The sequence below is a fragment of the Ascaphus truei genome, chromosome 4 (assembly GCF_040206685.1).
Source record: "Ascaphus truei isolate aAscTru1 chromosome 4, aAscTru1.hap1, whole genome shotgun sequence".
Taxonomy (NCBI): domain Eukaryota; kingdom Metazoa; phylum Chordata; class Amphibia; order Anura; family Ascaphidae; genus Ascaphus; species Ascaphus truei.
The window spans coordinates 79,001,488-79,073,576 of record NC_134486.1 but is presented as its reverse complement, the minus strand read 5'-3'; positions in this window follow the sequence as shown (position 1 = coordinate 79,073,576).

Sequence of the window (72,089 nt, the reverse complement as noted above, 5' to 3'; positions counted from 1 at the left end):
TGTGTCTCATGCACAATTTTTTTTTTTCTAAAATAGAACATCAATCACAGGAAAACAAGAAGAAACTGCACAACAGAATAGGTGCTAGGAATAGTGAAATTCACTCAAGTTTATTCACATCTTATGTGCAGAGAAGTGTAAATACACGGCACAATGTTTCAGCAAGGTAACCTCCCTTCAGCGTTACTCGTTGATTAAAATGTACATTTTATTTCTCAAATAGAAAATCAACAGAATATGTCATCCAGTGTTGCATCTTTCGGGCTTTTCACCAACATTGAGGAAAATCCTGAGATGGGCCCAAAAAGAACAATTGATAATGGTCAAATGTCTTGTTCCTCTGACACCATATGGTAAATGCAGTATGTGAACAAAGAATGCTAGATAGCCAGACACAGTTGTGGCCAATTTGTTTTGCTAGAAATCCAGATGGTGAGTGACACAAAATATTTTGAAAGAAGAGCTTACATCTATCCGAGTTTTGCTAATGTCATAACTGGAGAATCTAAATTCCCGTGTAGAAAAAGGATACATTTGCAACTCACTAACAGTTAATATGTCAACGCAAACAACCAATTGTGTCATGCTGGAGAACTCAGAGGAAACCCTAGAAGCAAGAGTAAATCAAAGAAGGCACATCTGTTTTAACACAATGTTTACTTAAATCTTCATGCAAAAGTATCAAATGAAGCTATAATAAATTGCCCAAAAATGTGGAGAGCTGGTCTGGAACACAAGGCAATAGTGTTGATAAAAATAACCAAAGATATAAAAGTTGTTTGTATTGAGAAATACATTTTTGCAAAGGGTAATATCATATGTGAAAAAATAACTACTTTGTGTGGTGAAAACCAGTCTGTACAAAGCAGGAGATTTTTTAAAAGATTTTCCTAAATGTTCAATGAATACGTAATTTATGGTATGTTATTTGGGTCTATTTATAACTTGGAATGAACAAAAACATGTTTCCTTACGAAGTGATACTGTAGATTTAAGGATCAAGTCATGGCTACAAACACTGCAAGTATTCTACACCAACGGTGCGCAAACCGGTGGGGCGCAAGATTGTTTAGGGGGGGTGCAGGCGGTGTGGGCGATGTTTCCAGCAGCAGAGAGAAAAACAGCCGGTAGCTGCAATTTCTCCTGCAGCCATTTGGATTTGCTTTGCTGATCGCAGCGTAATGAGGTGTGTGTGTGTGTGTGTGACACGGAGAGGTGGGAGACATATTGGGGGGAGGGGGAGAGAAAGAGAGACATGGAGAGGTGGGAGACATATTGGGGGTGGAGAGAAAGAGACATGGAGAGATGGGAGACATATTGAGGGAGGGGGAGAGAGAGACATGGAGAGGTGGGAGACATATTGGTGGGAGGGGGAGAGAAAGAAACTGGGGGAAGGTGAGAGAGAGACACTGGAGGCAGGTGAGAGAGACACTGGGGGGAAGTTGAGAGACACTGGGGGGAGGTGAGAGAGAGACACTGGGGGGAGGTTAGAGAGAGACACTGGGGAAAGGTGAGAGAGACACTGGGGGCAGGTGAGAGAGAGACACTGGGGGAAAGTTGAGAGACACTGGGGGGAGGTGAGAGAGAGACACTGGGGGGAGGTGAGAGAGAGACACTGGGGGGAGGTGAGAGAGAGACACTGGGGGGAGATGAGAGAGAGACACTGGGGGGAGGTGAGAGAGAGACACTGGGGGGAGGTGAGAGAGAGACACTGGGGGGAGGGGTGAGAGAGACACTGGGGGGGCGAGAGAGACACTGGGGGGATGTGAGAGAGAGACACTTGGGGAAGGTGAGAGAGAAAGACACTGGGGGAAGGTCAGAGAGAGACACTGGGGGAAGGTGAGAGAGAGATACTGGGGGAAGGTGAGAGAAAAAGACACTGGGGAAGGTGAGAGAGAAAGACACTGGCTGGAGGGAGAGACAGAATGGCTGGAGGGAGGGGGGTGGAGGGAGAGAGACACACACTCTGGGGGAGGGAGAGAGAGTGGGGGGATTGAGAGACACTGAGGGGAGGGATAGAGAGACACTGAGGGGAGGGATAGAGAGACACTGGAGAGGGAGAGACTGGGGGAGAGGAGAGTGAGACTATGAAAGAGGGGAGGGAGATCCTGATGTGGCAGGGAGAGAGAGATTAATAATACAGCATAAATGGGGACGCTATTAGACAAATATCATAATATTTATTTTTAAGTGATGTAATTTTTGTTGACTTTTGAAAATCTCGTCACCCTAGCTGGCGGCCAACATCATGGTGCGCGCGGAGGCTGCAGAGGTACAGCGGCTGAAGAGAAATGGCTCAAAAGAGGACAGGGGAAGAGCACGCCCCAGCGCAGTGACATCAAATGCGCTGCAGGTCTGTCCGGCACCGTGGAGTGATTAATGTTCCAGCTGCAGCTGCACGCTTTGCTATGTCAGCTGCTGCTGGGGAGAGGAGGGAAATTCTGGTGGGGGAGGAGGTGGTTCCTCTTTTAGACCAACGAGCTGCACACCCACTGGTAGCAGGGCCTTCCAGCACCTGGAGGAGCTGGAGCAGGCCCCTGACTCATGATCACCGATCCCCAAGGAGCTCCAGCAGGACCAGGAAGAGATCAACGAAGTGCCTCCCCAGCCCCCCAGCTAAACGGAGGGATGAAGGTCAGGCAGAAGTGGCAGAATTGAGGGGCTTGGGAGGAGGATGAGTTTTGGGGGGCTGAGGGTTATTGTTTTGGTCAGGGGGGGTCACTTGGGAGTATTGATCAGCAGAGGAGATCCATCAGATCCCCTTGAGTTTGGTTATGGGGATCACTGATCCCTGGGCAACATTTAAAACAGGAATAAATGCATAATACTGGTAGGTAGGAGTGGATGACACTGGGGAAAGCAAATGGGAGAAGAAAAAAGGGAGGGGAATGGGGGGAGAGGGGAAAGGGAGGTGGCAAAGAGGTGGATGAATGCCCCCTCAAATGGATTGCCTTTGTGCACCAGAAAAAAAACATATTACCAGATGCCAACGAACAATCAAATAAATAGTGATCCAATACTAGTATACTGCCTGCGCCCGCACGCCTGCAGCCCAAGCGATTTTTGAACTTGGCTGCAGGAGATTGTAGAGAAGACATTGGTGGGGGCCCGTGGGCTCGTTTTTGTACCTAATGCCTTGATTCATTAAATATTTTCATTTTATGGGACACACTCTTGCAGTTTTTCTTTTTCACTGTCTACAGTAGTGCTCCAACTTTCCTTCGCCTGCCTGCAGGAGATTGTAGACACGTGGCGGATGCATCACAAACATGGTTTGCCCTCATTGGCTGAACCAGCTCACGTGCACTGACGTCATGTGATTTTGATTACATCAGGCAGGGGGGGCCCGAAAAATTTCATGGATGAAAAGGGGGGTTCGGCATAAAAAGTCTGCTCACCACTGTTCTAAACCAATAAGGGCCCTTCTTCAGGGTTGCTTTCTTGATCAATATCTGCCTGAAGACGTGACCTTTGTGGTCCTGAAAGCTTACATTCCTTCTAAGCATAATTTGGCTGATAAAAGGTATCACTTCCACCTTTTAATGTGTAAGAGACAATCATGGTACAATTATCTCTTTTTTGTTATACTCATAAATACAATATTCTTCAATGACAACTATTTAAGTTTTTCTCCACTCCTGAGATTGAACATCATATGGTACATGTTAAATATGACGCAAATCTTTCACTATGTCAATGTTGTTAATCGCAATGTTATTGCAACATGCTAAAATAATCTTCATACATTACATCTTAAGCAGCCCTTCAGTGTTCCAACTGTCCTTTAAGTGACCCACTTTGTAGCTTTATGTGATGTATTTTAATCGTGTTCCCCAGCTGATTGTCGGTTAAAAGTGATGTTTACAGCTAAGGCCTTATAGCCACTGTCACCTGCATAATGAATACATTGTTTTGTTAAATAGGTATGAAACATGATTGGGTATAATTAGTCAGGAATTTATCATTTATGTTATTACCTAAAAGTTAGACATAACACAATAGGTCGTGTACATTTACTTTGTGGAAAATGTATGAAACATTACATAATCCGAGGAAATTAACAACTGCATCCATTATTTTAATTTGAGCATTACATTAATGGAGTAAAATAGTTTTATGTTTGTATATAAATGTTCATTATCTATAGAAGGAATATTTGTTGTGACAAACGCCCCTCTTTTGTAGTGCTGACGTCTGTCTGGGATCTTCCCGACACAGTCTTCAAGGGTTAATTATATGAATAACCGGATCATACAAAGCATTATGTTGTTTAACTCAGGCTTCTGTCTGCTTTATTTTCTTCCCAGTAAGGGACTGCAGCTTTAACAGGTGTAGGCAGGAGGCACTCAGACATGAACCTTCAGCGGTTTACTCATGTCACCGTTATAACATTTCACACACTGTCACTTTTAAGAACCAAAAATAAATCATATAAACAAAATCCTATCCCATTCAGGGATCTAACAAAACAGCAGAATCAGCCTCTCTAACTGCTGCTGGGCCAACTAACCTGGTTCCCCAGCTTAAAACACTGCCCTCTCATTTAGGGTCACTAGATACAGCATACAGTCTTTTAGATACAGCAATAAGCATTTGTTTGTCTTATCTGTTTGTGGTGGTAACTTGGTCCCAAGTGTCCAGGCAAATCCTCTGGTACTGTGATACTTGAAGGGGGGCGTCCTCCCTGAACTGGATGCAGGGGAGCAGCGACACCCCCAGCCCCCAGGCTCTAAGAAGAGAGACTGAAAAGCAACCTTCTTTGCTCTAAATACCTGTGCTAGTGATTAGGAAAGCAGGTGAGTAAGAACTAGACACGTTGTAATCTGTGGTCTGGATTTTCCATCCACCAGCCTGAGTAAATGTGAAGCTGTGGAATGGATCATTTTGCACTATTCCTGCACTTTCTGACCTAAAATGGGGCAGAAAGCTGCCTACCATCTTTGCACTATGTCACAGTGTGTAGTACAGTAAATAACTTTTGGGAAGCCAGCTATTTGGAAAAATAAGTCCATAATATCTTGAAGGGTTTTTGCATCTTTAGGAACATTTAGAGGTTACGTTTTCTCTGGCATTTAACACTAGTGCTAAACTTTACCTGCAGAGTAATTCCCATGGGTTAGAAAGAGCCACCGAAGAGGTAAAAAAAAAGCCTCAACACCGCATGCGAATTACAAAAGAGCTGAGGGCAGACCTAGAGGTGTGAAAGGCATTTCAATGGAAAAAGGGTGTGGGGTGGAGGACAGCAAAACCAATCACGAACTGCAATTGTTTACAGTACTGATGGACGCACAGGTTTGGGGCATACTTTTCCGGGGAATGGTGTCACGCACCATGGCCACCAGTCTGGACAGAGGCAGGCTAACCAAAAACATGGTGTTCCTGGAGTTATTCGCCATTATAGTCGATGTAGAATGATGGGCCAAGAAACACATCATATTCTGGTGAGATAACCTGGGGGTAGTAAACGCCATGAACGGCCTATCGGTGACATCACCGTCAGTGGTAAGGTTATTGCACAGGCTTGTCCAATGGTGCATAGAAGTCCCAGGCAAGCTAAACAATTTCAGATGCATTGTTCCGCATTCATTTGGCAGCTTTCAGGCAGGCAGCCCCAGGTGCACAAGCAATGGGTCTAACCTGCACCAATTGCCTTTATCAGTTAGGGCAGAGGGACTAATCATCTAATGCTTACAGAGCGTACATTAGGTCCCAGCATGGTGGAGGGGGGTATGAGGGGATATCTTCTTCCCCAGGATTTGCCTTTTTGAGACTGGTCAGTTCCTTTCAGTCACAGATCAATCAGCATCAGATTTAAATTCGAAGAAAAAAATGCCCATCTCTAGCATTGAGGAACAAATGTTTACAGCAAGTGGGAATAGATGTACATCCAGAAAAATAAAGAGAAGGTGGCCTGATATTCATTGATGTCAACCATGTCTTTTACATAGGAATAAGAGCAGATAAGGAAAGATGCATATGAAAGCATTACAAATATACCTTATAAAACCTTTCAGAGAAACTAACCTGTGATAACATCAAATATACTCCGAAGTTAAGAAATGGGCGTCAAAACAGCAGCCAAATGGACGTTGTTGTACACTATGCTGTACCTTCACAAGCAGCTTACGGAGAATGACAGACATGAAGTAGCATATATACAGATGTAGCTAGACTTACTGCCCATGATGGCGTGGCTGGAAAAGTGAAAGTCTGCAGCGCTGGAGACATTGTCTGCTGTCGTCAAGCTGCGGGAGTTCCATGCCAAATTGGACCCCCTCCAGCAGTATTAATATTACGGTGCTATGGTCAGATGAAAACAACAAAAAAGGTAGCGCTAACCAAAAGGATATGACGTGATGTATAATACCCTATGTAAAAATAGTCAATCACACATAGGGGGCTGCCTAGGATACAAAAAACTGACCCCCTGGTCAGAGCTAGAACATGGAAAAAGGATTGTATCTGGAGGCGCCTAGAATAACAATAACTATAAAAAGGATATATGAAAACCAAGCCTGTTGGCTGAGGGAACGTTGCTCCTCACGGTGTGCTTTAAAAGAAAGAAAAAGCACAACACATAGCGTAGTACTGTTGATGATCAGACAAACAACACTTAAGACAACATATAACAGCTGAGAAACAGATAGGTGAAATTACACAATAAAAACATTTAATAACAATTAATAATAATTCATATTACACATGGACATATAATACTATGGACAGGTTAAAATGAAATAATGATTGAAGTGCTCCGCAGCACCGATGGAGACGGTTGCAATGCCTACTCACCAGATGGAATAGGTAAGCAGGCGGTGGATAAATTAGAGAGTATCCCCTCTCGTTTCGGTAAGCTGCTTCCTGCTGGCGGGCGTCTCCGTCAACGCGTGTGTGTTGATCTGCATGCAGGATCTCCCACGGCACGCTTGGAAGGACGCCCAGATGGTTAGGAACGGCAACAGCTGATTCGGCTCGCCGTCGGCAACAGCAGGCTAGCTGGTTAGCAGCGAACGCAGATTCGGCAATACGTGGGGGGGAAAATCACCAAAGGCCAAGGTGCAGAGTACTGGAATCGCCACCCTACGCGTTTCGAAAGCTCTCTGCTTTCTTCCTGAGGGGTATGTGAAGTAAAAAGTCCAGCAAAGTCCCTTAAATACAGAGTCTATAATTATAGGAATTAATTTCACCTGCAGTCTGATGCACATGCGCAATGGGCCAAATGAAGTAGTTCTTGGGCATGATTGTGCAATCAGGCACATGCGCAATGAAATGTTCATGGTGATATTACAAAGTGTGCTGCAAATCTGTATAATCAGCTGATACACGAAACAATCAACTAAAACATGACAGACTTATACTATAAACAACAATAAACATATAATGACTATTATAATATATTAATATTAATACAATATAACTCATTAAGAAAGTGTATAAATGAATAAACACATAATAATATTAATACTATAAACATAGTGATTGTGAGCTATAGTGAATTATTTTACATATCAATTACAAGTGTAAAACTACATAAGGTTGTGTTCAATAAACATACAGATATTATTATACAAGTAATAACAATTTTTTAATGTATGAATGGAGGAGCCTGATAATAGAAATAAATGGACAATGTTAGCAGTAGTATGCAGACTATATGAATGCTGGTGTTTCTATCCTACCAAAAAGGCTTTTAAATCAAATTCTACATTTAAGCCCATTGGGGATAGAGTGCGTAATTCATAGATCCAATAGGATTCTCTTCTCCCCAATAGGCTCAAAGTATTACCTCCTCTCCAATGTGGAGTAATGCATTCTATCGCTACGCATTTTAAACCCTTTGGATCTCGATTGTGCACTTGAAGAAAATGATTGGACACATTGTGTGTAACTAAACCGATTTTAATATTGTATATATGTTCATACAAACGTCTTTTAATAGCTCTAGTGGTCATACCCACATACTGCAGACCACATGGACATTCAAGTAAATAAATAACAAAAGAACTGTTGCACGTGATGTGTTGCCTAATTTTATACGTTTTTTGAGTATTATTTGAAACAAAATCAGATTTTTTAATGCTATATTTACATGCCGTACATCTATTACAGACGAAGTATCCCCCACAGAGTGCCATTCTACGATGGATAGGTTGCAGCGATGGACAGCTAGGTGCCAGTCTTTGTCCTATATTGGGGGCTTTAGTAAATATAATATGTGGATACTCGGGTAAAACACCCTCTAGTTCTTTATCCTTTTTTAGTATTGGCCAGTATTTTCTAAGGGTTTTGCGTATATTTGGGGCCATTTGATTAAATTGAGTTACAAATGACAAATTGCCTGTTTTATTAGTGTTTTTATTTTTATATTTCAAAAGACTGGTTCTGTCCATCGCTGCAACCTCGGTAATGGTTCTATCTAAATCTTGTGGGGAATATTTCCTCTCTATAAATTTGTTCTTGCGATCTTCGGCTTGGGTTTTGAATGTGTCTGGATGTGAACTGTTTCTTTTTAGTCGAATAAACTGGCCCTTTGGTATATTTTTGACCCATGTGGGATTGTGGTGACTTTGTGCATGCAAATAATTATTAGATTGAACAGGTTTAAAGTATGTGCTGGTGTGAATGCAGTTATTAACAATCTTTATCTCTAAATCTAAAAATTCTATTTTATTGGGGCTAGTGACAAATGTGAATTTTAAATTATTATTATTATTATTCATATATAACTGAAAATCTGCTAACTGTGCTAATGTGCCTGACCAAATAAAAATAATATCATCTATGTAGCTCCGCCACAGCACCAAGTTTGCACCATGAGGACAACTGGACCATATATGTTGTTCCTCCCAGTTGCCCATAAATAAATTGGCATAGCTGGGTGCAAACTTGGTGCCCATGGCGGTGCCACATACCTGTAAATAATATGATTTGTCAAAGTAAAAAAAAGTTGTGACAAAGAATAAATTTAATCCCTAAAATAAGAAAATCTTTGTATTCTTTGGAAATAGATGGGTCTTTATTTAGGGTATTCAAGACTGATTCACATGCTTGTTCATGGTTGATTATTGTATATAAAGAATTAACGTCTGCAGTTACAAAAAAAATAATAAGGTTGCCATTGAATGTCTTGAAGGGTCTGCAGTATGTGGGTAGTATCCCGTAGATATAAAGGTAATTGTACCACATATTTTTGAAGCTGCCTGTCAATGTACTGAGATAAGTGTGATGTTAAAGACTGAATGCCCGAAATGATAGGGCGACCGGGGGGAAAATTTATGTTTTTATGTATTTTGGGGATTATATAAAAAAGGGGTAATTTTGGGTAATTATTGTAAAGAAAATCAAATTCTTTTTGGGTGATTAAATGTTGGTCTAAACCTGATGTTAGATAATTAAATAGTTTTTGTTGATACTGTGTACTAGGGTTTGAGGGGAGGAGTTGGTAAGTGGACCTGTCACCTAGAATTCTCAGTGACTCATTGATGTAATAAGATTTGTCCATGATTAGCAACCTCCCCCTCTTTATCTGCCGGTTTTATGATTATGTTTTCATTTTCCTCAAGTGCACGTAGCGTCAATTTTTCGTCTTTACTAAGATTGTCTGTTTTGATTTTAAAATTACGGCTTAGGGTCTCTAGGTCATCCATGACCATTTGGGCAAATGTGTCCACAAAAGGACCGCTTACGAACTTGGGAAAAAAGGTGGAGGGATTCCTGAAAGTGGATGTACTAGCAGTTATTGGTAAGTTGGTATTAGTATCAATTCTAGATACAGCATCTCTTTGAAAATATTTCTTGAGACATAGTTTGCGTACGTATCGTTGAACATCAACGTATAACTTAAAACTATCTGGTCCTGTAACTGGAGCAAAGGATAATCCTTTTGATAACAGCTTATTTTCCTTAATAGAAATTGGATGTTGGCTTATATTAAAGATATTATTATAAGGACTTTTATTTAATGTTTTTGCACCTTGCCCAAGTTTTCTCCCTCCTCTCGTTCCTCTAAGGTGTTTTTTCTTTTTCTTGTGTCCTTTAGGGAATTCTCTTTTCCCAATAAATCTCTTATTGCATCCCTTGCCTGTTTAGGTTCCCTCGTTTATCGCCAGTCTAAAAAAGAGAATGTATTTTTCTCTTCTTCATGACTGTGACTGGGGAGATGTTGTTCCCTGTCTAGATCAATAAGGGGTTGGTACTTATTCTGGTGATGATACTGGTCAAATATATTATCAGTATCGTTCCCTGGTATATGGACTAATGTAATGGGAGGAGCAGGGGGGACAGGATTCTTAAATTTAACACTGCTAGTAGCCAATTTCGTATTAGATGGTGTTGGTGGTCTTTTGGACATCTTAGGAGCTATAAATTGTACTGGTTCAGAAGATGTTTCTTTTGTACTCACAATGGTTTTTCTATAATTAGATGGTATTTTGTGTGAATAATCCTTATTGTATCTATATTTTTCATTTTCATGTCTAGGTTTTTTCCAATTTCTATAGCATCCTGTAACATAATCAGTTTTGTCCCTCTGGAACTTTGTTTGTTTCGAAATAATGTTGTCCTTTTGTAATTTATCCATTTTGTTTTTAATTCTAGTTTCTAACATAGGTAGTTCGCTGTTATCTGGACCCCCTCCAGCAGTATTAATATTACGGTGCTATGGTCAGATGACTGCAGGTGGTAGAGGCACCAAAGACAGTTAGGTTAGTTGCATCTGTAGTAATGAGGCTTATTAAGATTAATTATTCAATTAGGATTTGCCTGAAATTAGTTTAATGAGATTGTAAACTGTCACGGGAGACTCCTGTGGCGGGTAGGATCTCGGTGGCCGGAACAGCAGGAACGTAGTAGGGGTCACAAGCAGAGATCAGAGGCAGGCGGCAGATAGCGAAGTCAGGTAACAAGCAGGGGTCCGAGGCAGGCGGCAGGTAGCGAAGTCAGGTAACAAGCAGAGGTCGGCAACGAGGAGACTGGAACAGGACAGGCGAGCAGGGACAGGTCTGGGAGCAGGGACTGAGAACGGGAACAAACAGGGACAAGACAGATTACCAGAAAGGGCCTACTACGAACATTCTCAAATACAGGTACAGGAACAGATCAGGATCAGAGGCATGTGCATAGGAGTCTGACTTGAAACAGAGGCAAGGGAGGAACAGGAAGGGGAGGTTTATATAGGCAGGCTGAGAGAGAGCACAGGTGCAGAGGTGTCAGGTATCAGAGTCTGGAATGTTCCTTAGTTTAGCAGCAGCAATCCCGGTGGACATGCATAGGTACTGCAGGCTAGAACAAGACATTGAGAGTGGCAGCAGTCCCGGTGGCCAAGCACGGGTACAGCAGGCTAGAGAATATGACATAAACGCTCCGGGGTAGGGATTTCCTTTCCTATTGTATGATTTGGTTTGTTGCACTCATTGTATTATACGTAATTCCATGTATTGTGTTGTCTCTTTTGTAAAGCAGACTGCGAGCGCTATATAAATAAAGAAATTACATAAAATGGGTTCTCTTCGTTGAAATAATATCGGAAGTGCTGCTTACTTTGTATAAAGAAGCGGTTGTTTTTCCATGATGCGACATATCAGAGACATGAATAAGCCACAACCTAAAAAAAAATAATATTTTAGTGGTGAGCAAACATTATTGGAAATACAATGATACAATTTATAAATCTGCTGCTTAAATATTCGATGGGTCAGTTTTTTTTTAATTTGAAACTGAGAAGTGATTACCATCACAGTAGAAAATTAGTAAACTTTATCATTACAAGAGGATATGTATGAAGATGATTCTATTAACACAGTCACAGTCGCTCTGGCAATGAAGGGATAATTGTAAGGAATCTGGTGTCTCAGCGCCGTCAGCACGACCATTGCTCACCCCCCGTCGGTACTCAGGCGTCCAAGCGCCTGAAGCGCAATTCCCACATACCTCCGTTGTCTGCCATTGACACCCAGGCTCCTCGCCATTACAGGTTTGCACCAACCGAAGAGGTGCCTGTTGAACCGCAGCCTCTGCGTGTGTCTCCGGCTCCGCGCTCTATGCGCACACGTGCGTCTGTCTCTGACCCCATGTGCATACACGTGTTAGTCACCGAATCCACGCACACACGCACGCCAGCCCCAGACGTTATGCGCATGCATTCCCAGCTTACAGAGCACACGCCTAACAGAGCACTTTTAACCACTGCTCCTGCAGTGAGGCATCGCCCCCAAGCTTCACACAGTTCCATGCAAATCAATGACTACACTCAACTGGGCTGTAACACCTCCCTCCTATCAGGGAGGACTCCTTGCAGTCCTCCATTCCTGCCCCCTCTTCCCATTGGCCTGCCCAGCCTTATTATGCCTGTGCTTCCCATCACTCGTCGCTCGACATAGTTCTGTATGGAAGCATTTGACTACTCTCTCAGTGACTCCTCAGGTATTGATGTGGATTGGACGACTACCCCCTCTGGCTCTCGACTTCGGCTCTACTTGGACTTCATGATTTCTAGCATCCCTGACACACGGTTTATACCTTCGACCTTCCGCAACTCTCCAATCCCTGACCTTGGCAACGGCAATAACTACTCCTCCTCTACTACCGGTACCGGCAAGTATTGTCTTCCTTACTATACCTTGCCTGGCAACACTAACACCACACTCCGGACGTGCACCCTTTGCTGCGGGTGCGTGTATCCGTACGTCCCACCTCAGCACAGGGGACGGGTCTGGTCTGCGGGCAGCGCCGGCGTAACAATAATGTACTGAATGACTGGATGTACTGACTGAAAAAATATTCCGTTCTTTTGCATGTGTCAAAGGGAACAAACGTTATAATCAGGGTTCATATTTTTTAAATCAGTTTTAAAAGTTTGGGACTGTCAGCTTAGACTTGAAATGCCCTCAGCTGCACAAAGCATAGATATTATAAATTATAACAAGATATACTGGCATTGATCCAATTAAAATATGGACTGCAACTCCTTTTATTGTTCCATACATTCTCTCATTCTGCTCTTTTTGGACCAACATGATATTTATTTTAATCCTGCTGTACGAATACAATATATGTAATATTTTTGTTTGTTGTGCTTTAGGTTATGGAATGTCTGAATATAATCTTTGGCCCACTGCCCCATTTACTGTTTGTGACTACTGTATGCTGCAGTTTGATAGCCAGGAAGTTTAAGCCACCTAATTTCTTTATAAGAGTAGAACGTGAAAAAGGATGCAGAATTATAATACTGACAATCTACAAATCTCAAACTGACACAAAGGGAAAAAGTGACCTGAAATACCTGATATTGTATCGTATTGTAGCTGGAATATATTGAGGCACAATGATAAAATGAAATGCTTACAGATGTAGCTAAGCTTACTCTTTCTGATTACGAAAGTCCACGGCACCTGAGACAGTTTTTGTGCGAGGTTCATGCTGTGACGGTGCTCATCTCCAATCAAGAAGCGGACCCGCAGGGCTTAGTTTGGGATGCAGAATAACCAACCAGAGCCCTGGGACAGAGTCCTTACAGAGTATCCGAAGTCAGTAAGCAGGCAGAGATCAGGGCTGGCAGCAGTGCTGCAAAGTCCAGTGAACAGGCAAAAGTCAGGGCAGCAAGAAAGCAGCGAGGTCGGGGTCACCGTCCGGGGTCAGCAACAGGGAAATCCAAACAAAACGAAAGGGTGACAGCGAAGACAACAGGAACTGCATATGTACTGTAAGAACCTTGCTCAGCGACTCCCACCAGGAAGTGCAGCCTTATGTACAGACGAGACAATGAGTATTCTAAGGCTTGCCTTAAACTAGCCCGATTACATGCTGGGTACATGCTGGGTGTAACCTGGCTAGTTTAAGGCAAGTTTAAGGCATTTCTGCATTGACTAATGACCCATTGGATTAACACAGCAGGGGTCCCTGGCAGTCCCATTCAGTTTGAATGGGACTGCCAGGAACCCCCGCTGTTAATCTGATGGGCCATTAGTCAATGCAGAAATGTCTTTAACTTGCCATAAACACGGCCCAGCATGCACCCAGCACGTACCTGTGTCTTTTTGGCGATTGCCACTGGTTTGTGTTAGAATAACCGTCGGCACTACTGTAGCAGGCTGCCAGTACATAAAATGACCAAATTGAGCAGAAAGGGCAACCTGTAAACCCCGAACTGGCAGCAAAACCCGGCTCCAAAATTCTGGATCGAGCAGAATTCTTACACATGCTTCTGAATGGGACCCCCTGCAGCAGTAATCGGCCAGTGCCACAACCACCGCGGTTGCATGACCGTGGGTGGCAGTTTCACCGAAGACAGGCTACCTTCATCGTCTGGTCAATTGTGCTCCAAATGTTTCTTGATATACAGTACGATCCACTAAGAGATACATATTCAAAATTATGCTGGAAATAACTTTCTGGCATTTCATACATGACCCTTACAGAATTTTAATTGTCCATAGTATCTCCAGAAAGGGAGCATGTTATTGGAACATTTCATGCCCTCTATACACTTTTGTAAAGGGGGAAGCTTTGATAAAAGATTACAGGTCTGGAATAATGAACCTTATTGGAATTACAAGGCATCTTAATGCAGCTGCCTGCACTGTTGAATTTTTGTTTTCGCATATATTTAATTTGAAAGATCTCCTCTTGCCCTTTCATGGATGATGCATTGTTGAGGAGATATCAGCTTTAGAAACATTGTGTTCGTGAGGGGAAAATTAAATTCTCTGCAGAGTCCATTGCAGTATAAAGGTTAGCACATTAACCTAAGAAACTAAAGATTAAGAAAATCATTTTCAACATTAAAAAAGAGCAGGAAATGAACAGGGGGCAAGATATTAGAATTATACGAGTTCAATTCATATACCGTAGGCTTCTGGGGGATTGATGCGTAAATGGTGAGTTACAACATTATAAGGTATGTTTCAATAATATGTTTGCATAATTTCTAAATGACACTTAGTGCTGTTTTAAATAGCAGAGCAATATCACTTTTCTCTTCGTGTTGAAATGTTGTTATGGCACAGAACAAAGAATAAATGATGATTTAAACATTGCTATAGTATATTTCATGTTTTTTTTAAAGTTTGTGTTGCGCTTTGTACTGTAACTTGATACAGTAAATATAGTATTTATAGTAATATTTTTTTTTTTACCATATAGCCTCATGTACAGACAAAAATATAAATGAAAGCATCTGTATGAAAATATATCATTGGAAATATTACTTAGAGTTTGCTAGAGTGATCTCCTGTCGTTTATAGAAGTCTCCAACCACAGGTGCGACAATGGAAACTGGAATGAATAAGGAAAAAGTATTACAATTCTGTCAAATAATGCCCTGGTTGACAATAATATTTTTTATGCAGGTAATAAAAATGTAACCAGTAATTTCTACATCATTCATCTGTTTGAATTCAAACAGAATTCTAAAAGCAATAGATAATGTATTTTAGCTAGACAGTACAGTACATTTCTGTTATGCTGCCTGCATGCCAGGGGAGAAATACAAATATTATCATCACCTTAAGGCACACAAGATAAAGTGGCATACCCAAAGTGACAAGTACTTCTACAATTCCAACACAGTACTTAATGATAATAATTGCTTCTGGGAATGAATGAAGTGAAATGAATGAAGTGGATAGGCTTTAAGCAAATCATATCTGTAACATAAAAATGAAAGTACCCTACTGATAAACATTGTATATTTCCACTGCATATTCATGATATAATTTATATCTTCATGAAACACAACCAGTGCAATATTATGCACTGATGGTCCAAATTCATATTAATTAAAATGTTAGAACAACTCTAGTTGGAGGGACTGATGACTTATGCTGTGGCTTATAAAGTGTGCGGAACAAAAAAGACAGTAGAAGTAAAGAAGAGACAAGTTAAAAGGCCACATACAGATGTAGCAGACATAGTAACATATCGTATTATAACGCAAATTACAGGCTAAAGTTGTTACATTCCGGGCATTATTGAAATCCCTGCTCTCTGATTAGTTAAAATTCTGGTCATTATCCAACCAGTAATGGCCCGGAATGTTCGGCACCCTGCCAAGTTTTTCAGCCAATCAGCTTTCAGTTCTCATTCACAAAGAGTGAAATTAGCTCTCAGAGAGGGGAGGTGATTGGACAGGAGGCAGCAGCAAGGCACTGTCTCCTCCCCCAACCTGCCTGCAGAGAGCTCCGCACAGGAAAGAGAGGGGAAAGGTTTGTGTGTCTGTTGGGTGTGTTTTGTGGGTGTAAAGGGGGCCAGAGTGTTTATTGGTGTGTGTGTGTGTCTTGTATTAGTGTTTGTTATGTGGTGTAGAGGGGGATGCATAATCTGTTTTGTTGGTGTATGTCTGCTCTGTGTGTGTTTTGTGGATGTAGAGGTGGCAGCAGTCTGTTTTGTTGGTGTGTGTCTGCTGTGTGTGTTTTGTGGGTGAAGGAGGGAGGGCTGCAGTGTGTGTGTCTTCAGTGTGTTTTGTGGGTGGAGGAGGCGTGCAGAGTGTTTTGTTGGTGTGTGTGTCTGCAGTGTGTGGGTTTACAGGGGGGCTTCAGTGGATGTAGAGGGGGGCTCTAGTGTGTGTTTTGTGGATGTAGAGGGGGCAGCAGTCTGTTTTGTTTGTGTGTCTGCAGTGTGTTTTGTGGGCGTAGAGGGGGATGGTGTGTGTGTGTGTCAGTGGGTGTACAGGGTGGAGGAGGGCTGCAGAGTGTGTTTTGGTGTGTGTTTGCAGTTTTGTGTGTTTACAGGAGGCTGCAGTGTGTGTTTGTGGGTGGGGGTGGGGGGCTGTGTGTTTGTACAATTTCCTTTTAATAAACTTTCAGTAAAAGAAAAAAATGTAGACAATCATGCTGATAAAAATCAATATGACTACAAAAGTGTCTATCTTTTTAATGAAAAATGTAAATAAAAAAAATAAAAAAAGCCTACATTTATTCTATAATAGTAATAGTCCACTCAGAACAGGGCATTCCTGGTAATAATACCCTGGCTGGGTTAAAGTCCCTCAGCTTCACCTCGGGCCTTCAACTCTTCCAGCCAGGGCATTATTGGCCTGTAATGCCCTGTTCTTCGGGGATTATTACTTAAATATCACAGTTTTCAAAGAATTCTCCAGTCTCCTTCCATGCTTTCTATAAAAACAGTCTGCAACTATTCATTGTATGTTGTGACAGCTTCTTCCATATTCTTTGTTGAGATAGCACATCATCTGCGCTTTCACACCTACAGAATAAGAAGAGTCAAAGGGGCCTATTCACAAAGCAGTGATAAGTGTTTTTTTGGGGGGCTATGCACAAAGCAGGGATAAGTGCTTTTAATTGAGATAAATGCCTTTATAGCATGATACTGTCTGCTGTGAATATGTAATATTAATAAACCTGCCAGGGTCTCAGGTCCCTATTTATGATAGGAAAACTACAGTATGCACTTAACACACAAAAAAGTGATGTAACAAAATGTATCCGAAAATGTAAATACTCTCCAGGGCGTGCAATCAGTTCATTCAGAGACCAAAGCATCACTTATGACATGTTTTAATATATATATAAATACAGTGCTTAGATTACAGAAAAAGGATTACAAGAACATATAATTACAATAAATGCAGAACAGATTCACATTAGTCACATTAGTTCAAAAGGATGTGATGCAATTCCTTAAAGTGATGTCACATCCTTTTGAACCAATGTGACCTATCACATGGTACAGCAACCAATGGGATTGTCTTCAATCCCATTGGCTGTAATACCATGTGATATAGCCATGTGGTTTGAAGGATGTGGCGTACCTCCCTTGGAGATGACGTCACATCCTTAAAAAAAAGAGGCGGGCACATGATACAGCATCCAATCGTATTGGAGCTGTAACATCTGACCCTAAAATGTGATGTCACAAGCCATATATAAGGCCTGAACGTCTCATTTTACCTCAAGAAGCCGACGAGACAACATTGGTTGTAAATTTACCATGCGGCTTTGGATTAAAAGAAGAAGATAGAAGATTAAAGAAAAAATAAAAATAATTACAGATGAAGATAGAAGACGGTGATAGAAGATAAAAGAAAGATTTTTTTTTACCTGATGCTGGTCTTCAAGGTGGATGGTGTTGGATTGCGGGTGATGATGTCACGGTACGAGAGCGTGCAGATACAATGGGATTTGAAGGGTGAAGACTTCTAAAGGTAAGTAAAATATTGAATGTATGAAATTGTTTTTATCAGGTTTTTTGATTGTATTTTTTTATTTATATGTATTTTGTGGGTATAGTGGTCCCAGGGTGGGTGGTTAGGCCTCCCGGGTGGGTAGCGGGTGAGGGTGGTTTAACCCCTTAATTACTATAGCGGTTATTAACCACATAGGTGATTAAGGTGTTAGGGGCCATTAGATTGTATTTTTTCTTGCATTGTTGCTGACATTGGAGGACATGGACCTAGAGTATGCTGACGAGGATGCCCTTCATGATGGCAGGGGTAAGTAGAAAGGTTTATTTGCTTTATTTATGCTGGCTGGCTAATGTTTTATTCTATAATGGGCAAATGAGCTATTATCCACATGTGAATAATAGTTATTTTGCCCATTAATGCACTTTATGTGTTTTGGGGGTTTGTTGGGTATAGAGGAGGTGGGTAGTAGCATTGTTGTATTTATTATTGTTTCTTAGGGGTAGAGGTATTGGGTGAAGTGGGTAGTAGCCCCAAGGGTGTGTGTTTTAGCCTTCCGGGGGGTAGCGGGACTGGTTAACCCCTTCATTACGATAGCTGTTCCCACTGCTATGGTAGTGAAGGGGTTAACTCCTCTCGCAACCTTCCAGGCAGGCCTAACCACCCACCATGGGACTACTGCCCCCTTCATCCACCCCCTCTGCTCCAAGAAACAGGCTATTGGTGTTTAACCCCTTCATTGCCGTAGCGGCTAGCCGCTAAGGTAATGAAGTTTTTTAATATAAATGTTATTACTAGTGTAGATGAGCAGGGTGTCTCCAGAGCTGAACTGCATTGATTTCAGGTCCGGGGACCCTTTGATTCCCGAGATACAGGCCCCGTTATGGGGTGCCGGTATCTCCTATGCATTTACAGATGCAGCAGCCGTTATTCGAACACTTCACTCGTTGTATACCTCGGAATACCCATATCATGGCGCGTGATATCTTCCAACCATACCTCCTTTAGAGGCGAGCGCAGAAAATTGCATTTTAGCGTTCTGGTTTTTAAACACCTGAAATTAGCGCAGTAGCACAGTATTGTACACATTACAATTCATTCATTTCATTGCATTTTATTGCACACAAAGAAACAGAATCCATGAAATTCAAACAAAGCAACCGCGATAAACACGTGTGCTTGGGACGATTGGCCGCATTAATACTGCGTGGAATACAGCAGAGCACACGAAAACGGGTCCGTGATTTGTTCGAATAACGGCCGCCGCATCTGTAAATCCCACGGTCATGTGCGCAGGGAGAGCCGGCTCTCTCTGTGTAGCTCTCTCAGCAGCTGGAAAAAAAATCACACAGTTTGCTCTTTTGAGAGAGCCAATCATCACGTCGCCGGCTACTCACCCGTTTTGTGAATTTTGCTATCACAGGAAATAGAGGCTTTCAGAATACCGTGATAGCAACACTAAAAAAACAGGCGGTGTAAATGGAAGGCTTATAGAATGGACCCCTATGTTGTATTTTTTTAATCCAACTTGTACCTTCATTAACCCCTGAAGCACCAGATGGATTAAAATACATAATATCTCATGATATTATCATGGCACAAGCTATTGTAAAAATCTGTTACTCTAGTGTTTTTCCTGTACCTTCAATATCCAGGATACAACATGGACTACATTGTACATCAGTGCATTTTCATTCGTTATGCTGTCCCAGTTTATCGTTTGAGATAAGCATGAGATTAAGAAGTAGGAGGAAGAATACTGTCATTTTTATGATCTTGCTTAAGACACTTTATCCAGATTTATGCAAACCCTATATAGTAACACGTTTGCATTTTGCACTGTGAATGATTCCATGCTCATCAAGATATTTGTACTGTTGGGGAATAAAGATGAGTTTATTAGCTTGTTAGGAGTGTCACATAATATTAATTCACTTCTTTGTCACTTCAGAAACCTGCTTTTTCTGACTTTAGGTTATGGCATTACCTTGTCCTCAGCTCCATGCAATGGGTCACCAATCATTAAAGGAGCCAACTAAGCCATTGATATTTTTTGGAAAGTTTTCTTTTTTTACTGTTGATTGAAGCAGTCTTTGGAAATGAACCCCATTGATTTCAGCTCCAGGGTCTCCCTGCTTCCAGAGATAATTAGCTCCTAAGGGGTAACCAGTTTCCTCTGCTTTTAAAATATGCCACATCACATTGGCCAATAGGAAGCTGCCCCGAATGACATCACTTCCTATTGGCTAGCAGGGCCCAGGAGCCCGGGAGCTTTGAAAAGTGACCATTACGTGATACCAGAATCTATTACAGAGGTAAGTATCTCCGGAAGAAGATGGTACCTGGAGCTGAAATTAATGGCGTTCAGCTCAGGAGGCCCCCTGCTTCAATCCTATGTAAATAAAAATTTGCAAAAATAAATGTAACGGGTTTTCTCCTCCCCAATCGCAGATATAGTGTGGGGTGAAAGGAAACATACGGTGTTACCATGGGTGTGGTGCGTTACCTGTTGGCTCACAGGAGGGCTGAGCTCCAGCCACGGGGAACCTGGGGCAATATATACTAGGGGTAACCACTTACTCAATTCAGCGCCTCCACCTGCGATGGCTTCCACCATAGGGGGAGTGGTTCCTCGCAGGACACCTACACATAATCAATACTCACACACAGTGATATATATATTAACTAATACCATTTACTGAAAACAGCATATAACACAAGACCATACAAACATATCAGAACAGGTGTCCCTCTCTCGAGGAGACACTTACTGCGACGTCCCGCAGGACACTTCCCCAACACCAGGTGATCCCACCCAGTGCCCAAAGAACCCCACCCAATGTCCCGCACTCTTGCAGAGAGAGGCAATGGGTGACTGCGCAGCCACAGTTACACTAAGGGCCCGTTGATGCACTTATGACCGTATAGTACCTGCCGAGCACTCCGGTACTCGGATCAGCAACAACTTCACAAAGGGTCAGTCGTAGGATGACGTCATCTGATCCCCAACTTGGAACTCCTTGCACGCGGACCGCCAGGGGCGATCCCAACCTGGAAACAGTCTCTGAGGACCCCAACTTGGATCCGAACCTCTTAGCAGGAACCGCAGCGTCCGCTGTGTCCCTATCTAATCTACCCTACTTTGACAGGATCCCTAACATAGGGCCTGTCCCTACAGCACTACGTGACACGCGCTATACTATAGGCCGTCCCTACAGCACAGCAACCTGTAATGGCTTAGGGGGAAACTCCTAGGGGCCTTCAAGGGTTAATAACCTACCCCACTCCCCTAACTCTTCCCAGTCCTGACCGTTACTTAACTAGTCCCAGCGCCTGCAGCAACAAGCTGTGACCCACTGGATGCTGGCAGCCAACGTGCTGCGCAACACTGTGCCTGCCTGCCAGACCTCACAGCACTGACAGCCGTGACTCTGACAAGGCAGCACTACTCTAAGGGCAGCGTCCCTATCTTGGGCCTCCCTCAGCACTTACCCACTAACCTAGTGGGGAGTTGGGGCCTACCTGGGGTGTGGGTACCTATGTGGGTGCAGGAGCTGCACTCGCTCCCCGCACCTTCCTTCCCTCACAGCTCCCTCGCTCCAACTGACGTTCCCAGCACGCGAAATGTATCTTATCTCTCCCTTCCAAGTCATCCTTCAGCCCTATTGACTCCCTGGTGTCACGTGGGGCATACAGAGGCTCATGGGACTTGTAGTCCCTGCTCAGAGCCTTCCCTGATAGGCTAGGACTTCGCGGGCTTTCTGTGCCTTGTCCTGCGCCTGCGCAGTCTATCTGGGGCTGCCTCAACCTTTCCTGGGTTGTCCCTACGCTCGCGCGACTTCTCCCTAGCTCTAGGATCCTTCCTGTGCATGCGCGATCACTGCGCATGCGCGAGTCACTGGGTAATGGCGGCGCCCTCTTTGCTAGCCGCCGGGACCCTAACGACGCAACCGCGGCCTTAGCGACGGCCCGATCGCATCCCCGGCAACCAGCCGCATGCAGGGGAAGACGCACTGCTCCCTGCTCCGGCCCCCACCCTTGGAAGCAGCCGTCGGGTCCGTCGCTGACTCCGGCGGCACCCGCGACCGTGCTGCACCAAGAGAGGGGGGTCTCAAGGAGCTGCTGGAGACCAGGGCTACATAAATAAATGGCTTAGATTGCTGCTTTAATGGCTGGTGACCCAGTGCTGGTTGCTGAGGTTTGCAAAACTAATCGCCATCTTGGATTGTCACTTTAAGACCCACATCTTTTCTTGTTTACTATCGCTTGCTATCTGTGACTCCTGGGCTCGTGCTTCATGCATTTGTTTGGGTAAAATCCACAGTGATAAAAGACTTAAATAGGGCTTACCTATTTGTTTTATACAATAATTCTGCACAAGCTAAATAGAAATACAATAGATGTTTCTATTTAGCTTCACATTATACATATTTACATCATCTTATTTATTTTAACATATAACTTTGTCGCTTTCTATTGAACATGCAGTTGAGTAATAATACATTACACCCTTAATAAATACTGTCTATGCTGATACACAGCAAGATATGTGAATTTTGTAAATTATTATGGAAATAACAGAAAACGCCCACTTGTTATTTCATCTCTAGACATACAGTACAAGGAGCAAATGTAGTGAATGCGATTGATTGTTTGCATGTACTAAAAGGATTTCCTCCCTCTAATGAATCTACCATAAATGTGACATGTTACAAGCTTTGGAAATAATTCAATTTCCATTTCTTTAAGGGCTATGTCTGTGGAGGAACCTAGTGGGAATTGTTATCTTCTGTTTAGCTTTTTAATAAAAGTTTAGATGGTGTTATCTTTTAAAACATGTGGTTTCCCCAGGGATTCAGTAGTTACAGAATCGGTACTGTATTTGCTTGGATGAGCTGGATGCAGGTAATTTAAATGGAAGAGAGTATGGATTTTTAGATATAACTATACAAATGTCAAACATATTACTTCCTACTATTTTAAGATCTGTTTTTGCATTTTAAGTGTTATATTTCCCCATGTAACACCTAAAATACAAATAGTTCTTTGTCTCACCTTATTGATTTAGGTAATAAAAAAAAATTACTTAGAAAATTTGCATGTACATTAATTAATAGAACTCATATACAAAAAAGAGAGCAAGATCATAATCAGCCAATTACAGACATGTAAACCTGACATCAATAGTGGGGAAGCGGCTTTAAGGTTTAGTATGGGATTATATTCAGGAATACCTGCTGGATAACAAAATTTATAGTAATAGTCAGCATGGATTTGTGAAGGATAGGTCATGTCAAACTAAAAAAAATAATTTATTTGATGAGGTAAGTAGGAATTTAGACTAGAGTAATGCAGTTAATGTTTTCTACTTTGCAGTTAGTGTACAAAGTAAAGGAAATTAGTCTCAGTAAAAATATTTGTCCCTGGATTGAAAACTCGTTGAAAGATAGACAACTGAGAGTTGTCATAAATTGAACTTTTTCAAGTTGAGAACCACAGAATCAGTACTGGGACCCCTGTTTTTTAACTTGTTTATTAATGACCTTGTGGTTGGCATAGAGAGCAAATGTCTTCATCTTTGCTGTTAAAACTAAAATTTGTAAGGTAGTAATATCAAAGGAGAATGTAATTTCTCTCTAAAAGGACTTGAATAAACTGGAAACTTGGGCAGGGAAATGGTAGATGAGATTTAAGAGAGATTAATGTAAGGTGATGCATTTGAGAAACAACAATAAACAGGAGATTTACACATTAAATGGGGCAAAATTAGGTCAATCCTTGTTGGAGAAGGATTTAATAGTGCTAGTAGACAGTGGGCTTAGCAATAGTGCCCAGTGTCAGGCAGTAGCTGCAAGAGAAAATACAATCTGATCTTGCATTAAACTGGGTATGGATGAAAGAGAAGTAAATACAGCATCGACACACTTTATTCGAGCAAATGCCCAGTTTGTACCTGGCAGATACCTGGAATGCGCCACTCCTCACCTCTAACAAGCCCCGTTGCGTTTGCCTTCCCAGCCACGGTTCATGCCTGGCTGACGGGGGCCTGATCTGTTAAATGATAATGATCAGGATTTAATAGGCTGCAATGCTTCGTGTGTCCACCAGATGGCATAAATTCATGAATTGTAATGCAGTATATATATATACAGTACTGTATATACACAGTGTATATCTATATATATATATATATATATATATATATATATATATATATATATATATATATATATATACTGTATAACAACAACCCCTATAAGCCCTAACATACAGTACTGTACACATACAGTACTGTATATGCACATACATAAATGATACTACTGTATGGGCTGCGGGGGCGAGATGTGTTTGCAGCAGAGAGAGATCCGCTGCTCTCTCTCTGCGCAAACATCGGCACATTAAAAATTATTTTAAATACATTTTTATTGATAGTGTAGATGTGCAGGGGGTCTCCGGAGCTGAACCGCGTTGGTTTCAGGTCTGGGGACCCCCTGCTCCCTGAGATACAGCCCCCTTTATGAGGTGCCGGTATCCCTCTGCTTGGTTTAAAGGTCCCGATCACGTGATCGCGGCCTGTAAACCAAGCAGAGCAGAGGGATACCGGCACCACCTAAACTTCCGTGTCAGGTGACTCGCGACGTCGTGACGTCGTGACGCCGTGACGTCGTTGTGCAGTGTCGGACGGTGGTTGGGTTGGGGGCGGGCTTCAGTTCCCTCCAAACATGGCGCTCCTGGGGCTCTGCAAACTGCGACCTCACAGCAACTAAGTGGGGGCTCACTGGCAGTCGGAGCAATGTCAGCCCTACCGGTTTCGAGAACTGTGTTCTCTTCCTCAGGGGCACTTAACCCCTTCACGACCGTAGCAGTTAATACCGCTACGGTCATGAAGGGGTTAAGCCCTCCCGCTACCCCCCGCAAGCCCTAAACAAGCACCGTTGGGGCTAATACCCCATTCACCCACCCCCACTACCCACAATAAAAAAAATACACACACAGCAGCCGCCAAAGAATAAATAAATAACTCTAAATAAATAAATGACAATAAATACATTTGAAATACATTTTTATTGATAGTGTACATGTGCAGGGGGTCTCCGGAGCTGAACCGCGTTGGTTTCAGGTCTGGGGACCCCCTGCTCCCCGAGATACAGCCCCTTTTAGGGGGTGCCGGTATCCCTCTGCTTGGTTTAAAGGGCCCGACCACGTGATCGCGGCCTGTAAACCAAGCAGAGCAGAGGGATACCGGCACCCCCTAAAGGGGCCTGTATCTCGGGGAGCAGGGGGGTTCCCAGACCTGAAACCAGTGCGGTTCTGCTCTGGAGACCCATGACGCAAAATATGACGTCATAGGCCTTTAAAAGCCTATGTCGTCTCATTTTGAAGCCAGACGCCGCGGAGGAAGGACCTCCGGCCAAGAAAGAAGACCAGGGCATGGCCACAGACGAGGAGAAGACCCCGCCCCGCCCCGCTGGAAGGAGATAGAAGAAAGAAGAACACAGATGAAGATGGATTACAGATAGAAGACCCGTGGATTGGTTTGGATTTTTAGTTTAATGTTTATTATTTTCTGGTTTATTATTTTATGGGTTCCTGATCGTGGATTGGTTCGTGAGTAAGCTGCGCAACGGGAGTCGGTGGGGGCAAGTAATGGTAAGTGAACTACAGTAAAGAAATGTACAGTAAAGAAATGTATTTTATTTAACTTGTTAATTTTTTCAAAAGGTTTTTTAACATGTGTATTTTTTTTTTGTGGTATATCATTTCTTGCCACTGTATGTATGTATGTATATATGTCTAGAAAGATATATACATACAGTACAGTACAGGGTAAGAAATGATGTTGTTTTAAAAGCTGGATTAGATGTGTTTTAAATTATTTTGTGTACTCTGCTACAGTATGCTTTATTGTGAGTTTAAAGTATTTTAAAATTAGATAGATGTATTCCTTGGTATTGTATTGTGTGTTTGAGGAAGGTCAGGGATAGGCTTGGTTTGTAAAGGTTGTATTTTTGTCGGTACTTATATTTTTTCAAAGGCTTAATTGTTCTGCTCTAGGCGTGAATTTGTTAATGGTTTTATTGTTCGGGATCTAGTGTGAATTGTTTAGGGATGTAAATAATGATTGCTAATTGATTTTTGTTTACATGTTTGATTAATTTGCAGAATGTATATGGTACATAGATATTTAGGCATCATTTATATTGGAATGTAAGTTGTTTAAATGGCTTTTCAGAGGTTTAGTGATGATTTAGATTGAGAGATCAGTTATGAATATTAAAGGAAATTGATTTTAATTTAGTGTGTATGTATGGAGAAGTGTTTGGTTGTAGGATAGTGCTTTTGATAACCCTTCTACATTTATTTGTACTGTATATTGGTTTATCATGGGTGTGTATATAACGTGTGTATATATATATATATATATATATATATATATATATATATACTGTATATATCTCTCTCTCTCTTTCTCTCTGTCTCTCTGTATATATATACAGTGTATATATATATATAGTTGCATGATGAAGCCACAGTACAAATTCATGGGTGAGGGTGGGTATCGGGCCTGTGTGGCTTAACCCCTTAATATCTGATAAGGTGTTTAAGGGGTTAATTGATATCTGAATGTAATTGCAATGTATTGGCTTTTGATTTTTGTTTACTTGGTTGTAGGGCAGTATGCTTTTGATAACCCTTCTACATTTATTTGTACTGTATATTGGTTTATCATGGGTGTGTATATAACGTGTGTGTATATATATATATATACATATATATATATATATATATATATATATATATACTGTATATATCTCTCTCTCTTTCTCTCTGTCTCTCTGTATATATATACAGTATATATATATATATATATATATATATATATATATATATATATATATATATATATATAGTTGCATGATGAAGCCACAGTACAAATTCATGGGTGAAGGGTGGGTATCGGTCCAGTGTGGCTTATCCCCATAATTACCTTTGCGTTTATTATCTGATAAGGTGTTTAAGGGGTTAATTGATATCTGAATGTAATTGCAATGTATTGGCTTTGTATTTGCTATGTATGTTGTGGACAAGACAAGGATTTTGCTGGCAACGGACACTTCGTATTGATGAGGTCAGTAGTACTTTATTTATTTGTATATGCTAGTTAATGTTTTTAATAATGGGCAATTAATCTATTATCCATATCTGGATAATAGTTATTTTGCACATTATTGTACTGTAGGTGTTGGGGGGGAGGGTGTATGTATTGAATGTATAGGCCAGGTTTATTTTTTTTACATTCAGGGTTTGATTCCGTGGTTTTGCGTGGGGCCTCTGGAGACCACCTGTGGGTATCCTCGGGTATCCCAAGGGTATCAGGCTGGTGGTTCCACGGGTGACACATGCGGGTATGATGATGTGTGGTCCCACTTCTGTGGGGGCACCGCCGACCCGTAGGTGCGGGGATGATGATGTGTGGTCCCACTTCTGTGGGGGCACCGCAGACCCGTAGTGAGCACCCGTGAGTTCCCCAGACCCCCGAGGGAACCACCCGAGGCCCCGCAGACACCTGTGGGTTTGACCCGGGGCTCCCAGACATCCTTGGGCCTACCGTGGAGACCCAATTGTGGCCCACGGTGACCCAAGGAGACCACCTGGGTGCCATGGTGCTGGCAGGATCCACCAGCAGGCCTCCAGAACCTGTGTAAAAAGGGCTGTAGGTCTGTCCAGGTGCCCTGCCAGCCCACCGGGGACTAGCGTGGGGCTGCGTTATGAACCCTGTATGTAAAAGGATAAATCTTGTATTTATGGGGGGGCACAGGGGGTGGGTAATGTATTTAATAAATATAATGCTGTTTATTGTGGGTCATTGTACTGTTTTTATTGTGGGTACTGGGGGTGGGGTGTTTCCCCAACGGTATGTGGGTAGGCCTCCCTTGTGGGTACTGACTGGTGGTTAGGCCTCACGGGGGGGGGGGTTAGTGTGGGAGGGTATGTAGGCATCCCGAGTGGTGAGTGAGGGTGGGTTAACCCCTTCATGACTGTAGCGGTTAATAACCGCTATGGTGATTAAGGGGTTAGGGGACATTACTTTGTATGTTTTAATTTTTGTGTCTGTTTTGCAGAAGCGGAGGGGCCATGGCCAGGATGGGGGGGGGGTAACGGTATGTGGGTAGGGGGTGAGGGTGGTTAGCAATGCAGGGAGGGATATTTACTGGTAACAGAAACATCTCTCTGCCTTCAGTGTAATCTGTTTAAAGCCCCCTCCCCCCTAATGTGTGTTTCTGTAAAATCTCTCTCCCTTCAGTGTAATCTGTTTAACAGAAACATTAGGATGGAGGGGGCTTTAGGCCTTTACATCTCTCTCCCTTCAGTGTAATCTGTTTAACAGAAACATTAGGGGGGAGGGGGCTTTAGGCCTTTAGGCCTTAATATCTCTCTGCCTTCAGTGTAATCAGTTTAACAGAAACATTAAGGGGGAGGGGGCTTTAAACAGATTACACTGAAGGCAGGGAGATACAGGGAATGTACTGTATTGTTCATCATGTACATTGCAATGCTGTGTATAATGTATAAAGTTTTTTACAATTAGATAGATGTAATCCTTGGTATTGTAAGGGTTAGCTTTGGTTTTAAATTGTGTTTTCTGGTTGGTACTTACAGTATATATTGATTTTTGTTTACTTGATTGGTTAAAATAGTTGACTTGTTTGGAAGTGTTTGTATTTACTGGTAGAGTAGCTTGCAATTATATTGTTAACATTCATTTGCAGAATGTATATGGTGCATAGATTTTATGCATCATTTATACAATGTAAATGCAATGTACTGTGTGGATTGGAATGTTATGTTTTATATTGTAAAATCAGTTAGGATTATTAAATGGATTATTATTATTGTCTGTATAGAGAAGCGTTATTTGTAGGACAGTATGATTTTGATAACCATTCTACATGTATTTGTATATTGGTTCATCATCTGTGTGTATATATACTGTATACTGTATCTATCTATCTATCTATCTATCTATCTATCTATCTATCTATCTATCTATCTATCTATCTATCTATCTATCTATCTATCTATCTATCTATATATATGTATATATATATATATATATATGTATACAGTATATATATACACAGTATATACTGTATATGGATAGGGATTGTTATTATATATATACTGTATATATATCCAGTATATATATACAGTATATATTTATTTCTCTTCATGTATTTATTTATTTAGATTTATTTATTAATTGGGGGGCTGCTGTGTGTGAATTTTTTTTATTGGGGGTGAGGGGGGTGTTTGGCCCTTGGTGTGAGTTTAGGACTTGCAGCAGCAGCACAATTAATAAATAAATCTAAATAAATAAATGAATATAAATAAATACATTTAAAATACATTTTTATTGATAGTGTAGATGTGTAGAGGGTCTCCAGAGCAGAACCGCACTGGTTTCAGGTCTGGGGACCCCCTGCTCCCCGAGATACAGGCCCCTTTAGGGGGTGCCGGTATCCCTCTGCTCTGCTTGGTTTACAGGCCGCGATCACGTGGTCGGGCCCTTTAAACCAAGCAGAGGGATACCGGCACCCCCGAAAGGGGGCTGTATCTCGGGGAGCAGGGGGTCCCCAGACCTGAAACCAACGCGGTTCAGCTCCGGAGACCCCCTGCACATGTACACTATCAATAAAATGTATTTCAAATGTATTTATTGTCATTTATTTATTTATTTATTTAGAGTTATTTATTTATTTTTTGGCGGCTGCTGTGTGTGTGTATTTTTTTTATTGTGGGTAGCGGGGGTGGGTGAATGGGGTATTAGCCCCAACGGTGCTTGTTTAGGGCTTGCGGGGGGTAGCAGGAGGGCTTAACCCCTTCATGACCGTAGCGGTATTAACTGCTACGGTCGTGAAGGGGTTAAGTGCACCCGCAACCCCCCCCGCAAGTCCTAAACTCACACCAAGGGCCAAATACCCCCCTCACCCATCCCCACTACCCACAATAAAGCGGGCACGGTGGGTTAACCCCTTCATTGCCTTAGCGGCTATCCGCTATGGTAATGAAGCAGCATTTCTGTATTTTTAATAATATTGAGCAGGAGCAGGGGGGGTCCCTGAGCATTAATTTCTGGCTCAGGGAACCCCCTGCTCACTGTACAATATTATTAAAATACAGAAATGCTGCTTCTTTACCATAGCGCATAGCCGCTAAGGTAAAGATCGAGTGTTTATTTATACTGTATACTGTATGTGTTTTATTGATACTGTACATGTGCAGAGGGTCTCCAGAGCAGAACCGCACTGGTTTCAGGTCTGGGGACCCCCTGCTCCCCGAGATACAGGCCCCTTTAGGGGGTGCCGGTATCCCTCTGCTCTGCTTGGTTTACAGGCCGCGATCACGTGGTCGGGCCCTTTAAACCAAGCAGAGGGATACCGGCACCCCCTAAAGGGGGCTGTATCTCGGGGAGCAGGGGGTCCCCAGACCTGAAACCAATGCGGTTCAGCTCCGGAGACCCCCTGCACATCTACACTATCAATAAAAATGTATTTAAAATAATTTTTAATGTACTGATGTTTGCACAGAGAGAGAGCAGCGTATCTGTCTCTGCTGCAAACACATCTCGCCCCCGCCGCCCATACAGTAGTATCATTTACATTGTATGTATGTGCATATACAGTACTGTATGTGTACAGTACTGTATGTTAGGGCTTATAGGGGTTGTTGTTATACAGTATATATATATATACAGTATATATACTGCATTACAATTCATTATAGGGGACGGCTTCAAAGAGAACAGCTCGCAAGCGCCACCATGTGTATTTACACGGCATTGCAGTATTGCAACCAGCCGGAATAAAATGCTTAAATCCCTGCCGGGAAAATAACGCAATGCACTCTGGCAGAAAACGATCAGAAACCTGAATACACCCGGGTATACCCGAATTCGCGGGACTAGCCGAGCGAGAATAAAGTGTGTCGGTACTGTACAGTATAATTATACCACTGTATAAAGCATTAGTAAAACCACACATTTAATATGGAGTACAGTTTTGGGCAGCACTTCATAAAAAAATACATTATGGAACTAGAAAAAGTGCACAGAATAGACACCACATTAATAAAGGTGATGGAAAAATTGACTTATGAAGAGGCTAGCTAAATTAGGGTTGTTTACATTAGAGAATAGGCATCTAAGAGGGGACATAACTAAATAGAAATATTTAGGTTCAATACAAGGAGCTTTCAAAATAACTACAGTATTAATCCCAAGTGCAGTACATATGACACAGGGTCATCCTTAAATTTGGATGAAAGGAGATTTCATCAGCAGCAAAAGAAAGGATTCTTTACAGTAAAGGCAGATCAAATGTGGAATTCATTGCCCATGGAGACTGTGATGGCAGATATATCTACAAAAAAGGTTGTTCATCTTTTTAGAAAGGAAAGTTATACAGGGATATACTAAATTTGTAAACATGGGAAGGATGTTGATCGAGAGAGAAATTTGATTGATATTATTGGAGTCAGTAAGGAAATAATTGTTTTCACTTATGATATATCATTGGATAATGTGTCTGTCATGTTCTAGCCTGCAGTACCCATGTTTATCCACTGTCAGGAATCAGCGTTCTCCTCGCTTCCCACACAAACCACTTCCCCTCCGCAGGGAGCCCCATGACACACAAAACAATCCTGCCTTACCGGCCTCCACGGCTCCTCGCCCTTGCCGCCATCGCGGGATCACTCCCCTCGGCGATTCCTCTGCTCAGGGCCGGGCGCGCCCACGCCATCCTGCACGCCCACCTACACGCATGCCAGCCCCAGACGTTATGTGCATGCATTCCCAGCTTGCAGAGCACACGCCTAACAGAGCACTTTTAACCACTGCTCCTGCAGTGAGGCGTCGCCCCCAAGCATCACACAGTTCCATGCAAATCAATGTTTACACTCAGCTGGGCTTTAACACCTCCCTCCTATCAGGGAGGACTCCCTGCAGTCCTCCAGGCCTGCCCCCTTTTCCCATTGGCCTGCCAAGCTTTATTATGCCTGTGCTTCCCATCACTCGTCGCTCGACATAGTTCTGTATGGAAGCATTTGACTACTCTCTCAGTGACTCCTCAGGTATTGACGCGGATTGGACGACTACCCCCTCTGGCTCTCGACTTCGGCTCTACTTGGACTTCGTGACTTCTGGCATCCCTGTAACACGGCTTATACCTTCGACCATCCGCAACTCTCCTATCCCTGATCTTGGCAACGGCAATAACTACTCTTCCTCTACTACCGGTACCGGCAAGTATTGTCTTCCTTACTATACCTGGCCTGGCAACACTAACACCACACTCCGGACGCACTCCCTTTGCTGCGGGTGCTTGTATCCCTACGTCCCACCTCAGCACAGGGGACGGGTCGGGTCTGGTCTGCGTGCAGCACCGGCGTAACATCCACTGAGACTGCTGCTACTCTGCTAGCTCTCTCAATGTCATGTTCTAGCCTGCAATACCCATGCTTATCCACCGGGACTGATGCTACTCTTCTAGCTCTTTCAAAGAACATTCCCGACCCTGAAACCTGACACCTGCACCTGTGCTCTACCTCTCAGCCTGTCTATATAAATGTAACGGATTTTCTGGCTAGGGCTGACCCACCCAATCTCACATTGGCCCCTGTGGTCTAACCAGTCCCCATTACATGGTAGTGTCTGGTGGTGCACCTGTTGGCAACAGGACTCCTGAGTCTCCCGCATGATGTTGTGTGGGGATGTCAACCCAGACAGGCAGCTGAGGTAGTGTGTTAGAGTCCTACCTACATACAGTGCAGTGCCTCCACCTCTTCAGGATCTCTGTGTCCACAATGAGATGGTTTTGATGAGGAACTCCTTCTTGGTGGTGCCTTCCGCTGGAGAGTAACTTCAGTCCCACACAGTGGAGTGTCTTTGATCAAGGGCATCTTTATTATAGTGGTATGGGCAAACTGCCCTTCACAGCCAGCAACTCAGCCGCTCATCTTGGCTGGTACTTCCCTTTGAAAGGTCTGGTCTCCTAATGAAGTGGAATCATCTCTCCCCTCAGGGAGATCACCTCCTGTGCCAGGTCCCTGGACACAGTGTAGGCCCTTGATCTATGACTGGGTCAGTAGTTAACGCACTAGCTGAACACCTCAGCCTGGTAGAACAAACTTGACCTTCAACTCTAACTTTGGGCAGTGCTGTGCCTTATATACCTCAGGAAACAGGCACATCTCTGATGTCACTAACGGTGGACTCAGAGTATGTGGCCACTCCCCTTCAATATATATGACACCTCACCAGGGTGTGAGGGCAAACCTCCATGATTGATGCTAGCAACCCTGTAACTTACCAGGCTTACTGCCAGCATGAGAGAAAACTGTATGCCATTTTACAGCATCGCTACATTGTCCCCCTGGTGAATCCCAACACCCCGTCTGGGACCTAAATTTGGTGTACCTTCGTCCAGGAAGCACTGCAAAACATACACATAATTATGAACACAAATTTTTATCATACAGTTTTCCATGATATTCTCTACTACAGTGTCGACCAACTTTATTCTAACTCGGCTAGCTCCGAGGATTTCAGAATATCCCGGTGATGTGCGGTTTTGTGTAGTTTTCGCCCGGAGTGAATTGCGTTATTTTCGCGGCTGTGATTTAAGCATTTTATTCCCGCTGTCTGCAATACTGCAATGCCGTGTAAAATCTCATGGAGGCGTTTGCAAGCTGTTGTCTTTGAAGCCGTCCCCTATAACCCCTAACATACAGTACTGTACACATACAGTACTGTATATGCACATCAATGATACTATAGGCCGGCGGGGGCAAGTTGTGTTTGCAGCAGAGAGAGATCCGCTGCTCTCTCTGCGCAAACATCGGCACATTAAAAATTATTTAAAATACATTTTTTTCATAGTGTAGATGTGCAGGGGGTCTCCGTAGCTGAACCGCATTGGTTTCAGGTCGGGGGACCCCCTGCTTCCCGAGATACAGGCCCCTTTATGAGGTGCCGGTATCCCTCTGCATTTAAAGGTCCCGATCACGTGACCGCGGCATGTAAACCAAGCAGAGGGATACCGGCACCCCCTAAAGGGGCCTGTATCTCGGGGAGCAGGGGGTCCCCGGACCTAAAACCACAGCGGTTCAGCTCCGGAGACCCTCTGCACATCTACAGTATAAATAAAACACACACATCAATAAAGAATCGTTCCTTACCTTTGCGGCTATGTGCTATGGTAACGATGCAGCATGAATGGATTTTTAATAATTTTGTACAGTGAGCAGGGGGTTCCCTGAGCCAGAAATCAAAGCTCCTGCACAATATTATTAAAATACAGAAATGCTGCTTCATTACCATAGCTGATAGCCGCTAAGGCAATGAAGGGGTTAACCCACCGTGCCCGCTTTATTGTGGGTAGCGGGGGTGGGTGAAGGGGGTATTTGGCCCTTGGTGTGAGTTTAGGACTTGCGGGGGGGTTGCGGGTGCACTTAACCCCTTCACGACCGTAGCAGTTAATACCGCTACGGTCATGAAGGGGTTAACCCCATCCCGCTACCCCCCCGCAAGCCCTAAACAACCACCGTTGGGGCTAATACCCCCTTCACCAACCCCCACTACCCACAATTAAAAAAATTCACACACAGCAGCCGCCCAAAAAAAAAAAAAAAAATCTAAATAAATAAATACATGAATATAAATAAATAAATAAATTTAAAATACATTTTTATTCATAGTGTAGATGTGCAGGGGGTCTCCGGAGCTGAACCGCATTGGGTAGTGGGGTGTGGATGAAGGGGGTATTAGCCCCAACGGTGGTTGTTTAGGGCTTGCGGGTGGGGGTAGCGGGAGGGGTTAACCCCTTCATGACCGTAGCGGTATTAACTGCTACGGTCGTGAAGGGGTTAAGTGCACCTGCAACCCCCCCGCAAGTCCTAAACTCACACCAAGGGCCAAATACCCCCTTCACCCACCCCCGCTACCCACAATAAAGCGGGCATGGTCTATGAGACGAAAACATCACCAGGCGAGTGGCGATCTCAACGGCAAAGACCAAAAAAAACAAGTGCTTATTTTTTATTCACGTCTGGTGAGTAGGTTTTCAATTTTAACCAGGCGGAGCAAAGAAAGAAATCTTGGACTAAGTTCCGAAGTGCAAGATTGTGGATAGTGCTCAGGCACTTGTCCACTGTTCATCCATAGCTAGGCATTTTAATTTATATTTTATATTCATGTTTATTCATTGTCATCCATGGTTATTTTAACTTTGTAATAAATTGCTCCTTCATTGTATTCATGTTATCCCTTGGGTAATACACCATTGCAGGCCTCCTGCATGTTTTGTCTTTTTCTCTCCCCCTTTCCTGAGGTCACAGCATAACAGAAGAAGTCTCAAGCATACCCTTCTATATCCTTACCTCAGCGCCAGAAAAGGTTACCTTTCTCCTAGGATCCCTCAACCTACACTGGCGACACACTTTATTCGAGCTCGGCTAGTCCCACGAATTCGGGTATACCCGGGTGTATTGAGGTTTGTGACTGTTTTCTGCCCGAGTGCATTGGGTTATTTTCCAGGCAGGGATTGAAGCATTTTATTCCCGCTGGCTGCAATACTGCACAGTATATATATATACTGCATTACAATTCATGAATTTATGCCATCTGGTAGACACGCGAAGCATTGCAGCCTATTAAATCCTAATCATTATCATTTAACAGATCAGCCGCCCGTCAGCCAGGCATGAACCCAGGCTGGGAAGGCAAATGCAACGGGGCTTGTCAGAGGTGAGGAGCGGCGCATTCCAGGTATCTGCCAGGTACATACTGGGTATTTGCTCGAATAAAGTGTGTCGGTGCAGTACTTGATCCCTTTGGATCCACTGCCCCTGACCCGATGTCATACCATCGCAGCCTCATCTCCTCCTCACGGCCTTCTTCCGTAAATTCTCCCGGGGCCCACCAGTAATCCACCACCCCTTCTTTCCGGAGGATAAACCTGGTACGATCAAGCCAGGCCTCATATCCCTCGAACTTGGGCGCCCACCACTTGTGCTCTCTAGCCTCTGCCGGGACAGCCACAGGACCCTCACTCTCCTCCAACTCTCCCCCTAAGGATATCCCAGAGGTGCCAGCAGATCTAGACTGGGATCCCAACCTTTTTACCCGGCCGGTGACACTAACCCGGATACTACTGGGGCAGTCACTCGAGACCGACACCTGTCGTGTAGACCTCCCCCTTCCCGATCCATCATCGGAAGTGAAACATTCAGCAAAGTCCAAACTTTCCCCAGTCTTTTCATCGGAGATGACTCGGGACTCCCCAGACAACCCTTGGCTTGAGGGTGACCCATAGGAAAAGGTGAAAGGGGTCGGGGCTTTAGCTATGATGGGGGATTGGGCATAGGGAAGAGCTACTGCACCGACACACTTTATTCGAGCAAATACCCAGTATGTACCTGGCAGATACCTGGAATGCGCCGCTCCTCACCTCTGACAAGCCCCGTTGCATTTGCCTTCCAGCCTGGGTTCATGCCTGGCTGACGGGCGGCTGATCTGTTAAATGATAATGATTAGGATTTAATAGGCTGCAATGCTTCGCGTGTCTACCAGATGGCATAAATTCATGAATTGTAATGCAGTATATATATATATATACTGTGCAGTATTGCAGCCAGCGGGAATAAAATGCTTCAATCCCTGCCTGGAAAATACCTCAATGCACTCGGGCAGAAAACAGTCACAAACCTCAATACACCCGGGTATACCCGAATTCGTGGGACTAGCCGAGCTCGAATAAAGTGTGTCGCCAGAGTATTGGCATCCACGGGGCTACGACCCACATGTCGGCGCTACCTTGCCCGGTGCCATCTGGCTGGCCTTCCGGTTCTCCCGTCTCGCTGCTCCCAGGCTTCCGCAGGGCCTGCCAACTCTTCTTGAACCCAGGCGATTGGGTACCGCTGCTTGGGCGCGCCACCGCCATCTTCCAGGAGGCTCCGCTATGCCCGCCGGAAGTGATGTCCTCGATCTCGCGGGACTCATCGCCATCTTGGGTTGGGTCCTCTTCCTCCACAACGACATCCGGAAGTGCTGTTTCCTCTCGTGGCTCCGCTCAGGCCTGGTCTAGGCCTCTCTCCACCGCTGCCACCGCCGACGCCTGAAGGGGCCAAGGACGTCTCTTACCGCTCCATCGGCGCGGAATGGATCCTTCTCCCACTGCTCTGCCATCGGATCCGCTAGTCACCACGGGCGTGGGACTCCGTCTTTCCGGCTGCCTCTGCACGGGCGACACGCGGCTCCGCTCCGCTGCAACACAGGTGAGTGCCGGTTTTGTTACAGCACCGCTGTAGTGGTCCGCCGGTTGGCGTGTCACCACCGGAGTCGAGGCCACTTTCTCCTCATCCAAGGAACTGGGCTCCAACACGGGAAGTGGCACCCCCGTTGGGGACCGCTGGTGGGGTTCTCGCCCATCACCACGTCGACCAGGGTCTTTTTCTTCGGGCTCTGTCTTGATAGTAAGGAGTGATCCCCATGCTCCGGGGTCTGCACGCTCCCTCCAGAGCGCGCCCGGGACTTCAGCCATTAGCATGGCTGTGTCCGGCCCCGCCTCTACGGTCTGGCCAGGTACGAAGGGTGGCACCGGCCACAGATAATGCATGCCGCATTGAGGGCATCGAGACGCGGTACTAACTGTACCCCCGGCAGTCGACACTGCATGCATAGGCACGCCACAGTCTCGTTGCCGGCCGCCCTGAGCACCAGGAAGCCTCCTGGGGCCGAATAGGGCTGGGCAGAGATAGTCGAATCGTCCTCGATCTTGCTGGCCATATTAACCACCGGAGACACTCTTTGCAGTGGTGTGCTCGGTTCGCTGACTCCTAGTGATTGAAGTGCAGGGGCTGGATTGATAATTCCTCCCTCATCCAGCTCCACCCGCATCTGACAGAGCTGGAAACCACTCCCCCTGGTTGAGATTAGGGGAGGGTCCCACAAGTTTATTGGATGACCCAGCACTGGGGCTGACTTGTCACTGTACATGAGGGCGCGGCCGCAGCTTTCGCGCCATACCTCCCATCAGGGTGGGTTTCTCCTTTTGGCGCCACTCCCGGCCAACTCTCTGCAAGCTTTGCATTTGCAGAATTTTCTGCATCCGACCCACGCGGTCTCCCAGAGAAGCGGGAGCTGCCATTTTGGTTTGCATTGCCAGTCACTTTAGCAACTGAGGTAGCTTTTTGTTTGTTGTACGCCGACTGGCAAGCAAATCCATAATTCTCTCCACATAGTACTACAATGTCCTCCTCACTGTCATCCGGGGAATTGCCCCGGGGTCCTAGGCAGGACCAAAACGGCACGGCCACAGTCTTGTCGCCACTCAACAGCAGGCTCGCAAAAGTCGTCTCCGTAGCTTGCTCTTCACTAGAACACACACAATGTGCGCTCTCTCCATCAGCCTCTGTCCGCCATCTTGGACCTTCCGCACCGCGCGGATCCTCCATTCTTGCGGTTGACATTTGGTTGCTGTATTTACTGAGATTGTACATGGAGCTCCTCTCTGCTGGGCAGCTGCCATACAAATACAATAAAGATTGCCCGATGCACCCCCAGGTCATCCTTGCGGTCTGACAACTCCATCAGCTCCCCTGACTACCCCTAAATTCCATCCCAACACAGCACCGACCGGCAGCATACACTCTCCTGTTTCCCAGTGTGCCTAGCAAAAGCCTGTCCTGTTGACAGGTATCTCAGCAGCGCCTCCAAATGTAACAGATTTTCTGGCTAGGGCTGACCCACCCTGTGACGATAGTGAGGGTTTGGCCCGGGATTAACGGGGTTACCCCCCAAGGGCCCCCTCTAACCTCACCAGGGAGACAAGGGGTTAACTGGGCTGAGGCCCAGAAATGTGATTTGACCCATGTTATAACATGAAAATGCTTATTCCCCTGTGTAAATGATGTTGTTACTGGATCAGTGTCTGCATAACACACCCACTGGGTCATAAGGGGTTAATGAGCTACAGTTTAAGAAAATTCCACTGTATGGTGTCTTTTCAGGAAATCTGGACTTCAACGGGCTTAATTGAAGTTGAATGTGAAAAGCAGAAGGGTTTTTTAGTGTACAGTATGTTAATACCTGTTTGCAGCCAGCCCCTGAGCCTTGGGGTGCAGCCTCAGGGGAACCCCCCAAGTACCCACAAATTAAAAATATCACTTTGTCATAAGAGGGACATATATTTTTGAAAAAGTGCTTTTCTGGGGCAGTTTTTGAAATGTACAGGCAGAATGCTAATGGTGTGCTAATGCTAATGTACAGGCAGAATGCCTGCCCTTTTGTAATGCATGAGGAACCAAATGGTCTTGACACCTTAAAGCTGGGTTACCTCTGTATGCTAGATAGGACATCTTGCTAGGTGTGATACATAGTGATCAAAAAGTAATTACCTAATTGTTTATGCGGGGAGCTAAAAGCCTGCTTCAAATGGTTTTATTGATGGGGCCAGGGTGGGCTACCCCAAGCAGGATATCTGAATGGGTGTCCTTATTAAATATAAGAATATTATGAGATGTCCTTGGCTGACCAAGCTAAGAATTACATATTTGTATTAGTGGGAGTTAGCCCATCCTTTTGAGTATAAACACTGTATATGTAACTGCTGCGAAATGCCAGATATTAATATCTCTATTAATTTTCATATTACACCGTAATGTTTGGTCTCTCTGCGAGCGTCAGGTGTGATGGAATGTATTAATATATCGCACCTGCCGGTATGTATTACTGAACTCAAGTTAGGGAGTGATTTGCAGTAAATATGAAATTTTGGTTGAGTTTTGAGAAACTGCAGCCCCCCTGCTATGATAATGAGCAGGAAAGGCTAGAATTTACATTGCCTGGTCTAAAGGCTAAATTGCTAATTGCTTATGCTTGGCCCAACTGACCAAAGGAACTAACCAGATAAGTGTAACATTTCACACTGGTCAATGGAAGTCCCAAGTCAGCTTCAAAAGCTTCAAAGGGACTTTTGCTAGACGGCACGGCGCCGTATCTGGGAAAGAGGGGGTTAAAATGATATATAAGTCAGAACCACCTTTTACCCATTGTTCTTCATGTTCCTCATGCAAAGTTCTTCATGCAAATGATCTTCATGTCTGCATGTCATCAGGCCTGTGTCTTTATGCAAGGTCTTGGGATGATGCAGGTTTTGCTGTATGACTTGCCTGTCTTGCTGTGATGTCAACTGATATATGGGAGAAGTGGCCCAGTCTGTATCCTGATGGCCTTCTGTCCTAATCTTTAAGTAAGTGTCTATATTTTGCCTGTTATTTGTACATATCTGTTGTGTTCACCTTTATCAAGGAATAAATTACATATTATCATATCTAAGTCTCGTCCCAGTTCAAACCCAGGTATATATATATTTATATATAGTTTTGGTGTAAATTACACCCTGTCACAAGCTACCGTGACAAGCTTGTAATTAACTGGTGGCAGCTGGCGGGACTGAACTGGACCTGGATTACAGTATTCTGCGGGGTACTGTGATCCAGTGAGAACTTGATGGTAATTGCAAGTTCCTGGGACTAAAGATATTAAACACACAGTGTACAACATATAACACAAGATATGGCACCTCCTCACTGTTCCCCTACTTGTAAGAAGCATTGCCTCCAGAACCAAAGTGCCGGCCATCCGTCTGACTGGAGCCGGGCACTGAGACCGGAGGAGTGCATTAAGTCGGCGTGGGGACCAGCAGCCAGCAAGGCTGAGAGAGAGACAGCAATGGGTGAGCATGAAACCCGGCAGGCTGAGCAAAGATCCACGGCTGCAGCTGCTGTAACCATCAAACCGCCCGGAGAGCAGGGAAGGGACCCAGCTCCGGGACGGCAGAGACTTGTGGAGGGAGCGGGTGGTCTCGGAGACCATGGAAGTCTTGCACCAGGAGAGGTATTGGCCGTTGCGGCGGCCAGTCCATTTTACCCAGAATTGCTGGCCCTGATGTTTGCGCAGGGAGAGATGTCCCCGGCAGAGCGGCTCGAGCAGCTGAAGCTGGCAATGATCCGACCCGCTTATCCCCTCCCAGAGCCCGGCGCTCAAGCATCTCCGCTCTGGACTCCGTTGCCCCTTGCTGGGGTTAGTCCACCGGTGGCGGAGAAGCACCGGCAGTTGCTGCGGCACTGCCAACAAATGGGCCACAATAATGCCCAGTGCCCTGACCGTGCGCGGTCAGGCGAAGAAGCCCCTCAGGGCCAACGCTCACGAGCTGCGGAAAAGATGACCCAGTTAGCGGCATCCTCTGATGGCTCCCACCCAGCCGGGGCGACAACCCTCCGCGGGACATCTCCTGGAGAACCTGGACGGGCTGCATCAGCAACAGCGGCGGAGAGCAGCGGCCATTCACCTGATCCCGACGGAGAACCAGCGGCGGCGGCAGAGAAGAAGCTGCCACTCCGGCATCCTGCCGGTGGCAGTTTTATTTGGGGGGAGGGACAGGGTTTGCGGGAGGGGGTTATTTTACCAAGTTTGCATGGAGCTGTGTTCCTCCACAAAGACCTGGGACCCTTGTCCTGCACCGTTGTACCTGTACCCAACCCGGGTGCTGTTGCGGCAGCGGCCCGGTGCTGCCCAGCCCAGATGGGGCCGGCGGCGGCTGCTCCAGTCCCCCTGCAATTGGGACCAATGAAGGCGGCAGTCTCTGCGGGGACCAGCAAGGTAAGCCAGACCAAGTCGCAGACTGACTCTGACTTTTCTTTCCCTATGACTGTACCCTGTGGTTTCACTATAGGGGTGACCGGGGGGTGGCAGGAGATAGGGGTACCAGGGGAGGGGAAGGAAGGGCAGCTTGTAGGGCAGCTAGACTCCCCCATTACCCTGGCGGAGCAGCAAGGGGACTCTCAGTTAAGAGCCCCACTGTTGCAGCCTTGCTATGGGCTGGAAGTATCCGGGGTTGTGGCAAAGTTAGACTACCCTCGGATTACCTGCCAGCCAGGAGCTAAGGTGGGTGCAGCTGCACCAGCAACCCTGAGCTCATTCCCGGTAATGGGGAGACAGTGTCAGGGAGATGGCCTCACTCAGATGTCCCTAGGATCCAGGTTAGGATTAGCTAGGGAGAAGCGGAGTGAGGGGAGGCTGCAGGTAGGTACCCAACATCAGTTACCAGGGGAGGGGAAGGAAGGGCAGCTTGTAGGGCAGCTAGACTCCCCCATTACCCTGGCGGAGCAGCAAGGGGACTCAGTTAAGAGCCCCACTGTTGCAGCCTTGCTATGAGCTGCAGGTACCAGGGGTTGTGGCACAGTTAGACCACCACCAGATTACCTGCCAGCCAGGAGCTAAGGTGGGTGCATCTGCACCAGCAACCCTGAGCTCATTCCCGGTAATGGGGAGACAGTGTCAGAGAGATGGCCTCACTCAGGTGTCCCTAGGATCCAGGCTTGGATTAGCTAGAGAGAAGCGGAGTGAGGGGAGGCTGCAGGTAGGTAGTCAGCATCAGTTCTCAGTGGGAGAAGAAGGGCTAGTGGTAGCCGGGGAGGTACAGCAGCAGGTATGGCAGCTAGAATCCCCCATTAACCTGGCAGAGCCTCAGGGGGTTTCTCAGATCAGCAACCCCCTGTTGCAGCCTAGCTATGGGCTGGGGGTATCATGGACAGTGGCCAGTTTGTGCCACCCCAGAGATACCTGCCAGCCAAGAGCTAAGGCAGTTGCATCTGGAGAGGTGCCCCTGAGCTCATCCCTGGTAAGGGGGAGACAAGTTCAGGGAGGTAGGTGCACTCAGGTAGTTCCAGGGTCTGGGTTAGGATTGCCCCGGGAGGGGAGGAGTGCAGGTGGGCTGCAGGGAGGTAAGCAGCAAGAGTCATCAGCAGGGGCTGAGGTGCTGGGCCTAGGGGAGGCTAGGCAGAGAGACCCTGGGAAGCAGGGGAAGATAGGAAGTCAGTGGGGTGTCAGGCAGCTGGCAGAAGCGAGAGATGGGCTAGGTAGGCAGAAAGTCCCTTGCTCTGACGGGCCAGGAGTGACCCCCCTGACAGATTCCCCAGGGTTCCCAAAGGGAGGGCTGTGGGTAGATAGGCAGCCAGGGAGGATAGTCAGGAGTATAGCGGAGCAGCTACAGGGTGGCACAGAGCCAGGGCAGGTAGGGTCCCTACAGAATGGTGACATAACCCTTTCCCAGACTTGGTTGACAGGGAAGCAACGGTCTGTGTTTGATAGCTGGTCTCCTGTTGATGCAGAGATATGCCAGTTTCTGGGCAAGGTGCAGCATAGTCTGCACAGGAGCCCCTTTCACCATGGACTTGGTTCACAAAGCACTGGGTGGGGGGCAGAGGGAGGCAAAGGAGAATGCCTGGCTTTGCAGGACAATGTACTGGTCATTGCCAGAGGACAATTTTGCCAGGCCAATCCCTCAGGACGTATTGAGTGCGTCAAGAGCGCCAGTGGTATCCAAGGGCCAGGGGGAGGCCGCTGGGGTACCCGGGCCCCTTGAGCAGGGGAGGTGTGACGATAGTGAGGGTTTGGCCCGGGATTAACGAGGTTACCCCCCAAGGGCCTCCTCTAACCTCACCAGGGAGACAAGGGGTTAACTGGGCTGAGGCCTAGAAATGTGATTTGACCCGTGTTATAACATGAAAATGCTTATTCCCCTGTGTAAATGATGTTGTTGCTGGATCAGTGTCTGTATAACACACCCACTGGGTCATAAGGGGTTAATGAGCTACAGTTTAAGAAAATTCCACTGTATGGTGTCTTTTCAGGAAATCTGGACTTCAACGGGCTTAATTGAAGTTGAATGTGAAAAGCAGAAGGGTTTTTTAGTGTACAGTATGTTAATACCTGTTTGCAGCCAGCCCCTGAGCCTTGGGGTGCAGCCTCAGGGGAACCCCCCAAGTACCCACATATTAAAAATATCACTGTCATAAGAGGGACATATATTTTTGATAAAGTGCTTTTCTGGGGCAGTTTTTAAAATGTACAGGCAGAATGCTAATGGTGTGCTAATGCTAATGTACAGGCAGAATGCCTGCCCTTTTGTAATGCATGAGGAACCAAATGGTCTTGACACCTTAAAGCTGGGTTACCTCTGTATGCTAGATAGGACATCTTGCTAGGTGTGATACATAGTGATCAAAAGTAATTACCTAATTGTTTATGCGGGGAGCTAAAAGCCTGCTTCAAAAGGTTTTATTGATGGGGCCAGGGTGGGCTACCCCAAGCAGGATATCTGAATGGGTGTCCTTATTAAATATAAGAATATTATGAGCTGTCCTTGGCTGACCAAGCTAAGAATTACATATTTGTATTAGTGGGAGTTAGCCCATCCTTTTGAGTATAAACACTGTATATGTAACTGCTGCGAAATGCCAGATATTAATATCTCTATTAATTTTCATATTACACCGTAATGTTTGGTCTCTCTGCGAGCATCAGGTGTGACGGAATGTATTAATATATCGCACCTGTCGGTATGTATTACTGAACTCAAGTTAGGGAGTGATTTGCAGTAAATATGAAATTTTGGTTGAGTTCTGAGAAACTGCAGCCCCCCTGCTATGATAATGAGCAGGAAAGGCTAGAATTTACATTGCCTGGTCTAAAGGCTAAATTGCTAATTGCTTATGCTTGGCCCAACTGACCAAAGGAACTAACCAGATAAGTGTAACATTTCACATTGGTCAATGGAAGTCCCAAGTCAGCTTCAAAAGCTTCAAAGGGACTTTTGCTAGACGGCACGGCGCCGTATCTGGGAAAGAGGGGGTTAAAATGATATATAAGTCAGAACCACCTTTTACCCATTGTTCTTCATGTTCCTCATGCAAAGTTCTTCATGCAAATGATCTTCATGTCTGCATGTCATCAGGCCTGTGTCTTTATGCAAGGTCTTGGGATGATGCAGGTTTTGCTGTATGACTTGCCTGTCTTGCTGTGATGTCAACTGATATATGGGAGAAGTGGCCCAGTCTGTATCCTGATGGCCTTCTGTCCTAATCTTTAAGTAAGTGTCTATATTTTGCCTGTTATTTGTACATATCTGTTGTGTTCACCTTTATCAAGGAATAAATTACATTTTATCATATCTGAGTCTCGTCCCAGTTCAAACCCAGGTATATATATATTTATATATAGTTTTGGTGTAAATTACAGCCTGTCACAAGCTACCGTGACACACCCAATCTCACATTGGCCCCTGTGGTCTAACCAGTCCCCATTACATGGTAGTGTCTGGTGGTGCACCTGTTGGCAACAGGACTCCTGTGTCTCCCACATGATGTTGTGTGGGGATGTCAACCCAGACAGGCAGCTGAGGTAGTGTGTTAGAGTCCTACCTACATACAGTGCAGCGCCTCCACCTCATCAGGATCTCTGCGTCCGCAAGGAGATGGTTCTGATGAGGAACTCCTTCTTGGTGGTGCCTTCCGCTGGAGAGTAACTTCAGTCCCACACAGTGGAGTGTCTTTGATCAAGGGCATCTTTATTATAGTGGTATGGGCAAACTGCCCTTCACAGCCAGCAACTCAGCCGCTCATCTTGGCTGGTACTTCCCTTTGAAAGGTCTGGTCTCCTAATGAAGTGGAATCATCTCTCCCCCCATTGAGATCACCTCCTGTGCCAGGTCCCTGGACACAGTGTAGGCCCTTGATCTATGACTGGGTCAGTAGTTAACGCACTAGCTGAACACCTCAGCCTGGTAGAACACACTTGACCTTCAACTCTAAGTTTGGGCAGTGCTGTGCCTTATATACCTCAGGAAACAGGCACATCTCTGATGTCACTAACGGTGGACTCAGAGTATGTGGCCACTCTCCTTCAATACATATGACACCTCACCAGGGTGTGAGGGCAAACCTCCATGATTGATGCTGGCAACCCTGTAACTTACCAGGCTTACTGCCAGCATGAGAGAAAACTGTATGCCATTTTACAGCATGGCTACATAAACTTCCCCTTCCTGTCGGTCAGTGCCTGTTTATACTGGTTCCTCCAGCTCTTGCTAGGTTCCTGTGTTTTCTGCTGCTATTGCTATTGTCCTGTTCCTGTCTCCTCGTTGCCGACCTCAGAGCAGACTGACAAACAGAGGCTTGTGACCTCGACTACGCTATCTGACGCCTGCCTCTAACCGCTGCTTGTGACCTCGACTATGCTATTTACCACCTGCCTCTGACCCCGACCATGCTCCCTGCTGTTCCTACCACTGGGATCCTCTCCAGCCAAAGATCAACCCTTGACAGTGTCACTGTTTTTTTTGTTTGCCTTCCCCTGGATCAAAATGCATACAAATATAAATACAAATATAAGATAAATCAGTCATCTAAATTCAACATAGGTTGAACTTGATGGACGTATGTCTTTTTTCAACCTCATCTACTATGTAACTATGTAACAATTCTGTAAACATAAATGTCTGAACTGAGGACTAATAATAGGTGAGAGCCTTAATCCAGAGTTGATTACTCAAAACCAAATCATGGTCCTGCTACCATAACATCTTGCTGGTTTTACTGTACCTCATTAAAGGGAAAGTCCTTCCTAAGATCAACCCTTTACGAATGGTAGTGACATGTTTGTGGGGTTAAATCTGGGTAATTTATACCTTTTTAAATCAAAATTCCACACGTAAGTAAATGGCTGTTTTTTCACTAGCTACCAGGGGCTGCCGAAAACATCCCAACTGGCCACATAGGACTATAAAGCATAAGGCCCACATGGGTACAATTCTAGACTAAACACCAGGAATGTACCAAGTACCAAATATCTTGGTATTTTGACATTCATGACTATGTAGTTGGGGAAAAATTGATAGAGGAGAGGTACAATGGAAAGGGAAGGAGTGAAATAGTAAAGGGAAGAGAAAAAGTGGAATGAGGTACAATTGATAGGGGTGAACATTTGAAGAGTAAGGGGTAGTGGTTTAAAGGTAAGGCTGTGTAAGGGAGTGCTCACAACAAACAAGGCGTGACCGCCTGGCCGAGGTGGGGATATATATAAACACCAACCCACAGCCGCGTGGGCACGTCTAGAGTGTAGATTGGTCGAGGTAGCCGGGTCAGGTTGGAGAGGTATGGATAGTCAGAGGTACTTGCCGAGGTCGGGGTTGGAGAGGTGCGGATCGTTGAAGGTACTTAGCCATGGTCTGGATTGGAGAGGTGCGGATCGTCGTGGTACTTTGCCTGAGGTCGGGATTTGGAGAGGTGCGGATCGTCGTTGGTAGCAGGAGCGTAGAAGAGCGGAGTCCAAAGGAATAGCCGGGGTCAGGAACAGAGAAGCTAGGAACCGTACAAGACAAGACTGTGGAGGCAAGAGTAGCAGTGAACATATCGCACATACTGTAGAAATTAGAGATGAGCTCTACTACCTAATAGGAGAGAGGAACCAATAAGGTTGCAGAGAGAAAGAGGTGCGTCAGTAAGGCTGACCGTGATTGGTAGTTTGGGTACAGAAGACAGGTATGGGAAGAATCCCTGATGACGCCAGATGACACGACTTGTTTGCGCATTGACCGCGCACTGGGTGTGCGCGCTGCGTGCCGATGATGTCGCCGCATGGGCAGAGTTTGGAGGTGGGACCGGAGGGAAGCATATTTACCTCCGTGCGGGGTGCGCGCGCCCATAACATGGCGGCTGGTCACAGGAGGAGGAAGAGGAGCATCACGGTTGACGGGAGGAACGGGGGATCGATCACGGGTTGGGGTAACTACCGGGTGTGCCGAGCGTGTCACGGATCATGGATCCTGACAGGCTGAAGGTGATGAATAACGGAAGAAGCAGAATAGATGAGTGGAAGATGGGAGTGATTAGGCAAGCTGGGTGTAAGAGTATGACTTTGAGGAGCAATACATGATGGACGTGGGAAGAGGTTCAGTGAGTCAAGAGAATGTGGGTATGCTGGATGAAAAAGATAGGTTAAATGATGGGGGAAAATATAAGGTAGTAAAAGGGGAGGATCCGTGGTGGGATTCAGCCGGTTCATGCGAACCGCCGAACCGGTGCTTAATTCACTCACCTGTGCGGGCGGCGGTCGGTATCTCCCGGCATCTATCAGTATCTTTCCCATGCATATCTTGACAATATGGCCGCATAGCGTCAAATGGTGCCTCGTTGCTATGCCAACGGGACCACTACGTGATGTAACCACGTTACGTGACACCCATGCTATGACAACGGGCAACGCTAAGTGACGTCATGGCGTCGCATTCTCATGGCAACACGGTGCCATGTGACGCCACGCAGCCGTATTGAGAAGATTTGCAGGGGGAGCATGCGATGCTGAAGCATGCTGGGAGACGCCGCCCGCCAAAGAGTTGCAGAGGGAAGATCCTGGGAGGACGCCGCTGAATGTAAGAACCGGTTACTAATATTTCTTAATCCCACCACTGTGAAGATAAATGAGCCTAAATTAAGAAGACATGGGTACTTTGCTGGATGCCTTGTCTGTATGATGAAGGGTTTCCATGAGTGTGGAGAGGACCAGAACAGGCCAACACCTAGTTAGTGAGGATTTCTGGAAACATAGAAAGGGTGCAGACATAGCTGTGAATAAAAATAAAATATTTTTCTCATTGTGATATATAAAGTATAGTCCATGACAGGAAATTGCTAACATTCCTCTAATTTTATTTTAAACTAAATATGCTAAAAAAAAACGGGGGGAAAAAACTATTAATTTTATTCTTAGGATGTACAACATGCAAAAAAAAAAAATAGTCTTCCTTATTTTTCAAAAGGGCATTTCTCTACTTTTTCAACATGCCTAATCTTAATTGGACCTTCCGGACTGGGAGAAAACTCTCTGAAAATTCCTGCTATCTGGTATAGAAAAACGTTGCTGGCGAGTATCCGATAAAGCTTTAATTCCAATCTAATGATGTCTCAGCATTGACTTGGGATATAGATAGAACCAATAAAAAGTGGGGATCAGACAAGCAAATAATTCTCAAAGGTAAAATAGCATCCACGGACACTGCTTAGTAATATGGCAATGGCTAAAAATATAACTGCTTATACAGTAATTCGTATTAGTAATTATTAAGATTTGTTTTGAACAAAAAAGGTTTGTACTTGTAATTGACTAAACTTTCAATTGATGTGAGTAACGCAAAGTTGTTTTTGGTGGCTTCTGAGTAATGGACAGAGCTAATTCACAATGTCACATCACATCGGTCAGCTGTTTGGCTTCAACTGATAACACAAACTAAACAGAATAGATGGGGATGAGAAATAGCAAGGGGTCATGGAGGTAGAATAGGGGCAAGTGGAAGTTTGGCAAGCAGGGAGATACCCATGTTAAATACATATGTAACAGAGTTTCCCTGGCCCAATCTCATATTGCCCCTTTCTGTGGAAACTGACCCATGTTACAAGGTATAATAATGTTGTGCACCCGCTGGCTTACAGGACTCCTGAGTCTCCCGCTTGATGGTATTATGGGGAGGGTCAGGACAGGCTTCTGGGGACATACCCAGTACGTACTCATGGTGACAGCGCCTCCATCTATTGCAGGCCCCAGGATATGGGGTGGAATCCCTGGAATAGAACGTCCCACTCAGGGATGAGAGATTCCAGTCTCACAACCGCTTTTTTATAAATCAGGAACACTTTATTGCACCAACAGCATACACTGGAGCAGCATTCTCAGCAGTACAGGAACACAGTAACACAGGAGTTCTCCTGCAGGATGGACCTGGCCATACACTCCCAGTCAGGGCCCTGGAAGCAGGCCTAGCTCTTCCACTGCCGCCTATCAGAGTAGTGGGAACAGTCTACCCGCCTCTCCCCTAAGGGAAGGCCCACACAACTGGGTTTGGTGACTCAGCTCCTCTCAGGGTAGGAGCAACTGACGAAATACAGGAAATGCAGATCATTATGACAGATCCAACACTGATCTGCAGTGAGTGGGGAGAACCCATGATTACTCCTGGCAAACTCACCCTTACTAAGTATTACTGCCAGGAGGAGAAAGAACTATAGCCCCAAAACTACCCAGGGCTACACATATAATACTAGAAAACTTCTAAAGACTAAACCCAATTGGCGTAGAAAGGCAGGAGCAGCTAATATAATAGTACAGACAGAAAAAAACCCTTTAAGTGCATGCTTGCTAATGCAAGAAGCCTGACAGATAAAATGGGGGAACTTGAATTAAAAGCTACAAGGGATCAGTATGATATCATAGGCATTATTGAAACATGGTGGGATGAAACTCATGACTGTGCAGTTCATTTAGAGGGTTATTCCCTTTTTTGGAAGGATCGAGCCAATAAAAAAGGGGGAGTATGTCTATATGTTAAACCAGATCAAAAACCTATTGAAAGGGAAGATGTTTATGAAGGGAATGATGCAAATGTAGAGACCTTCTGGATAGAAATTAGCAGTGGAGGTAAAATTAGAAAGAAAATGTTTGTAGGGATATGCTATAAACCACACAATATCTGTGAGATTGATGAAGCCTAAATACTTTTGCAAATGGAGAAGGCATCAAAACTAGGTCATGTTTGCATAATGGGGGATTTTAATTATCCAGACAAATGCTGGGGCAATAAGATTAGCATTACAATGAAAGGAAACAGGTTTATGGGGCTGCTTAAAGACAATAATTACATGACCCAAATTGTTGAGGAACCAACCAGGAGAGGGGCAATACTAGATTTGGTAATATCAAACAATTTAGAAGTAATTATAAATATTCTGGGAAAATTTGGGTAACAGTGATCATAACATTATCAAAAACCATATTACTTGGGTTCAACAAAGACTTTAAATTTTTAGAAAGACAGATTTTAATAAACCGAGGAGAAATCTACAAGGAATAAATTGGGATGATGTTTTTGCAGGACAAAATGTGGAAGATAAATGGGCAGTCTTTAAAACATTGTTAGAAAAGCATACTTATCAGTATTACCCTTGAGTAATAAATATAAAAGAAACAAGTCTAAAAAAATAGATGGAGGTAGCAGTGGTGTAGCTAGACATGTGTCTCCGGGCCAAATTTTATTCAGGGCCCCATTATGAGTAAACATATTCTGTAGATTCAGGAGTTTCCATTGCGGCCCCCTCCCGCCCAGTGTGTTGGCTGCCCTGCGAGCCCCCCCTCTTTTACATCTCCTCTATTCACCCCTCTCTCCTCATGTATTTCTCTCTCCCTTCACTACCCCCTTTTCCCTTTCACTCTCCCCCCCCCTTCCACACTCAATCCAGCACCCTCAATCCTCCCCTCCTCACATTCATTTCCCCCTCCGCCCCTTGGCCACACACACCCCACACGCACTCTCTACAATACAGTACCCCCTCATACACAAATTAGAATAACCACCTACACGCACTCTACAATAACCTCCCCCACACCCACGTTGTTGAAAAACACTGGTGTACACTATACTGGACAGTAACTTCTTCTTTTAATACAGTTAACTATAGACAACTGTCTAAAGAATAACACATTAAAAAAATGCTCTAATAAGATTGTTATCACGTTTTACCTCAATTGCTTGCACTGAGGCATATAAAGCACACTGACAAACACTGAATCACAAATAGCACACTGACAGAGCAAACTGTAACTGACAAATTTACACACAAACACACAGCACACTGACAGACTGAAACACACACAGCAAACTGACACACAAACACACACAGCATACCTTCCCACAGCAGCACATGGTAACTCCTCCCCCACGTCACGGAGAGCAGGGGCAGTCAGAGCTCTGCAGCTCTCTGACTCGGTTCCGCCCCCAGCCTCTGCTGCCTGCTCTCTCTGCAACACCCAAACCCCCTCCTCACAGCTTACAGCTCTCGATCCAGCTTTGATGTTGTGCTGTGAGCACAAGTCACCACCAGGAGTGGGCCTGCCGGCAAGTTGCTGTTAAGGGGACCGGAGGAGGAAGGGGCCCCTGACTTCTGTGGTCATCGGCTAGACTGCTGGGCCAAATGTCCCGGCTCTCCCCCCTTTCGGCAGCCATGTGTGGGCCGCCCAAGAGCACGGGCCTCTGGGCTTTGCCCGGGCTATTGCTACGCCCCTGGGAGGTTGGTGTGTGCTCTAAAGTTCCAGAACATTGACCATATACCACATGAAGGCAGAGACTGGGACAATAAATTGTTACAAAAGGAGTCAAGGTGGATACCCAGCACACACTGACTCCTAATGGGTTAAATGAGTTTCCTTTTCTTCTCCTTCATCTAATGGATTTTTACCAGAAATCTCTGGTGTGCCACACAGAGGAGTATCACATTATGATTTACATCTATCCTCTTAGGATATAATCCTATAGATGGCAAGTACAATCTAGAGCAGTGGTTTTCAACCTTTTTTGTTAAGGAACCCTAGAATTAGATTGTAAAATTCTGGGGAACCCCAACCCTCACCCACCCCCCATTCAATTCTCACTCGCCTGTCCATCCCTCTCCCCCCATTCATCCATCACTCTCTTCCCCTTCTCTGTTCTCCCTTACACTCCCTCCCTCTTACCCCTTACACTCTCTCCCTCCCCTTACGCTCTCCTCTTCCACTTACACTCTCCTTCTCCCCCTTACACTCTATCCCTCCTCCCTTATGCTCTCTCCCTCCACGCCTTACACTCTCTCCCACCCACCGTTCTGCTCTCTCCCTCCTATATGCTCTCCCACCTTACTCTCTCTCCCTCTCCCCCTTACATTCTCTCCTTCGCTTTCTACTCCTCTTCCACTTTATACTCCCTCTCTTCTCCCCTAACTCTCTCTTCTCAGTTCACTCGACTTCCTCTCTCCTCTCCCCTTACACTCTCCTCTCTCTCTTCCCCCTTACTCTCCCTCCCTCTTACCCCCTTACGCTCTCCTCCGCCTTACACTCTCCTCCTCCACCATAACACTCACCTCACTTTCTACTCCTCTTCCACTTTACACTCCCTCTCTTCTCCCCTCACTCTCTCCCCTCTCTCTTCTCACTTCACTCACCTTCCTCTCTGTTTTCCCCTTACAATCTCTTCCGCCCCCTGCTCCCTTAATCTCTTTCCCCCCTTCTCTTGCTCCCTTACACTAACTGCCCCCACCACACACACACACACACACACACACACACACACACACACACACACACACACACACACACACACACACACACACACACACACACACACACACACACCTCCCCCTAGCTCTCTTTGAGCCTGAGAGAGACAAACACACACACCTCCTTAGCTCTCTTTGAGCCTGCACCGGTCTACATCTCTTTCCTCCTGTTAGACACAAGTTGAATGCGACTTCCAGTGCAGACAGGAGGAGAAAAAGGATAGCAGTGACTGGGCGGCTGCTGTTGCTGCTGAGCTCTGGAGCCGCCGGATCACTGTTATCTGGGGTGCCGCCATGCCATTGGGCCCTGGACAGCTGGGAGAGTTGTGCCAGCTCCCTCCCTGGTGGCTGTGGAACTCCTAAAGGGTAACATCCGTGGAATCCTAGTTGAAAATCACTGATCCAGATGATAAAGGGAGGATGTTACCAGATCATAATGACAACAACTTGCATCCGTATAGAGAAATATAATTTCCTCACCAGAAACACTAATAATATATTGCCGTGTGAGCAGCAAAGGGTTAACTGCCAAGTCTATGATATTCAAACACAGATCGTGCATGGTATTATTAGTATGTACAGCCCTTACCTGTTGTCTACATATAGGACACAGGGGGCTATTTTATAAACTTTGATAACAAACTCATCTAGGATTTTGAGCACTTCACATACGATTTGGCAGGTTTGCTATTCATATAGAGAGGGAAAGGGGAAGGGGATAGGAAGCTCTTGCGACAGTCTGGTAATGGGGTGATGAGGTGCTATGAGGAGTGAAACACAAGTAATATAGCCAAACTCTTGCCAAGGGAAGAAAAGAGCTCCTGTAGTACAGCACTCAAATGAAATTTTTATGAGTTGTAGTAATTAAAACTTAGCCTTTATTAAGATAATATGTATTAAATAATCAGATGATCAAATGACAATAAAACAAATCTCAGAACACCGCTGTGAAATAGTGGTAACCACTATTTATACAAAATGTTGGTGCGGTAGCAGGATAAAGCAATGGAGATTAAGGAAGATAATTGTTAGAATACCAAAAGCAGTGTTAGTGGCTTGTCCTATACCCAAAGGAGGACAAACCTTGGAATACCGGGTGTGCACAGGAAAGTCAAGCTAAACACGAAGTATAAACTGGGCTGTTAAAGCCACCCTGAACCCTGTGTGTGATATAACCGACCAGATTATAGTGGCGATTTAGGCTAGATTACAAGTGAATACCTCAGAGTTGCATATTAACTTGTATATGGTTCAAAGTTCTATAGTACCAGCTTGTTCCTATTGCAAAAGTACCTAGCTAGTTGATTTATGAAGTCTACTCTCTATAAGACATGTGATTCTCAGCAGAGGGAGTCTGTTCAATTTATATAGTTATTCATACTGTATATGGTGGACATTGTATCCACTATTCCTCTCTATTGCTGGCTTCAACTAGAACTTGTGCCTAGCCACATAGGGCCATGACTGATGTGTCTATTTTACTCTAATAGTGTTGAATAAAAGGTGATTGGTTAAAGTTTTGGTTTAATAAATTTTGCTGGGGCCTTTACCACCATATTTTTGCGTCGTGTCCATTTGGAGGTAATAAGTAATAACCCTTTTCACATACACAAATTACGTGCTCACAGGTGCGGCATACTGTATGTGACGCTCCTACAGAGCTGATCTTCCTCCCAAATCCCCATGATCATTGAGATATTCATAATTTAAAGGAGTGTTGGATCATGCCTTTCCCACCTAATAAATGGAGCAATTCTTGACATTTTTAGCAATGCAATTATCTAAGCTGCCGACCACTCCGTTCTCCAGTGATCGATCTGCGAAGAACCTGCTTTCCAGAGTGCACAATATGACTGCCTGTTGCTTCCTAAATCGTCGCTATAGCGACCCAATTAAGCTTAATTAATAACAAATCATTAAAAAGGCCATAACGAGGGGGGGGAGATGCAGTAAGTATTATCTAATAGTACTGTAGACGGACGTTCACAGAGGTACACACTTGGAGTCGTTTATAATGTGAAATTATAATAAGGTTTTATTGAGCCTTTTCCTTTTCATCAGGAAATTCATCCAAACACGGGGGGAACAAAGCTTCTATTCACTTGGGAGTATTTCTAGTGAAATCCTATGCAATTAGTTCACATCTCCATTCGTTAAGCAGGTCTCCCAGCCCCAAAACATATAGCATGAAAATAAGCAGATATAAGCAGTCTCTTAAGAATAAAAGTCTTATCTGTTTCTTGGAGGGAAAATCTTCTCACTTCCTGGTTCAGCTTCAGGTGCAGTAGTTTTCCCTGTGTCTTGAAAATTAGCTCTGCTGTGCAGAGCTCAAGACCGGTCAGCTCCAAAGGTCAGCTCTCAGTCAGAGCTAAGGAGAGAGTCACTTCCTGTCTGAACAGACAGGTTTTTGTAAACAATCTCAATCAGGCAGGTGGTGTTTAGTAATTAACTACTAGAGGTTAATCACCACACTGCTGGATTAAAGGCACATTACTGAACAGGGATAAGTCCCCTGTTACATATCTCACCTGTTTGTGGGAAGCTCGGGCTTACCATGGCCAAAGCCCATCCTTCCACTCTCATTCTAGATATCTCTGTGACTTGAATGAGAGTGGATGGAGGAAGAGAACCCTCAGTCCCATTGGGATTGGAGCCCTTTCTCCAGTTTATTCGTGTCTCCTCCTGAAGGTGTTTGAGATCAGCACCCCTCAGTCGCTCGAGGAGGACTTTCTCCAAGTATAGTCTCTTTTCTGCGTGCGCGGTCATGAGATTTCCCTTGCGTTGGGTGCTTGTCCCATTGTAGGCATACTGCATGGCAGCAGTTGCAGAGCGTTTAAAAACAGCCCCTTTTAGATTAAGTTGCAATTCCACACCCACTTCCAGAGAATGTCCCATTTTTTCAGCTTCATCAGCTAAGGATTCTTCTGGTTTTAATTCAGCACGTGTACCTTCTTTTGTTGCCTGCTTGGTGGCTGAAGGTTTTGCTAGTGCTTGTTTAGGGGGTTCAAATTTTGCAACCTTGTCTTTTAGATGAGAGGTATTCCCAGCTCTCAATGTACCCTTGTCTTCATGGGTTTTTGAGGCTGTGGGATACTGACGCTTAGTCAGGGTCAATACTTGTCCTTGTAGGACTGTAATCTCATCCGCGAGAGATTCCTGTTTTTTGAGTGCGTCTTGCAAGTCTCTTCTCAGGGAATTTATCTGCATGCTTTCCTTTCTCTGAGCTTGCCTCCACATTTTTATTGCATTGTGAAGCACTATGAACTTCTTTGCTTGGGCCACAGTTACTTGTTTCAATTTCTGAACCTTCTTGTGCTCCCTTTTGTGCCTCGTCACCTGGGTTCTAAGCTTGGCTTTTAGCGTTGCTTTGGTGATGCTCAGGGTGGCCTTCAGTTTCTCATGCTGCTTTGCGGGGACATACTGGGTCATCAGATGTTCCTGCAGCACTTGAATTTCTTTAGCAGCCTGCAGCTTTTCTTCCTGCAGCGTTTGCTGCTTCTCCTCAGCATACTGGATGTGTGTACGCAGACCTTGCAGTTGGTTCTGCAGTCGGTGCTCTGCTTCAAACTTTTCCTTGACTTCTTCTGTCATCTGAAAATTTTCTTCTTTCAGTTTTAAGTTTTCTGTTTTAATCTTGAATTTTCTCTTTTTTCAGTCTCTGTATTCTTCAGGGCTTCTTTGCAGTCCTCCTGCCATTTACGCACATCTGCTTTGAGAATGACAATCTCCTGGCGTGAGACTTCCTTCTCTAGGTTGAGGGTCTGAAGCTCCTTCTGAGAGACTTTGAGATCTGTAATAGATTACCAATAGTTTCTTTAGCAATGTCCAACTCCTCAGTGAGACTGTATAGTTCCTTTCTGGAAACTTCCAGGTCTGTGCGGAAGCTGTTGGTCTCATGATGTGAGGCATCCAGTGCTCTGCGGAGTGTCTGAACCTCTTTCTGAGATATGTCCACTTCTATCCGGACACTGTTGACCTCCTGTTGTGAGGCATTCAGCTCTATGCGCAGAGTGTGAACCTCTTGCTGGAAGACTGTCATCTGCTTCAGTGCCTCCTCATACTTCCGCTTTAGCGTAGCCACCATTTTGTCAGATTGGCTCTGCTTTACATCCATGGCGGAAATAGTAGCCTTTGCAGTATCTAGCTCAGTCTTGAGATCCTCCAATTCTGTCTTGGCCGCAGAGTAAATTGCGAGCATAGTCTTCTGTAGCTCAGCATTATTTTTTTTTTCCCTTTCCAATTCTTCACAGAGCAGATCACAGTCATGCCTGGCAATTTTCAGGGCGTCTTCAGGGCTGGTCAAGGGATCGTCACTCACTGGTTCCGGCTCCACTTCCCTGGGATGGTTGGTTGAGGGTTCCTCAATGTTGGCACCGGACAGACACTTCTTTGGGGTACACGACTTCTGCCTTGGGCCCTCTGGATATTCGGTTAACCGTGGGACGAATTCTCCATTTTTTCTAGGCTGCAGGGCAACTCGGTCCCCCTTTTTCTCCACAGGATCTGCGAACTTGTCTGTTACTTCCGCGGTAAGTGAAGAACCGCTTTTCTTTTTCTTCCTTTTTGATTTGGATGACACTGTCCCTTCAGGGATACTGGGGTCTCCATCTTCATTTGAAGTTTTAACAGCTTCATTATATATGCCAGGCTTTTCTTGCAGCTGCTTTAGCTGACAGAAATATTCGGTGATCCACTGCTCCCGCTCTTTCTCCTGCTGATCATATTCGTCAAAGGGAGCGGTCTTTTCGGTTCGTGTCGAGTTCAGACACCCCCACCATTCTTGGGGTGTTTTGTGGGTGTGACTCGGTTCGGGTCCCCCGTAAGGGATGTCTTCCTCTTTATTGGACTGGAAGGGCCACTCTTCCGTGGGGTAGGGTTCATTACAGGAACGCTGCATCTTGTCCTCCATTTTTAGGCTATCAGGTGTAATTTTCTTCCTGACCTCAGGAGGCGCTATTGCAGCTGTTACCACTGTATTTGCTAGAACCCCCAATTGTGGTAGTCCTACAGATGGGCATATTTTGCTTGTAGAGGTCGTAGCTCTCACAGGCATCTCTGTAGACTTTTCTTTCTTGGGTAATTTTTTTTTTCAATATCAGCAGTGCTGTGCATGCATTTTCTTTTATCAGGTATACAAGATTGTGCAGTTGCTATGTAAAAAAAAAGTCTATTTGCAATACACCATTTATTTGCTAGGTGCAATCCCTCCGCTTCAGCAACAGAATATGGTTTACTGCCTGAGTTCAGTAATTTTCAGTCTCATCTTTGGGTATTCACTTCTTGAACCCTGACTATGGCTGGAAGGCAAAACCCCTATTTCAATGACCATATTACGCTTTGTGATAGGCAAATAAAGTTTTAGCTGCTTCAGCAGTCTCTCTCCTCTTGGGATTGGGGCAAAGAGTCCATCTGTGGTTTTTTAAGTTTCAATGCAGTGTATGTTTCTGTGGTGTAAGTTTCAGTGGTGTGTAAACCTTTAACTCTGCCTCTGCTGCATGAGAGGTTTTTTTTCCACCCAAGTTGTTTAGACTGTTTGTAGGCAAAAAAGCATAACAAAAAATTTCACATAAAAACTCCGGTCCTTTTTAATTACAAGGACACCTCTTGTCCCACCTCGGACACAATGTAGCAGATATAAGCAGTCTCTTAAGAATAAAACTCTTATCTGTTTCTTGGAGGGAAAATCTTCTCACTTCCTGGTTCAGCTTCAGGTGTAGTAGTTTTCCCTGTGTCTTGAAAATCAGCTCTGCTGTGCAGAGCTCAAGACCGGTCAGCTCCAAAGGTCAGCTCTCAGTCAGAGCTAAGGAGAGAGTCACTTCCTGTCTGAACAGACAGGTTTTTGTAAACAATCTCAATCAGGCAGGTGGTGTTTAGTAATTAACTACCAGAGGTTAACCACCACACTGCTGGATTAAAGGCACATTACTGAACAGGGATAAGTCCCCTGTTACAAGTACACAACTGATTGATTCTTTTTTTTAAATAAAACACACACATAGGATTTTGAATGTAATGATTCTTTAAGTCCCCTGGACAAAAATACCTGTCCAATGAACAAAACATGGCCACCGGGACAGACTTGTGGGTTGCAAAGGTCACACCTAATACTACGCCCTATTACTATTCCCCCTACTTATCTTTCAAACTAGTGACCTGTCTCTCTCCTGAATCTGTTAGTTATTTTATTGTTGATATCCGCTCAACTGTACAGTATGACACTTTTATGAACATTACACCTTAGATTAAGCATTTAATTTTTATTTTGCAGTGATGGTGGGTGAAAAAAAGTACTGTATCTGATAAAGAAATAGGAGAGACTTAAAAAAAATAATTGTAGCGGGGTACCCCCTGGCTACTAAATCTACCCAATGGGCTGTCAGTAAACCCTCTGGCTGTACTTAAGGGCAGGACCGCCCTAAAGTCAGAGAGTGTTGTCCTTCCCCATGAGGAAGGCAGGTCACATCTGGGAGCCTGAGATTGGGGGCTTCCCATGTGCTCTTACCTCTGGGGAGGAGCAGATTACTATACCTCTGCCTTTGCTAGGGAGGTGGGGAAGAGCTAGGACGGCTGAGGGTGCCCTGGGCCCGTAGTGACTGTCCAGGGACGATCTCTGGTGATATCTGAGAGAAGAGATTGTGATCCTGCAGGTGACTGGTGAGTACCTATATTACTGCTATACGAGTAGAAATAAATCCGTTCCTGTTTTGCAATACAATATACCTCCTGCCTGGTGTGTGATCTAATTAGGGGGAGAGTTACAGTTCTACCGTGAGAGATCGCCTCCATATCCCTGGAGCCTACGGCAGATGGAGGCGCTTCACTGCTTAGTATTACGTGGGTATGGACCCCAGAAGCCTGTTCCTGTGTCCCAAGGTTACCACGGACGACTCATCCCTCTTGTTACCAGCAGGTATGCACCACAAATACCAAGTAATGGCCCCGATATGCGATTGGGCTGGGGGGAACACCGTTACATAAACAATGGAGATTCTAAACTGAATGATTAACTTTCTTGGCCTTTCTACTATTTTAGAATTTGATTATCTGCATACCGTAAATTTTAAGTGGGTTTTAGTATAGAAAACTCCCATCCAAAGAGTACAATGCTCCTCTCCTCTGTAACTTTATCAGATTCTAAAAATAATTTACTTCCAACAACCTATTGTGGGGTTAGTCTAAGTGGTTGGTAAGCCCTATATAAAAAAAAAGCTGTATTTATATTGGAAGGAGAAGGGGGAAAATATTTTGTGGTTTTCTATTTATTTGGAAAAAAGACCTCTGCATAAAACCACTTAACTGATATTTCCCTGTCATTTATTCCATTGCTATCACACAATTCATCAAGCTTAAACGGAATACAACATAGAGGAAAAACAGATGGTAGAGTGTAAAGGATGAGTGTTGATCTTAATACATACACAGCCAAACTGATATTTAAGTGCAATATCTCTCAGCTCAATTGCTGCAAGCTAGTAATTCACAGTGGACCGTAGAGTATATAGAAAGTTATAGTGCAAACAAACTATGCAATCAATTAGCACAGTGTTTTTCAACCATGGTTCCCTGGGCATCTCTAAAGGGTTCCCTGCAATTTTCTGGTCATTTGAAAATGTTTCCAAATTAAAGCAGAATTTGCAATGCATCTGATCACAGAGTTGCTGTTAGAGATGGTTGGGGGTCCCCCAAAATTTCACTTAGCGTACGTTAACCAAAGAAAAGTTGGAAACCACTGAGTTAGCATAATGCAATGAGTAAAAAAGACATACATATTTAAAAATTACTATATCAAAAACAATTCAAAGGCCATATGACAAGACATAATAATATTATTTCATACTGTAATATAGTAAAATATTTTTTTTCTCACATAGCTCTGCAGTGTAGCACTGTACACATTTTTTTCAGACCAGACATTAGGATATGATCCCACTGGACTACTTCTACAAAAGTGCAAAATAGTTTGGAATATATATATATATATTATATATATATACACGAAAGAGAAAAAAGAGGTCCTATATGAAGCATCCAAATTGATGAAAAATCAGATGGATTGTATTAATACCACAGAAAGAAATAAAATATAAAAAAACAACAAAAACCGCTAGAAAGAGCGTCGCTCCTTCAACCAAAACCCAAAAGTGTCTGATAAAATAATACGTTTTTTCGGTACTTATAACTAACTGTAAATGGAACAGCTTGAGAGATATCCTACACCAACATTGGGGTTTTTTACTCGCTGACAAAGATCTCAGATCAGTTTTGGGTGAAAAAAGTTAATGTAACAAGTAACAAGGAGAGCACCTGACTTGAGAGACAAATTAGTCAGCAGTCATTACATTCCTTCTTTAACCACCACTTTTCTTAACTAATCAGAGAGTAAAGGATTTTTCAAGTGTGGTCACTGTATTTTTAAAAACTCTGCAGGTACGAGGGAATATAAAATCTTTAATTTCGTAAATTGTAAATCTAGGAATATAATTTACTATTTTAGCTGCCCATGTGAGTTGATATACATACAGTAGGGATGACCACAAGAGAATTTCGGATCCGAGTACTAGAGCATTCTAGAAATATTAAGAATGCCCAACGGGATTTGGCATCTTTTAAAAAGATAACAAGCATAGCCAGACAGTTTCTAACTATGCACGGATCCGATCCTTCCTCTCTGCTAGCATTTGCCATAGATAAGATCACATTAGGAATTAGATGTGGTGACAGTGAGCAATCCTTTTTAAGAAAAGAACTTAGATGGATAGTTCAGTTGGGATCTATGATCCTAGCTGCACTCAACGACTACATTGACTTTGCCATGTTTCTGTGATGTTATCTGTCTCTCCATCTTTTATTTTACTTTTTTATTCCCTTTGCAAAAGAATATTTTCTTAAATACACATGATCTCTATGTGTTCTGTTATTCTGCTCACTTTGTATTAATTTAAAATCATGTGCTTTTTCTATACTGTTTCTCAGTCTTTTTTGTTTTGTATTTTTTATCATTTGTATTTATTTGTGTCTTTTTTTAGTTACAGAAATTTGCAGCCAATTAGCTATGCGACAAGATTGAATGCATGATCTAGCCTCTCACTGATTGGGCCCAACGTAACATGTGATCCATGATGCAAATATGGCGACACCTTCAAATAGTGCTTACCTGCTTTACACAGAGATTACACTCCCGGAAGAAGCCTCATGGCGAAACGGCCGTCGGAGTTCCTGCTCGAGACCGCATCTCTGCTGATCTCATCGGGTGTTTGCCGCTGCTCTGCTGACTCTTCTTGGCATATTACCGTATGGTTTGGATGCCATGGAGGGAACCAGGTGCTGACCGCTCTCAGCTACACTTATCTGCTGCTCCCTGCTCCCTCAAGCTGAGTACCAATGCCATGCAAATAGCATGCCTTACATTTGGTAATAGAGCATTGAGGTTCCAGTTAGCGAGTTTGCCCTTTAGGACTGTATAACCATCACTCATACTTTGGGCAGTCCCGCTTATCGGTAACTAGGAAACCATCCAAACTGATAAGTATCACATAAAAAAAAATGTTGCTCCGGATTTTAACCATGAATCTCACTAAGTGCTACAATCCTGTGATATGTTTATCATTCATAGCACCATGAACTCACCACAAGCATATGTATGTTAGAAGTGTATTTCGGATCTTGACATTCTATTATCTTTATTAATATCATCTGATATGGGACTGTTCTTTGGTAATCTAACTCGGATCCTGAGCAGTTAGGGTTAAATTTCAATATATTTTTTCTACCCTTACCCATCTTATCCACCTGATGGTTACATTATTATGCAATATGTTCCACCATATACCATGTTAGGCAAGGGTATTTACTGACCAGCTGGTCTTATTTACATCCTAGGTGAATATTTATTTCCCCTGGTTTGTATTTGTCTTCACTTACATGTATACCCCCAAATATGCTTTATAGCACAGGTGTGTTTTTCATGTATTAAGTATTTACAAGCATATATATTTATTTGATTTTTTTTCCAGTTATATACATTTGCATATGATTTGCAGTATTAGTATTTGGGAGTTTAGCGGTTTTCGTTGTTTTACTTATATTTTATATGTTTTTGTTTTTCTGTGTTATTAATAAAATCCATCTTATTTTTCATCAATTTGAGTGCTTTATATAGGACCTCTTTTTTTCTCTTTTGTATGTTTATATCATTTTGGTCCTTTAGCACTTTAGTACCTTTAGTACCTTTAGTATTTTTATCCCTTATTTCTGTTTTTTGTGATATCTTTAATTAAAGATTTGAATAGGTAATTAGAGTGTGGCACAATTTGTGCGTTTGAGATATATGTGTGTTTGAGATCATGATTTGCAGGGGAACGATCCTTTTACTTCTATGGTTTCATGATGTGCTGTGTCAACTCTAGTCTATGGGGAACTGTGTTTGCAGGTTGCACATTTCTTTGTGACAGCGTGAAGTACTTAATGCAAAGGTTTCCACATAAGAAAGTCTGTGTGTAATGTGTGTATATTGGGGAATTTAAAGACCCAAACCATAATTGTACAAAAATGTATAACAAGGTAATATTATAGTACAAAGCAGAGGGCTGTATTACTCCCAATGTTTTTTTTAATTTCACAGTATTTAATAAATATTACTAGAGAGAATAAACAAAGTTCCGAGTATCAGTGCTTTTGAGCCATACTGTAGATACATTTGGCAATTCCTGTATAAAGCTTTTAAATGTATAAACTCCCTTGAAGATGAACATTTTGATACACCAGTGAGTGGCTGATATAAACCATTGATTTGTGTGAGCTCAAAACAAGGGGGTATATGATAAAAAAACTCTCCAAATATATCAGTACCATGGGCATAGACATAATGCTAAAAAAAAAAATTAGAGAGATCGATCTGACTATAATCGCAACCAAATCTACATTTGGCAGAAGCCAATGCAAATAAGAACTCTAAATTGGCAAAGCAATACACCAAAAAGGAACACTTCTAGAGATACAGAAAATCCTAAAAAAATCAACCCCCAAGAAATCTATATAAAAAAATAAATACTCGGATGCATCTAGCATTTCAGATGCATCAGATAGTGGTAATAGGCAACAAACCATATCCTTCTCTAGAGGCAATGATTCATGAAGATACCATTATGACCATCCAGACCAGGATAGTCTTCAAACGACATATCCATCACATCAACAAGAAACATCATCCTCTTCATAAGACCCTGAGGAGTCAAAAAAACAAATAAGAAGACTAGGCGTTCGACCAAAAGAAAGGAATGGCAAGCAAAAGAAAGAAAAACTTTTGAAGCATGAAAACGTTAGGGGGAAATAAGCTAAACTTTGCTCCCCGTGACACTTTTAAACTTTTCGATACGGTCATAAACTTACAGAGATTTTTTAGAAAGCTATCTTTAAAAAAGTTTTTTTTTCCTAAGACCACTAGTATCCCGAGTGTATCCCCACCGGATGATTTTGAACAATTCGGTCCCACTCTTACGACGGACTACACTGGGAATCCTAGATTATGCTTTAAGGCAGGGGTGCTCAAAGGTTTTTGTTGCGCCCCCTGTGTATCGGCTTCAGAGCTCGCGCCCCCCCTCCCCAGTTACCTGGCGTCAAATGATGCCAAGGGTCATGTGATGTCACGTGACCCAGTAGCATCATTTGATGCGCATTTCCATGACGACGCGTCACATATCTCCATACCGCGTTCTCATGGATCCGAATTGAGGTTTCAGAGACCTTGCGCGGTCCCCCAGTATTTTATTTAAATGTCTTGGGGAAGAGTGCAGGGCCTCTGCAACCGCCCGCGCCCCCCAAAACAATCCCACGCCCCCAGTTTGTGCACCGCTGCTTTAAGGAATACAGTGTTCTTCAAGACCTCAATGATCTATTAGCAGAACAATTAGATCAAGATGAGGATCCTACAGATCTCATTGATTCGTCACTGTTCTTAACAAGCAGTAAACATTCATCATTTACAAACAAATCTATTTTCTACCCAGCTTAAAACAAAGGTCCACATTTAGAGACCTCTGAAAGATTGGTAGAACGTGATATCCAATCTTTAGCTAAAGTTCTCATCCATTAGACACAGCAATATGTCCAAGGATGAGCGTCAAAATTTATATGAGTTGAAGAATAAAAGGAACATAATAATAAAGAATGCAGATAAAGGTGGTGCAATTGTCGTCTTACACATAGATGACTAGCATACTGTAAATTGGATAAAGAACCAACAAACCTCTATCTCTATAAACTCCTCAGCCTAACTGACTTGGGTAAGGAATTACGGGTGCGAACTGAGCAAGAATCATTGTTTCTTTACAATTCACCTCCCACTGTGCCTATATTTCACCATCTCCCAAAGATCCATAAGTCTCTGGACTGCCCTCCTGGCAGGCCTATCATTTCGAGCATTGGATCTTTGGGAGATGGTGTATATAGGTACGTGAATTTTTTTTACAAACACAAAATGTAAATAGTTTTCTCTGAACTGTAAGGGAGCTACCCTAGGATAATGGTATAGACAAAACAAAGGAAAACCGGCGCCTTACAAGTCCAATATGTGCGAGTCTTTAGAGTCCAGAATAGTGAAGAAAGTATCCAGAACCTTTCTGATCCTGTACTTCCAGATGGTCAGATAAAGTTACGGCTGTGTGTTCCGTGATATGTAATAAGCACAAAGAAAAATAATAGTGCAATATTGCCAGCAATGTTACATAAAACTAACACTAACTGCAACACACGTACAACAATGACTGACACCACAGCACAAAACAAACACTACACTGACAAACAGAACAGAAAATAGCAAGGCTGAAAATAAAATAAAAGCTAATTTAATAAGAGAATAAAACAATATAAAATTGCTATTGTGCGGATGACAGTGAGACTGCTGGCTTGGTAGGTTAAAACCAGGACCCTACTCACAGGATGGTAGATGTAAACAGGCAGTGAATGATCGAGAGAGGTGTAAGATCTTCCTTCTGTCACACTGGAGTGTTCATAGACTTGCTCCTGTGCTTCCCCGTGTCCCTTGGACGGGTGCTCTGACACTTGGGGGCGGACCTTGAGGTAGAAGCCTCTTCCTGCTTACGATCCAAGTCTGTCATGCTGCTCACGTCAGTCCGTCAGGTTAAGCTCTGAACTTTGCCTTACGCATTTCGTGCGCGTGCGCAGCACTTCTTCAGGGGTATTGGGTGGTGTTTGCAATTGGTGGTTTTAATTTCGCTGCGGTGATTCTGATTGGTCCTTTAGATCTGCCCCTCATCTTCACCGTAGAAATCTTGATTGATCATTGTATAGCTCAATCACTACTAACATTATTTGACAGCCTTACATGAAACAAATAAACATAGCATAACAATTACAACAAAGAACAATGAACATAAAACGATGAATGGGATATTCAAATTGAACTTGGACCCAGTAAAATTGTGCCCACAATAAGTATACATCAATCTTTATCTGTGCAAGAAAGTCCCCAATTCGAAATCTATATTCAGGACACTTGGAGAGAGTATTTTTAACTCATACATCCAGTATGCCTCTTGCATACTGGTGGTTTGCTCTTGTGAAAAGCGTGGATAAATAAGACACATCAATCTGATGATTATTTGCAGGATAACAAATAAGTTTATTGCAGTGTACGGTGCACACGCAGGAAAGAGTTTCAAAATAAAACTCTCCCAACGAAATACTGGCATACAGGCCCTATTTATACCCAAAATACTAAGCCCATGCCCCCTATACGAGGTTGCATGCGTCACTACGTAAGCATATAAGATAAACAAAATATGAATATGAACACATTGAGTTAATAGCATTACTATGAGATTCATATTAAAAACAAAATGACAGCTAATATTCCTTATACAGGCCAGTGACCTTTCCTCTACATACAGGACTTCATGGGCACCTCCCTCGGAATGCGAGACGTTCTTGTTATCTATCTTTTATTTTCATAACATTCGCGCTTTTCTCCCCTCTTCAAGGTCTTGTGGCTTAGCTGGACAGCTTAATATCATTTAAAACTTCAGGAGCAGAAAAATAAAAAAATGTCTTTAAACTAACTTCCATACCACCACTCGTGCAGACAAATAGACATGACAATATGAGGCACCTAAGATGGATGCTGACTTAAAATGGCTGCTTAGATCCCAGTGCTGTTTACGTCAGACCTTTCCCCCCCTTCCTTGCATCCTATTCTCACTTTGTCACTCTAATCTATTACCCCCTCTCCAATTAGCCCGAACAGTCTCAATTGCTTGGCACACCAGTCCTGTTGGATTTTTATTATGGTGTGTGAGAAAATGATGGGAGACGCTATGAGTGATTAGACCCTTTCTAATGTTATAAATGTGCTCGTAGATTCTCCTTTGAAACGTTCTTCCTGTCCTGCCTATATACTGTGTTTCACTCTCTAGGTTATCAACCTGCAACAGAGCTTCATCTAGGAGACACTCAGGATATTGTCTGTCAATAAATGTATGTTTCAGTTCGTTGGCCTGAAACGCAAATGCCTCCTTGTCGGAGCAGTTGCGTTTCAGGTGAACGAACTGACCCTTTGGAATATTTCTTAGCCACAAAGGGTTATGTTGGCTATCTGCCCTTACATAATTATTTGCTTGCACGGTTTTAAAAAATGTTTTTGTCTGAATAGTGTTATTAGAAATGTATATATGAAGGTCCAGGAAATCTATGTGGTCAGTGCTATGTTGACATGTGAACGTAAGATTTCTATCATTGTGGTTTAAATACGAGAAAAAAGTGTCAAGTTGTGCCTGACTGCCTGACCAGACGAACACCACATCATCGATGTAGCGCCGCCAGAGCACTAGGTTTGCCCCAAGGGGACAGTTGTTCCAAATATAGTCCTCTTCCCACCTGTCCATAAATAAGTTGGCGTAACTTGGGGCAAACCTGGTGCCCATTGTAGTACCGCATACTTGAATATACAATTTTGAATTAAACGTGAAATAATTGTGTGTCAAAATATGACGAATGCTGTCTACTAGAAAGCCTTTTAAGGTCTTGTGGCTTAGCTGGACAGCTTAATATCATTTAAAACTTCAGGAGCAGAAAAACAAAAAAACGTCTTTAAACTAACTTCCATACCAACACTCGTGCAGACAAATAGACATGACAATATGAGGCACCTAAGATGGATGCTGACTTAAAATGGCTGCTTAGATCCCAGTGCTGTTTACGTCAGACCTTCCCCCCCCCTCCTTGCATCCTATTCTCACTTTGTCACTCCCTCCTTTTTTATTCTTAAAACATGCTTTTGAGAATTAAGTTTATGATGTTAGTCCAGGGACACATAGACAGACTCGTATTGTATACTGGGGTGCTCCATCATCTGATACTGTTTGTATGTATACACTGGAGTGAAAGGAGGTGTTTCCCTCCTGCTGTCATAGTCCTGTATGGCGCGGTGGCCAATATGTCTTTTGGAGTTGGATAACTGTGATCTGCATCTTCTTTCTTCAAGGACTGCTGTTTCTGGCACCTGCAAAGAGTGGCATCAGATTGGAGGAGGGGGTAGCACATTTGTAGATCATACCTCTGCAACACGTGACACACATATATATATGACAACAAGTAACACCCCCACACATACCAAAGCATTCACAAGTCTTTGCTCCAAGTGATCTAAGCCATCCACCTAACCCCAAAGGGTGATATTCTGTTACTTCCCTTTGTAAGCCTTTTTTTTTAATCTCTTGTATTTCATCTAGTTCATGCTGTACATTGCTACACTGATCTTGAATGCAAACACAACATTGTTCTTTAATCAAAGCACATACCTCTCCTTTTGAAGCTAAAACATAGTCTAAAGCAATTCTGTTTTGTAAGGCCATAAGCCTAATCTGAACCTGTTCTTAGTTTAATGCTGAAATTAAAAACTGCAAAATTAAGGCCACATCCTTCCTGTAAATTGTTATCTGACTGAACATACATTTTTACACAGGTTTAATTGGTTGGTGGAGACACTTGACCCATAAATTGATTCTTGTTCCTAGTGTGTGATACACCCTTTAAAGAGGTTCCCTTAAAAAATGGGACAATACAGAAATTATACACAATACTAAAAACCTTATTTTATGCAAGCAACCTTTCTTTGGGTATGCAGTTGCTAGATAAAGAAAATGGCATCTATCTCTATCATCATATACAGTATTTTCAGAATCATCACAACATTCTATTACTGAGAATTGAAAGGGGTTGGTATCGGTGGAAGCGGATGCGTGATCCTCACCCCTGCACGCATTATATACATAATTCACTCAGAATATCAGAACAGACAATGTCTGCGATGGTCAAAATGGCTGAATTATGATCCTTTCCTTGTGGCTGACACACGCCCCTGGGTGACCCCCTCCTTTCGGTGGAGGTGCAACACACTTCTGGATCAAAGTTTTGCTGCACATGACACATACTTAGAGAGTGATGAGTACTGCCAAAACACATACAAGAGCAATCACAAGCCACGCTTCCAGAAAACCAATCCTCCCATCAAGGCTCAATGGTACATACATCTTAAATTTCTAACTAAAACACGATCTAAAAATAAAAATATTGAGTCTTTGAAAAAATGAAATGTTCTGATTAAGAACGGGCCTTAGCTTGGTGTCTTATTTTCCTCGTGTGTTAACGGTTAGAGTTTTGACTCGGCAAGACGTTAACTTGATGCGGCTGTGCTTTAGGTGACTTTGGTCTTTGATGGAGCTGGAACGAGTTTTATGTGAGCCACGTGGATCCAGGAATCTCTGACACTTTAATTGCTGTAGTGGTGGTTAGTATAGGCCTTTTCATCCTGGATGAAGAGCATGCTTGCGTAGAAAATATGTTACTATTAACCCCGTCTCGAGTAGGTGCACTTTCAACTTTGCCTAGAGAGACTCAAAAAATGTATTAGTTGCATACAATACTTATTATTTTATTACCAATAACATGGTCCTTAATCCGTTCCTTTGGACTGCTAATAGTCACATGTCATCCCATAAGTGTCTCATAGGGAGATAATTTATACCTAGGAATAAATTCTTGTATCAATGTGTTTACTCCTGTCTTAGCATCCGCATATAGACAGAGGTATTCCCTATTAATGTTCCTCAAATTAAAACTAAGTAGCCAATGTGAACCTGACTTTGATACAATCTAAGTTCCTAAGACTTGATGCCCCAGCCATTGCCAAACTAATTGCTTCCATAGTTAATTCTATCCTGTCTGCAGGCCATATCCCTAAGACCTGGAAAACTGCCAGAGTTTGTCCCAATCTTCAAAAGTGGGGACAAAAACACTGTCTCAAACTACAGGCCAATCTCACTTCTCCCAATTCTATCCAAAGTCATGGAAAAATGTGTCCACTCCCAATTAAGCAATTATTTTACCCATACAAATTTCCCTAGCCAATCCCAATCTGGCTTTTACCCAAACACTCCACTGTAACTATTCTGCTAAAAATTTGAAATGCCTTGTATATAATGTATACCCTGTTCACTTATGTAACTGCTTTTGCAACTATGTATCCACTGTATTTAACCCTATGCACAAGACACACCCAAAAATGAGAGGTGACTCCCAATTCACCGCTTCCTGGCAAACCCATTCTAGATTACACAGCAATTTTGACAATAACCACTGCTTATGGACACCTTTGGAAAAAATAAATGGTTAAAAGTTATAACATACATCACATATTCAGTTAATAGACAAATGATTTTGTATAAGACTTCACACTAATGTCTTGCTTTACATAATCTCTTTGCCCAGTGCTGAGCACACAGGCAGCTTTATATTATTAGAGACACTCCATATTTGATTAAAGAAAAAAAATATTTTCAAAGCTTGTTCCCGGGCAAAAAGCCATTTTGTTTCTGGGCGTTTCGCCAATTGACCCTGAACAGATAAGATAACGGCACACCAGCTTCTTCCTGAAAAATAATTATTGGATTGGAACTTTTGCTTAAAGTTTAAATAAATGGAGCTTTATCCAGAGCCCTAAGAACTACATTTTGATATGGCCTCTCAAAAATTAACTAATGGGCTTTTATATAGCTGAGGTAATATAACTTCTTAACACACAAATAGCTCCCACACGCTCATGCTATCTCCCTCCACTCAGTTCTTTTTAATGCCTTCTGTTTGAACTCTCATACTTTCACAGACTTCCTTCACTACAAATTTATGCTATCCTGTTTCAATTCTGCCCTTTCTCAAGCTAAACAAACCTCCTTCTCTCCATTAATCAACACTCACAAGTCTAACCCACACTAACTCTTCCTTCATCTCATCTCAGGACTTTTGCTGACTATTTTAAGGAAAAGGTTGAATCCATACATCAGAATGTTCCCTCCTTTTCCTCCTATCCTACTTCGCTTCCTTCTTTCTTCCTGTTTTCCTTGAATCTTTTTCCACTGTATCAGAAGAAAATGTCACCATCACTGTTGATCTCCTCTTCTCCCTCTACTCTGCTACCTTTCCATTCTCCTTCAAACATGTAACAGTTATACCATGATTCAAAAATAGCAAGCTTGACCCTACCTGTCTTTCTACTGTAACTACTGAACTTGTCTTGTATTCTCTTGCTTGCTCCATTTTCTCAACACCCATTCTCTCCTTAACCCTCTAGAATCTGACTTCTGCACTGCTCACTCCACGGAGACAATTCTCACTAAAATAACTGATGACCTATATACTGCCACAGACAGAGGTCTTTACACTCTGCTCATATTACTCCTCCTCTCTGAAGCATTTGCCTCTATACCACACTTCTCTTTTCCCTGTACACACTCTCCCTAGGTGACCTAATAACTTCTCTTGGGTTTAAATATCACCTCTATGCTGACGACACACACATTTACTTTTCAACCCCTGACCTTACACCTGCTGTACAAACCTAAGTTTC